General features: G+C 36.1%; 1 protein-coding gene across 3 annotated transcripts; it reads left to right on the top strand.

Moving 5' to 3' along the window:
• The first annotated feature begins 20,050 nt into the window (after positions 1-20,050).
• On the top strand, positions 20,051-55,180 carry LOC129315579 (mitochondrial inner membrane protein OXA1-like). 3 transcript variants are annotated; one of them, XM_054959387.1, is made up of 11 exons: positions 20,051-20,293; positions 28,672-29,159; positions 29,846-29,936; positions 30,296-30,343; positions 32,354-32,412; positions 32,916-32,991; positions 33,097-33,228; positions 33,352-33,399; positions 36,036-36,143; positions 36,655-36,709; positions 54,463-55,180. In XM_054959387.1, exons 2-11 carry the CDS (start codon positions 28,690-28,692, stop codon positions 54,720-54,722), a joined length of 1,347 nt encoding a protein of 448 aa, XP_054815362.1. In that variant the 5' UTR covers positions 20,051-20,293; positions 28,672-28,689; the 3' UTR covers positions 54,723-55,180. The 3 variants fall into 3 exon arrangements, with proteins under 3 accessions (XP_054815362.1, XP_054815363.1, XP_054815364.1); XM_054959388.1 differs by lacking the exon at positions 33,352-33,399; XM_054959389.1 differs by lacking the exons at positions 33,097-33,228; positions 33,352-33,399.
• Positions 55,181-72,089: the final 16,909 nt, after the last annotated feature.

Here is a 72,089-nt window from a genome sequence, read left to right as displayed (position 1 = left end):
TAATATCATCCATATAAGTTTATGTACACCACTCAAACTAAAATCGAGATTATTATTTGTGATGTAGTAAATCTACTAATCCTTGCCCGATTCCTTCCCTTGCTCAATCTCAGTAGTAGAACCTATAAAATTATAACCACGAGGTAAGATAAAAAACTCAGTAACTAAGATAATCTACATTATTGATTAACATGCCAAGTTATAAATAAGCCTTAAATCAAGTAAAATAACACACATATAAAATTACTATAAGTTACATACATGATCCCTAACCATCCGATCCTCCAATACTCCCGATCGAATCGGTAGGCTATTTCATAGAACCAAACCACATGTATGGTCCCCAAACTCACCATCTATGGTAGGACTACTAGGCCAAGGTGTCCTAAATCACTTTTGGACTACTGGTTCCCCCTATTACAAGTAATTGGGTGTCTTTACTACAACACCACATCTTACGGATGCTAAGGAGTATATTCTCCAACTCCGCACACTTTTGGGTACTAAGGAGAGCAAGTTTCCAACACTGCACCCATTTTCAGGCACTAAGGAGAGTAAGTGCTGCACCTGTCGTCCCAAGGTGCCAGCATTGCCATATAGACTTAATCTCCACTAACTCTACTAGGGTGACCTCTCACCCTCTAATATGCCACATTTCACTACATATCTCCACTTGACCATGCATAAACAACTTTCTAAACAAATATAATAAATCTTACCATTTACTTCAAAAATGTGGAATTTCACAAACCAATACTACACTCATTTTCTAAAATAGTTAACCTTTATAAAATTTATACATGTATACACAACAAATCATAGAAAAGCAAATTGAGAATAACTTATACAAGGTAATAAATAATGCAAATTATCTAGTTACCTCAACCTTTTTGTTACTAAAAGGGTTACCCGTGGTACTAAATCTCTTTTTGTTTTAAGGTCTTCACACACCACAATCTACATCAACAAGTACTATATGTTAATTTTCAATTAACACAGGTACTATTAGCTACCAATAACCTCCCAATTCTCCCACTTCTCACTCATATTCTCAATAAAGAGGCTTGTCAAGATTACAATTTGTTCACACAATCTCTTCAAGCCTCTCTCTAACTTTATCATAACATAAAACTTAATATCTCAACTTATTACACTTCAAAACGCTATGATCAAGTTAGGGCTTAATCCAAATTTTACCAAACAATAAAGTAACTTCATATTACCACATATCTAAGATTAATAAACCTAAATCAAACCTTTAGAGTCAATAGAAACTTTCAAAACATAGACTCATGGCTTATTCCATTTAGAGCAAATTCTCCCACTTCCAAATCCCATGGAAAATGAGATGAAAAGGTAGAGAAGAAGGGTAGGAAACTTATTCAAGAGTTTGAAGGTTTAATTTATCTTCAAAATCCTTTCAAATTGATGCCCTAGCAATGCCCAAAACTTGCCCCTTCATGTTCTAGGTTTTCTACCCTAAAAACTGTCATCTTTTAATGATTTTTGAAATTTTAATTTACTTGCTGTGCCGTGCACTGCAAGTCACAGCTCACGACGCAACAAGCAAAATGTTGATTTTGCTCCCCCCGATGCCACCCGACTTGATCCAATTTCCATCCTAACTCAATTTAAAACCAAATATGACTTAAAAAGTCAATTAGCAACCCAAAAACATATTTAAATTAATTAATCATATTTGTTTAACTAATTTATCCCTTAATTAGTCAATTTTTTCAAATTTGAAATTTTCAAATGTTACAGTTGGCGCACATGCTTTAATTAAAAAGGACAAAATTTTAGATCAACCCAAGCAATTAAGTGAAAAATTTAAAGCAAGGGCTTAAAAGGAGACATTATTCTTAATGCCATTTTGCCAAGGGTAACCTACTTCTTCCTTACATTAATGGATTTGTTAAGATTAATTTAGTCAATTAGTTATAATTTTATAACACTTATTAATGCTATTAGGGACCATTAAATGTTAATTGCCACTAAATCATATGGTAACACTCCAAGGATATATTATTTCGATTCTCTTGGTGGGAAACTAGAGAATAGACAAATGTTATTGGAGTTGATTAATACATAAGTGTAGAAAATAAGTATTTTGTATATTTTTTTGTTTATTTCTATATTGACATATTTTTTTATTAGGGCAATTGTGTTGTACCACACAAACTTAAGGTCATTTACAAATTTTGATGCAATCTACACTTGGAATACAATAAATGTAATTAATATCATTTTTTAATTTAAATATTCATAATTTTTAATGCATTAATATATACTTATGAGTTCTTGAATTTGTAGTGCCCAAGATAAATGAAAAATAGCTTGAATTGTGGTTTTTGTGTTATGAGGTTCATGAAAGATGTCATTATCCATAATGAGAGCACAATTCCTGCGATAGGATACCAACAATTAATTTTCACTTTATAATTGCTAATGAATTTAATTTATTAAAATAAATTTATGGTGGATAATTTATGTATTATAGTACTATGAGGATTCCTATATTGAAGAATTTAGGTATATACAAATAAATGAGGTAATTGAAGAGTGGTGCCAATATATATTTCAAGTGTGGTCATTGCTCAAAGATGAAAATCAATAGACTTAGTGCAAGTAGGATTAGTGTTCATTCATTACTTGATATTAGTTAGTAAATTACTTTCCTTTAAAAAATTCTATACATTGATTACTTGATATATTAGAATAAGAGATTAGTTTTTATTTCATTTTGCATTGATTATAATTCAATTTCAATTGATATTCATGTATGAAAATGTTGGAATTGTTATTTGGTTATTATTTATATAGTTGTTATAGGATATTCATGTATAGATGACGGGTATTTTAAACTCTTGTCATTTATTCTTACAGAAGACACAAAAAAATATATTTTAAATGATAGTTATTTAATCGTCATTTATTTGGGAGGATTTTAAATGACAGGATCATAAATGACGGTTCATTTATAAGAAAAAAATCGTCATTTATGTCCTTTTTGTAATAGTGTGATATTCTAACTCATTGGAGTGTTGAATGAACAAATATGGGTGGAAAGACTGCCTCTCAGAACGAAGCATGTGCATGCGGTGAGGATTTCCCTTACCATGCCATAGGATGCAGCACAAGTTGCTTTTCTGCAATGCATGGCACATAAAATGACCTGATAAGTACGTGGATAACTCGAGAAATTAGAGAGGAAAGGAAGTAAAGTCGAGCGGAAAGGATAGGAGAGGACTTGGCTTAACTAGGGTGATGATTTTGAGGTCTTAGAAGACACTTCCAAACGATAGCTTATCAAGTAAGCTTTATACAGCCCTTAACTTTAATTATACTATAATTTCTCTTAGTACAAGTTATAGAGAAACTGAATTGGGAAAATTTAAGGGGTTAATTTCTTACCCTATAGTAATAAAAAGGTTTTCATGAGTTAAATTAAGGTTCTGTGACTAGTTTGAGGTTAAATAATAGAGCTTTGAAGCTACAGGATCAAATTAGCCCTAAATAAGAAGAGAAAAGAGGTGAAAATGGAGTAGAGGTGAAATGGGATTGTGAGAAGTGATAGAAAGTGATAATTGAGCGATAATGGTCCTAATGTGGCTAAGTGGAAAGGAATGGACGGCTAAATGCCATTAGCCCTAGAGACCCTTTAACCACCTCAAATGGACCACACCCAACATAATAATTCATTCATATCATATAAATAATCATTCATACTCATAATGACTACCAAACTTCCATTTGATTATAATATAAAGGGGTGAATAAAATTTAACACACATATCAACCAAGTCATTTTGGCACATAAATCACTTCAATTATATCACTTATGATTGTAACTTAACCAAGCACACACAACATTAACCGTAGATCAAGATACGCACACTTATCATAAATTCATACAAGTGATATCCCAAAATAATGTCATATTCTTAAGTCGGCATTATATAATGGCAATATTCATTACAAACCTAAAAGAGAACAGGGAAGAGCTATACTATAACGCTCTTCACTCTTCAATTATCCCTTCCTTTCCCTTGCCCTTACTAGAGCCCTCACCTATAAAATATAACCATGGGATGAGATAAACATCTCAATAACAGAATAATTTACTACTATTAATTAACAGCACAACCATAAGAAGGTAAAGCTATAACATTCCAAAATATACTTTTAGCATATTACAACATATTCCTTTCCATGAATACAAGTTATTTACCACTAGCATGATCATTCTACCATCCAAGCCTCCAAATCACCCTGATTGAAACTATAAGCTCTTAGACAAAGTGCACATTCATAATGGTTTGAGCTCACTTTCAATGGTAGGATCTGTAACATCTTGAATTTCTTAATCCTAAGTTTAGATGTTAATCAAGGGTGAAGAGGAAATTAAAGTGGGATTAGAGATTCAGATGATTAATTGGTATTTTGACTTGTTTGTGTGTTGTATGAATAGATATGGGTGATAGAAGTGCATTTCAGGTCGAAGCAAGTGCGTGTGATGAGAATAAGTCTCACTTTGCCATGTGTCGTGGCTTGTGCTACATATGCCACAGCACATTGACCAGAATTCACTTTATAAGTAATGAATTTTCAGAAACTTTAAAGGAGAGAATTTGAGAAACACACAAGATAGAGAGAGGAGAAGGGCTGAGAAGCTAGGTTAAGTCATTTTAGAGCGGTGGAAGGTGATTCAGATAGGCAACTTGCCAGGTAAGCTACGTATAACTCTTACCTTCCATTCTACACAAATTTTTTTGAAAATGAGTTATATGAAAATTGAATCGGTGGAATTTGAGGGGTTTGATTCTTGCCTAATAGTAATAAAAAACTTCTTAGAAGTTAAATTAGAGCTTTGTGACTGGTTTAGAGCTGAACGGTAGAGCTTTAAACTCGGAGGCTCAATTTTAACCTTTAGAGAGAGAGAAAGGTTAGGGCAAAAATTTGAGTGAAATAAGACCAGTTAAGGTGATGTAAAGTAGTAATTGGGTATAGTAATTGGGTATTTATGGACTTAGAATGGATAAATGGAAAAGAGTTTATAATTGAATATAGGCCTAAGTAGTAAAAATGAGTTTTCGGTCAAAATGGACTAAATGACTAAAATGCGCCAAATGTGTTTAGATTGGTATATTGGACGCGTGAGTAGAGAAAGGAAGCTTGAGATAAGCTTGTGTGATAGTGAAAATCCATGAGTAACCTTTCTAGTGACAAAAGGGTTGAGGTAACCGAATAAATTCCTTTTTTTGATTGTTATTGTAACTATATGTTAGTATGCTACATAATGCATGAAATGGTTTCAAATTGAGCATGTTTTGTAGTATTGAGTGATTGTGTGTGTAGAACAACCTTTAGTTGAAATGAGCATTGAAATTGTGTTTTATAATATAAAATGTTATGTATATATCTATAATGTGCAAGAAAGTGTTAAATGGCAAAAGGGAACCTTAAATGGTTCGAGAAAGTATGATCTAAGTAGTGGGAGTTCATCTGAGAGTATAGGAGATGATAAAGACTATATGGCAAGGTTTCCTTAGTACCCTATTAGGGTGCAGGGTTGGAAATAATTCTCCTTAGTGCCTTGAAAGGTACTATATTGGAGAAGATCTCCTTAGTGCCTATTAAGGTACTGTATTAGAGATGAGAGATTCCTTAGTATCTTCGCAATGCGGGTTGGAGTCAACGACACCCCATTGTGTGTTTTAGGGGAAAACCATAGTCCATATTGTGCATTAAAACATCTTTAGCTGAGTGATTCTACCACTGCAGGTGAGCTAAAGACTAATGAGAGTGTACATTGGTCTGATATGAGCCTATGGTTTCATGTTAGGGTGATTTGGAGGTTTGGTTGGTAGAGATCATGCTAGTATTTTATGTGATATGATGAAATATCTTAAGATAACACAGAATCCTTTAGAATTGATGAAAAGTTGAAAAGGAAATGAGATATGTGAAGTAAATACTACTTTATGAGATTTTAATGATATACTATGTTTACTTTCATATTGTTGCATGTGATAGTCAATAGGAGTGAGTTATTCTATTACTAAGATTTTTATCTCACTCCCGTGGTTACATGTTTATAGGACTGGGAAGTGATTAAGCTAAGGAAACAAAGTCTAGATCGGCTTAAGTTGTGAAGCCATGTACTCTGAGGTTGTGTAATGACTTGAGCTGAAAGATTGTATATATAAGTGTTTATGAGTTGCTATAGGGTTGCATGCATGTATTGGATTGAGTTTTTATGAAATCAAGCCCGATTATGTGTATATGTGTTGTTTAAGACAAATGGGCTTTGATTTGAGCATCTTTATGTTGAATTGGTTGTTTGTGTTGGTGAATCTTAAGCTAAAGGACAAATTATGATGAAATGAGTAATTTAAGGGGCTAAGATTATATTATGAATATGATTGCATATATATGAGTTAAGAAATAGCCAAGTGGGCTAAGTTGTGCCAAGAAATGGCATAGTATATTAAGTTAGTGAATTGTGGAAATTAGCCGTAGAAGGGTCAAATTACGATATATGAGTATGATTGTGATTAATTATGGTCAATCAGGTGTATTAGATCCTTTTAGACTTGTTTCAAGGCCTAGTGTGGTCTAATGAGAGTAAGGGATCGATTTGAGCACTAGGGTGCGCAAATTTTTTAGAAAAAATGACTTTTTACTCCCTGGGTATCCAAAATTTGATCAAACTGTTAGATCGTGTCCAAACTTATCTCATTAGTTAGTATATGAGCTAAGCTTTATGTGGACGCTTGAATCACTCTGATAGGATGTTGTATGAGAAATTGGCGCACACCGGAAGTTTGTCATTTTTGCTGTCAAAATAACAACAGAAATCCAGACAGGCACACCGCGGCGCATGGTGACACATGCTGCAGCATATGACATAGACAGGGCGAGTGTGTGGCTCTGTGCCACATGCTGGGACACACTGACTGTCTGCCGCAGTGCACAAACTAAAATTCAGTTCTATTTTATGTGCTGAATAACATGCAATTGAGATAGGAATGCTGGTGGGTTATGTCCACTATGTATTTGAGAAGTGCATGATTTATTTTCACTGTGTTTTTCTCTGATTGTGTTGTGAACTAATCAGTTTTGTAAAATAAGTCTTCGGCTGAAGCTTTTGAAATAAAATTTATTATGATGAATGATAGAGATGGTGGTAACACCATAATCTTCTCTTATATTGTGTGAATATATGAGAGTTGGTTACAGGATCACCCTACCAAAGGTATCCTATCCCACTTACAAACTATAATCTCCCCCTATCACACACAAATCGGGGTGTCGTTCCTCCAACACTATATCATTGATGCTAAGGAGCGTTACTCTCTAATGTTGTATCCCACATGGATACTAAGGAGAAAATCTCTAACACCATGCCTCACCAGACATTAAGAAAATACATGCCATATGGACTTCCACTACTCCTTCTTATGAGTGAACTCCTACCCCTTAACACAATCATGCTCAAATTACTACACATTTCACACCCTTATGAGAAATCACTAATTTTCACGTGAGAACTCAAAATTTTTTATTATTTCAAAAGTAGTTTCTAATGCACGAGAAAATCATCTTTCAAAATATGCCAAGCATTTAAATTTAAAACACATGTAAACACATATTTATCTACTCACAAATAGTTAAGCAATATAATCAATCAGTATAAATTATTCTGTTACCTCAACCCTTTGTCACATAAAAGGGTTACTGTGGCTCAACATTAGCTCCACATGTTTTATATACACGAGGTAGCTCGAGCAACACTCATTTTATACAATCAAGTGACAATTATCAATTATCACTCCAGATAAACCCCAAATTCACTAGGTTCTAAGTGCCTAAAATACCCAAATTCCTTTTCTAACAACATCAACCATTCCCAAACACTCTAACCATCCTATTAAACATCCTAATACACCAAAATCACTAACCAATACCCCACATTGTCTTAAAACCTCTGGATTATGCCTAGGGTTCATCTAAACCCTCAATAAAAATTTCCAATCACCACAAAACTCATAAACTTGGGGTTAGAAGCTTGATTTAACTTTCCAAGAGCTCAAATAAACCAATGGGCTCGGTCTAAACCCAAGGGAACCAAAATCAAAGCTCTCATTGTCCCAAATATCCAGATTTTTGCATAATAAGGGAGAGAGAGAAGAAAGGAAAGCTTACCCAATGTATGAGAAGCTTGAAAGGCCTCTAAAATTACATTGGAAGTAAGCCATGGCAGCCACAAGCACTTCTCCATCACTGCTCTCGAGTTCACCCTTTCCTTTCTTCTGACTTTCAGTCTGGTTCACAATCTGATAAGTGCAGATTTTGCACATGCGCCGCAGCGTATTGACTGACTCAGTTTCACATTATCTTTCTTACACAATTTAGTGTCACATTATTTGTCGACAACCAATCCATACCAACTATTACATCAATTCCAATCATGGGTAGACAAATCAAGTCAATGGTAGTTGATCTATTCTCAAATCTCAAATCAACACCTAGATAAGTATGGTCAATTCTTACAGAAATTCCCACCTGCGTAGACACATTAATAACATATGGCAGGATATGTACAGACAATTTCAACCTTAACACACAGTCATAAAAAATGTAAGAATAGGTAGCACCCGAATCAAATAAAGCATCTATATCACATTTGTGCAGAGAGATTTTACCTCTAATCAAATTTGGAGACGCACCTGCCTCCTTCTAGGATAATGCAAATACCCTCCCAAGAACAGTCGATCTCTGCTCTGTGGTACCCATTCTACCCTCTTCACAGTATCTAGCTATGTGCCCCCTTTTGCCACACTTAAAGCAAGCCCAACACTTTCCTACATAGTATCTCCCATACTTGAAGCACTGAGGGGTTCTAGCCATGTTAAGAGTCAGTACTGACACTATAGAAGCTTGTTGAGATGACTATGCACTATTGGCACTATTCTTTGGTCCATTGCTCCTCTGAAAAGAACCTCAAGACTATAATCCCCTCTAAAAATCCTTCTTCTTCCTAAAGCTCCCAAAACTACCGAAGCTAAAACTGGCACTCTTGCTAACTCCACTAGTAAGGCCAAGCGACTGTGAGAATCTGCCCTGACTATCCCTTCTCTTCTCAGTCTCTGCCTCTCTGCCCCTTCTCTCAGCTATTCTCAGCTTATTACACATCTTATTATAAGATGTGATCTCAAACAAGGCCAACTGTTGTCGGTACTCAGGCCTCATCTTCTCGAGTAGTCTCTTAGCCTTCCATTTCAAATCATCGTTTCCTATGAGATAGGTAGAGTACTTTAACAACTGATTGAATTTAGTAATGAATGCTTCTTTATCAAGATTCCCTTGCTTGAACTCATGGAACTCAGCCTCTTTCTCTACTTTATAGGCTACTAGGAAGTAGAAGCTAAAAAATCTCATTTTAAATTCATCCTATGTCTACTTGACTCCACCCGTCGATCTCACCGACTTACACCAATGTTTAGCCTCTTTTACAAGCAATACAGAGGCCAAAGTCACCTTTTGCTCCTCTGAGCATGGCACCACTTCAAATATTATCTCAATTCTCTTAATCCACTCTTTGGCTTCACCTTCTTTCATTGTCCCATTAGAAGTTGGTGGATGAAACTGTGAAAAACTCTTCTATGCTCGATCCATGGAGTTCTATGAACCAGTACCACCCATAGCTCCAGATTGTTTGGGTGCACTCTCCTCATACACTCCTTCATCTTCCTCATACATCTCTTTTTCATTTTCTATTATTCTACTATCTCCTCTTGCCCTATCATTCCTCGGTGTACCTTGTCCCCACACCGAATTACGTATTTCTTGCATCAAATTCCTCATCTCTAATGGCAAGGCCTTATTACCCTACGACTCATTCCTTGGTTGTTCCAAGTTCTGACCAACCGGAATGTGATTATCTAGTGGTAGCTCATTGATCTCTGGTAACACAACCATATTAGATGGGTTATCACCCGTAGTAGTTTTAGCGATTCTTCTTCTTGCCATCCTCTCTCCTCTCTTAAGGATAGAAGTAACCACACAAAGAGTAAGTATTAAATGAGATAACTATGCAAAAGGAAGGTAAGTGTAACGAATATATATACCAACTTCTAAACATGAATGCAACAACAATATAATCCAACACAAGAATCACACATACCAATCTCAGAATGCTTGAAACTGATATGAAATTGTAATGTCCGCCTTGACATTACCAGGACAACACTCATATATGCCGTTGTGATAATAAGAATTAGATAAAATCTCAAAAAGAAGTTACCACAAACCAAGGGTTTAAAAGATAATTAGTTTAAAACAATGGAATTTCAAGAAAACCCTTTTTAAAATATTGTTTGAGCTAAAACCATGATTAAAAATTCAATTAAGAACAAATACAGAAGTATGGAAATAAAATAGCCTTTTAGCATGGAAATAAAATAGCCTTCAAAAAGGCTGAAACAAGCCCTTTTTATCAAAAATCTGGCCCGTCCGCTGTGGCACAAGCCTCGCCCGTCGTGGTGGATGGCACAGAGGGATGAGTCTCTCAAAGGCCACTTGCACCGCACGCGTACTTACTATCATGACAGCAGATTGTTGTCATGACAACTCTCCAAACTTCCGAAGCATGTCATTTCACCATCCGACTTTCGATTTGGGCGATTCAAGTGTCCACACGAAGCTCTTTAAGCCCTTTAATTAATGACACCAGTCTTACACTCAAATAATCATTCATTTAAAAGATGGACACTAGAACCAAAAACGATTCGTTTCCACTTCAAAACACACATAAAGGTGTCCAACTCATAGTGCCAAATGCCATTAGCCCCATAGACACTTTAACCACCTCAAATGGACCACAACAAACATGACAATTCATTCATATCACACAAATAATCATTCACACTCAAAATGACCACCAAACCCCCATTTGATTATAATATAAAGGGGTGAATAAATTTTAACACACATATCAATTAGGTCATTTTGGCACATAAATCACTTCAATTATATCACTTGTGATTGTAACTTGGCCAAGCACACACAACATCAACCTTGGATCAAGATACGCACACTTATCACAAATTCATACAAGTGATATTCTAAAATAATGTCATGTTCCTAAGTCGCCATTATATAATGGCAATATTCATTACAAACCCAAAAGAGAAAGGGGAAGAACTATACTACAATGCTCTTCACTCTTTAATTGCCCCTTCCTTCCCCTTGCCCCTACTAGGGCCCTCACTTATAAAATATAACCACGGGGTGAAATAAATATCTCAGTAACAGAATAATTCACTATTATTAATTAAAATGCACAACTATAAGAGAATAAAGCTATAACACTCCAAAATATACTTTTAGCATATTTCAACATGTTCCTTTTTATGAATACAAGTCATTTACCACTAGCATGATCATTCTACCATCTAAGCCTCCATATCACCCCGCTCAAACCATAGGCTCTTAGACCAAGTATACATTCACAATGGTTCAACTCACCTTCAGTGGTAGGATCACCCAGCCAAAGGTGTCCTATCCTACTTTCAGACTATGATCTCCCCCTATCGCACATGAATCGGGGTGTCATGACTCCAATACCACATCATTAATGTTAAGGAGCATCACTTTCCAATGCCATATCCCATATGGATACTAAGGAAAAAATCTTCAACACCATGCCTCACTAAATATTAAGGAGATACATGCCATATGGACTTCCACTACTCCTCCTTATAGGTGAACTCCCACTCCCTAACACGATCATGCTCAAATTACCACACATTTCACACCCTTATGAGAAATCACTAATTTTCACATGAGAACTCAAAATTCTTTATCATTTCAAAACTAGTTTCCAATGCACGAGAAAATCATCTTTCACAATATGCCAATCTTTTGAAACACATGTAAACACATATATTTATCTACTCATAAACAGTTGAGCAATATAAACAATTAGTGTAAATTATTTTATTACGTCAACCATTTGTCACACCAAAAGGGTTATCGTGGCTCAACGTTAGCTCCACATGTTTTATATGCACGAGGGAGCTCGAGCAACACTCAATCTACACAATCAAGTGACAATTGTCAATTATCACTCTAAATAAACCTCAAATTCACTAGGTTTTAAGTGCCTAAAATAACTAAATTTCTTTTCTAACATCAACTATTTCCAAACACTCTAACCATCCTATTAAACATCCCAATATACCAAAATCACTAACCAATACCCCACTTGTCTCAAAACCTCCAAATTCTGCCTAAGGTTCATCTAAACCCTCAATAAAAATTTCCAATCACCATAAAACTCATAAATTTAGGGTTAGAAGCTTGATTTAACTTTCCAAGACCTCAAATAAACTAATGGGCTCGGTCTAAACCCAAGGGAACCAAAATCAAAACCCCCATTATCCTAAATGTCTAGATTTTTGCATAATGAGGGAAAGGGAGAAGAAAGAAAAGCTTACTCAATGTATATGAAGCTCGAAAGGCCTCTAAAATCATGTTGGAAGCAAGCTATAGCAGCCACAAGCTCTTCTCTATCACTGCTCTCGAGTTCACCCTTTCCTCTCTTCTAATTTTCAATCTGGTTCGCAATCTGATAAGTGTAGATTTTGCATGTGTACCGCGGCGCATTGACACGCCCATCGCGGCACATGGCACATAAAGTCCCACAAAAAATTAAGCTCCCTTCCGTGCTATGGCCCGATCAAATATCAAATTAGCCCTCTTTTAAGGTTGTTTAAGGATCCAAAAACTTCATTAGTCTCCCACAAACCTTATTAACCCATAATTTACCTAAAATGATCAAATTACCTTTGGAAACACTGACAATTACTAATTGGAAAACTTAGGATGTTATAGAGTATGGAAGTGAGATAGATCGTCTTTGGCCAGGATATTTTACCACTAAAGGTGAACTCAAAGCCAGTGAGTGTGTATATTAGTTTAAAGCGAGCCTATGGTTTTGAGTCGGGGTGATTAAGATGTTCAAAGGGGAGTGATCATGCTAAGTTAGTGGTGAAATGTTGTGAAAATGTTTATCGAAATGGTAAAATGTGATATAGATAAGTAAATCTTATGTTATTACCTATGTTTTAATATATATTATGCATAGTTACTTATAGTTACATTTGATAATTAGTAGTAATGAGTTATTCTATTACTGAGATTAATATCAAATGCCCCCATTTCACTTACACACAATTCCACCCCCAATTTCCATTGAATTAGGGCCATATTTGAGTTTATAGATTCAAAGCTCTATCATTCAATTCTAAACTAGTCACAAAGCTCTAATTTAACTCTCGAGAATCTTTTTATTACTATTGGGTAAGAAACAAAACCCTTAATTTTCACTAATTCAATTTTGCTATAACTCATCCTAAGAGAAATTATAGTAGAATCAAAGGTAAGGCTTATACGAAGCTTACCTGATAAGTTTCTCGTCGGAAGTGCCTTCCAATACTTTGAAATCTCTTACCCTAACAAACCTTGACCTCTTCTCTTCTCCTTCTCGTGTTTTCTCCCTCTTTCTTCTATGAATCTCAAGCCAAATCATGACTTAAGGATTCAATTTCTGACCTTGGCGTAGGCAGCATCAACTACAACGCATGGCATAGTAAGGAGAATCCTTACTGCACACACACGCTTTGCTCTAAAACGTGGTCTTTCCACCCGTACCTTTTCATTTAACATTCCAAGGAGTAAAATTATCAAATATCCATCAAAACTTCTAATCCTTTACTAATTACCACTTTACCCTTGATTAATAACTAATCACGGGATTAGAAAATCAGGATGTTATAGAAATCACAACCAAACACACATATAAAACCTCTTTAGCCACACATTATATTAATTCACTAAATTATTCTAATTAAGCTTAGTTAATTAGGGTTAAATTTTCTAGGATGTTACAGCTACCAATGGAACATTTCACTCATTAATAATCTTTATGGCAAAGAAGAGGCTAGCTCAATTTTGAGGACCCTTATTTCTTTTACTAATCAATCTGATTGTTTAATTTGGGGTCTAGCTTTTACTCTATTAGAGATGGTTTTTCTATACTCTTCTATAGCCTTCAAGATAATCCCCTTGCAAAAGAGGAAATTTGGAATTTTCTTTGGAAACTCCATTTGCCATATAAAAATCTCTTCATCTAGAAATTAGTTCATGAGATGATACCTACCAAGGATATCTTACACAAGCATCATCTCAATTCTTCGCTTTCGTATGTTTTTGGCTGTGATTCATTAGATACTTTACATCACTCTTTTTATGATTGTCCCTACTCAAGAGCCATATGGTTTGGCTCATTGTCCATATGTTCTTCAAACATCTTTGGTTGTGGTCTTGTTTCTTGGATTCTACAAATTTATAAATCCTTGATTCAAAGTCGGGATTCAGACTCTGGAAAGCATTTACTTTTTTTTCATTTGACATGGTATAATAGAAATCAAGCTCTTCATACAGTAAGATAACTCCAATTACACAGGTTATTCGGCACTTTCATGAACAATGTTTCTTTCTCAAAGGAGCATGCGAATGGAATAATGAATGTAAATGATAAGATAGTTGTAGATTATAGGGTTATAGAAGAATGATCTCTACTTTCTTTTGACAACCCTCACACTCAATTTCATTTTTCAAATTGGGAAATTCAGTTTACCATCTTTAAAAGAAGGAGGAAAAGTCTCTATGCCGTCTCTTTATCTCTGAATCATGAGAGATGGTTCAAATTGCTATTTGTAGTTTGAAGCTATCTCCCCACAACTCTTCTTACCTTTCTATGTTTGTAGCCCTTTGATCTAGATTAAAAATTTCTTTTTGATGAAGATCATGTGAGTTTAAGGAATTTAAAGATTAGATGTAAAGTCCTGTCTCAATTTGGGCTTTAACGTTCAACATCACACAATCAATAAATCAAAATCAAAGTAATAGCCCTTTATTTGTTTTCAAATCATGAGATCTCAACTTCTTAAAATATATATTCAAATAAAAGGACTAGCGAAAGTGTAAACACAATCAAATGACTCAAAAAGCCATAACTTTTCAACCTTGAAAGCGGGCCATGCACTGCAGCATATAACACAAAACCACATGCTCTATTTCTTACTACATCATGTGCTACAGCGCACCTATCCGAATTTCTACTGTCATTTGACAATAAAAATAATGAACTTTTGGCATGCACCATTTTCAAACCCGACATTCAATTGGAGTGATTCAAGTGCGTACACGAAGCTTACAATGTATACTAGCTAATGGAATGAGTTTGAACTCGATCTGACAGTCCAATCTAAAATTAAACACCTGGGTGTAAAAAGTCTCTTTTTCTTTCAAAAACTTACACCCTAAGTGCTCAATTCTCATTCCTTGTCCCATTAGACTACTTCGGGTCTTGAACCAAGACCAAAAGGACTACATACACTTGATTAAATACCATACATATCAAATATCACATCAATAGTCCATTTTGGCCTCTTAAAGCCTCATGACATAGTTGTGGTCTTACATAAGGAAAACACATATACAATACATATTCACAAATACAACTAGACTTGTTCCACTTTTAACCCTTTAACTCTTACATATAGGGCTCTGCCTCACTATATGGTCGAGAATTATAAATATACTTGACTCTTCCAAATGGGGCTTCATCTCACTATTTGTGTCAAGTTCACACCATTTGTATTAAGTTCTCATATCACAACACAAGTCACAATCAACATATAATCATCACATAATCATACAATGGAACACGTTACAACACACATATACTTACTTGATTTGCATTTAAGCCTACCCACACACTCTACACTAGGGCACCCTCGGCATAATGTGATATCATATATATACACAAGCAAGATTCACATCACAACTCATATACACATTACTTATACATTCTTGTTGGCAACTCAAACTTTAACAACACATTATACATTCATCTAACTCAATAGTAGTCATACCACTACCAATCAATGCTACTCTTTCCTCGCTTCCTTTCCCAGCCTTCTCATGCTCTCTTCACCTGTATTCAAAAGTAATAGAAGGAGACATACATCTCAGTAACTTAGAGGTAACCCCAATTATTAGTTAGTAAGTAAAATTATAAACAAGTGATAAAGTAGCATGTGTGTTAAATAAAGCAATATCATATGCATATACATGAATTCATTCCCACCAATCTCATTACACTCATATAATGCATTCTTGGTTTCTCCTGGCAAAGTAAACTCTACACCCAGACTAGGACTTTCAGTCACAAGGAACAGGCCCACCATACCACTACTCAGACCAGGTCATTTCTTTTTGTATGGGTGGTCTCCTAGGTTAATCATAATAGAGTCAAGCTTTATGCTCTGGATCATCAATACTTCTTAGCCTTATATAGAGTAGGACCATGACACCTTACCTTAGTCTAAGATAACATCGTGGATCATTCAACATCCTAAGTTCATCATGGCGGAGTCAAGTTCTATGCTCTGGATCATCAAGATTTCTTCTCTTAAGTCTGTCCTGCTGGAGTCAAGCTCTACACTCTGGATCATCCAGACTTTTCAGACCTCCTCACAGTATGGCCGCATTTCCCCTACCATAATCTAGGGTATATCTCACGGATGTGATGCATGTCAGTGCATGTGTCATCTCAAATTTATTTCAATTGATACTCACATACCCGCATGCATATACTTTCACAATGCTGCTACTCTATCAGTTCATAATACAATGCACATAGTTATATCAAAATACTTGCAAACAATTTCACAAACAAATAAGTAAAAAGGTTACTCCAATTACCTTTAACCCTTACTACTAAGGGTTACCAATCATATTAAGCTCCTAGGGGCGCAGATTCTCATGAGCAACTTCATAGGTACTCAATCTACATAATATAGTGCCCTTCAGTTAATTCTTAACATTTTTCACAAGTATTGATTCAGCTAAATCAAATTCCTTAACATATAAAACAATTCAATTGAACCCTTTTGAATTCACTTATATATTATTTATAGTCATTAGCCCTATAGGCCACTCAAACAACTACAACAACTTCCTAACACATTCATTCCACAAATTTCATCCTTTTAACCTAACTTTTAGGCTATTTTGAGCCTAAATGCTCAAAGCTCAACCATTCAACTCTATATTAGTCACAAAACCTTAATTCTTCATTCGATATCTCATTTTAACTCTTTCTTTTATATTACAACACCTTAGAATATTATGATTTGATTTTTTTAACTGATGAAATTCAATAAAAATAGGGTAGAATTGAAGCTTGGGATTTTACGATACTTACTTACCAATTTATTATTAGAATCAGACTCCCGAGCTCTAGTTATTACAAGCCCTAGCAGATGAGAGCTTCCCCTCCTCCCAAAACACGTTTTCCAGCAATTCCCCTTTTGTTTTCCCAAGTTGTTCACGTTTGCTTTAAGTGATTCATAGACAATATGTTGCAGCACATGCAACTTCCACTGCGATGCATGGCACAGTGAGAAAATTCTTACCTGTACTCGCACATTTGGCATCGGATTGCATTTTTACCCTTCAATCCTGTCAATATAACACCCAAACAACATAAAGCATCAACTCAATATTCAAACCACAATCAATCCACCAATTACTATTTTATCCCTAACTAGTAACTAGTTCCTGGGATTGAAATTCAAGATATTACATTAGACATAACAAAAGGGTTTGCTTTTGTTGTAATCGACAACATCTTGTGGACTAGGATATCTCAAAGTTATGTAGGACTATAATGCTTATACTCTTTAGAAATGTGGTCCTAATGTTTTGCTTTTTCTTGCTTTCCCTAGTTATTTTAACAGACCCATTTTAACACTTACTTTGTAGACTTCATTTTCTTTTTGTTAATATACTTGCCTTTGTTTTCTTTTGTTTAGGAAAAAAAAAAACTTCACAAGGGAAGAAGACATTTTCTAAAATCAAAATTATGATCGTTGCAATTATTATTCATATAATGACATGAGATTGAGTAGTTGATCCCTATGCATATTATCATGTCTCACACATGGCTCTTATTCATTATGAGTTGTCCATGATTATAACGTGATTTATCTCTCTGAAACTCGTCAAGGTAATATACAATGTTTAAAATAAAACGTAATTTCATTTGTATAGTGCTATTTATTACCATGTTGTCATTATTTAATCTTCCTCTTGCCTTTTTTTTTTTAATTCTGAATTGGTTTGAACGACTTGCCTATCCTCATATATTCCTTTGACTTCATAATGCATTTAACTTACCACATGAATTTTATGATATACATGTAGTATAGTTGGTGAAATCATCTCGGTTAACTTAATATTTCTATATTTTATTATGCTCGCTTTTTTTCTTTTTTGGACTGTGGTTATTCACTAAAAAAGTATGGATGTACTAGCATAAACTTTTGAAAAATAATCTTAATATTCATCATATTTTACAAGTCTAGCTATAGGACTTTATTTTTGGTTGCCAACTATTTTTTTTAACAAAAAAAAAAAGCAATCAAGGACCTCTGAGTACATTTTATTGGAAAAAAGATAAAAAGAATTTGAATTCTCACCATAGGATTAGGAGACTAAAATGTAAAACAAGTTTGAGCATAACATAAAAATAATACCCGCACTTTTTTTTTTTTAAAAGTCAAACCCCATGGTCATCATGGTTGGAGACCTGGACAACAATTTTCATGAATTATTGGTTAAAGGTGGCCAATTTTAATGAATTATTAGTTAAATGTGGCCAAGAAGGGTTTGATTTAATGATCCATTGGCCATCTAAAAAGCTCATGACCACTAAGCCCACTTAAACATATAAGGCAATACATATATATTATACATACATATATATAGATATATATCTATATATATATACATACATATATATATATATATGTATGTATGTATGTATATATAGATATATATCTATATATATGTATGAGATATATATCTAGCAACCCAATCTTTTAAATCACATTCATATTATCACATAACGATGTCTTGTTAATTTATAAATAACGCTTGTTATTTTATTAATGTTATTTGTTAATTTGACATTGTCTGTTATAAATTGAGAGTTTTAAAAATTCATGTGTTTTACAAGTTTTCATTTATAATCTAACAAATGAGAATTTGTAAAATACATACATTTTTAAAGCTCCCAATTTATAATTAACCATGACAGATTAACAAGTAATAATTATAAAATAATGAGTTTCATTCAAGAATCAACAAATTGCCATTATGTTATAAGAAACAAGTGATTTGAAAAATAAATTTATTACCTATATGAACATGTTATTTTAGTGACATTTAATTGTTAATTTACAAATGAGAATTAGTAAACTACATAAATTTTAAAGATCCTAATTTCTAATTAACTAGATTAACAAGTAACAATTTTAAAATATCAAGCATCATTTAGGCATTAATAATTACCATTATGTTACAAGAAACAAATGGTTTGGAAACTAAATTTGTTACCTATATAAGCATGTTATTTTAATAACATTTAAATATTAATTTACAAATGAGAACTTGTAAAATATATAAATTTTAAAACTCCAAATTTATAATTAATTATATCAGATTAATAAATAATATTAATAAAATAATAAGTGCTATTTAAAAATTAACACAACATCGTTATGTGATAACATAAATGCGATTTAAAAGTTTAAATAAATATATATATATATATATATATATGTATGTATGTATGTTTGCTTTATATATTTAAGTGGGTTTGGTGGCTAGTGGCCACAAGCTTTTTATATGATTAAAAAATTATGAAATCAAACCTTTTTTAATTATCTTTAACTAATAATCTATTGAAATTGTTGCTAGCATTTAAGTTTTGGTGACTAGCCTCTAGCAGAGTTGACTTTTTTTTTTTTCGCAAAGAAAAAAGTAAGGGTATCATTGTCATTTCATGCTCAAAATTTTTTACATGTTAGTCCTCAATCCTGCGGTGAGATTAAGGTTATCACTTATCAGAACCAAACAGGATCTTGCGATTGCGGCCGGGCTCTTCAGTCTTCGAAGGTCGTCCTTCTTCCTCGCCGTCTTCTTGCTTCTCAGCGCAACTCGTCTCTGCTTTCGTGCTTTATTCATCTGCTTGTGTCAAATTGTCGTTCGCCGAGCTGTGTGCGTGCGACGCTCTGAATCTGCCAAGTTGTGCGCGCGTCCTTCATCTCGTCTGAGCTCTGTGCGTGCTGCTCTGAATCCTTGAACTCAACAGGTCAGACCTTCATTCATTCATCATTCTTTGTTCTCGGCTTCTTGCTTCTCTTCTCTGTCTTTGGATGCTGATAGTGAAACTAAAATCTGATTAATGATTAGCTTTTTTATTGATTTTGTTAGTTTTGTAGGTAGTTATTATCTTGTATTGTATGGATATGGATGCTCCTATCCCCCAAGCCCTATTGTGCAAGTTAATAATTTTGTTCCTAACACGGTCTCTATATGAAAGACCTATGGCAATTGAATGTTGATTTTTATACTTGAATGTGTACTATATGAAACTGTTGTGCTTGTTTCTTTATCATAGGTGTGGCAAATGGCCTACATCCAAGCATACCTGTTTCTTTCAACAAATCAAAAGTATATTTTCTTTGTGAAACTACAATTCCATCTTTTAATCTGGCCGCTCCCATGCCTAGGAAATATCTCAATGTCCCTAGGTCCTTCACTTCAAATTCTGTTGCCAACATTTTCTTGAGACTTTCTATCTAGCTGGTGTTGTCACCAGTGAGGATAATATCATCCACATAGACAGTTAGGATAGGTTTTTTTTCCCTGTGAAGAGTGTTTGATCAGATTACACTGAGTGTATCCACTCTTTTTAACTGCTCTAGTAAAGCGTTCAAACCATGCCCCATGGAGATTGTTTCAAGACATATAATGACTTTTCAACTGTACACTTTGCCTCTTTCCATCGGTCTTGAAACCAGGAGGAATCTCCATGTAAACTTCCTCTTCTAAGTTGCCATTTAAAAAGGCATTTTTCACATTTAATTGATGTAGAGACCAAGCAAGATTTGCAGCTAGAGAAAAAAGTACCTCGATAGTATTTAACTTTGCTACTGGAGCAAAGGATTCTTGATAATCAATTCCGTAGGTCCAAGTAAAACCCCTCGCCACTAGTCGAGCCTTATGCTTGTTTAGACTCCCATATGGATTGTATTTATTTGTGAGAACCCATATACAACCGATTGTAGTTTTACCTTTGGGCAACTTTGTCAACTCACAAGTCTTATTTTTCTTTAAGGCCTCTATCTCTACATGAATAGCATTTCTCCATGTAGGAATCTGTAATGCCTCTTACACATCTTTTGGTATAGTTTCCAATGACACACTAGCTGTAAAAGCTTTCATAGTAGGAGACAACCTCTCATAAGAAACAAAATTGCAAATTGGATGCTTAGTAGTACAAGATCTTACTCCCTTTTGTAGAGCAATAGGCCAACCAAGATCATCTGACTGTGGATTTGGGGATGGAAGAGATGATTGGTGTGATGTATTACGACTATCTGCACAAGATTGCTGCACTGGAGCCTGCGTTTGCTGCTGTTCAGCACTGTTATTATTTTGGACAGATTCATTCATCCTCAAATCTGGAGTTTTCTGTTCATGAAAATTTGCAGATTGTTCTTGGGGCTGGTCAGAGGTAGTTTGAGGTTCATTCAAGGGCTGAAAGTAGGAGGGTTGAGTGAAGTTTGGTGTCACGGCTGGAAAACTATTTTGAGAATTGAAAAATGGCCAATTTTGACTACTACTCTGCCCTTGAATGGACATTTTGGAGTAATAAGGTTGAGTTTCAAGAAAAGTGACATCATTAGAAACAACATACCTTCAAGTGGGTGATAGCATTTGTAACCCTTTTGTGTGTGAGAATGCCCAGCAAAAGGCATTTAGTGGCTTGGGCTTAATTTGGACCCCTAGAAAGCATGAACAAAAGATGTGCAACCAAAATTCTGAGTGGAAATGAATGCATTAAAGGATATGTTTCAAGAAGAACTTGATGTGGGTTGTGAAAATCAGGGGGTTTGGAAGGTGATAGATTAATAAGGTATGTGGAGGTTAAAACAGCATCCCCCCAAAATTGGTTAGTTACATTAGAAGCTATAAGAAAAGAGCGAGTCATATCAAGGATTTGTCTATTTTGCCTCTCAGAAATGCCATTTTGTTGTGGTGTGTTGGGACAAGAGCTTTGGTGATGTATACCGTGTAAATTTATGTAGTCATGAAGGGCTGAATCAAAATATTCTCGACCATTATCAATTCAGAGAATTTTGATTTTGGTTTGAAATTGATTTTCACATGGAATTTTTTGAAAACGAGTGGAACTTCGGTTTTGTTTTTTTCAAGAGATAGACCCAAGTCAAATATGTGTGATCATCAGTAAATGTGATAAACCATCATGCCCCATTAGTGCTGGTAATCGTGAGAGGCCCCAAAAATCATTGTGAATAAGGTTGGAAGATCGGATAGGCTTGTAAGAGCAGGAAAGATAATTGTTACCTGTGTGTTTAGCCAAAAAACACGTCTCACAATGAAAGAAAGATAAATCTTTATTTGAAAATTGAGGATACACTTTTTTGAAGTATTCAATATTGGGATGCCTAGAATGCTTATGTAATAATTTTATTTCAAGCAAACTAGACTCTAAAACCAAGGCAGTAGACTTATGACAAGATGAAATACTAGCCATACATGTCTTCTTTGAAGCAATTGGCTTTTGAAAGTAGTAAAGATCTCCAAGTCTTTCACACTAACCAATTATCCTGCCTGTCCTCACATCTTGAAAAACACAATTAGTTGATTGAAAGTTAACCTCACACTTGCTGTGTGTAGTGAGCCTTCCAACAGAAATAAAATTATAGGCCAATTTAGGAACAAATAAGACATTTTCTAGCACAACATCATTTGACAATAAAACAGTGCCAATATGTGTAACTTCTACACATGAATCATCAGCAATTTTTACTACCCATATTTTTGTATAGGGTCTAAGTTCTTTAAATAATGATTGATCCCCATTCATATAGTTGGTTGCACTCGAATCCACTATCCACTAATTTGAATGTCGAACAGAAGGTAAGGCGACAGAAATCATACTTGATTTGGTGGCAATTAAACTAGTGGTAGTGCTTACTAGAGGAGGTTGTTCATAGATATGGAGTAGCCTTTGGATTTGATCAATTTGCTCCTTTAGTTGATTATAATTTGGTTTCTCGTCTTCTTCATGGCTTACTGCATAACTGTGACTTTCCCTTTTCCGTTTCTTATCTTGAGGAGGATGACCAGGAAGCTTCAAACAAGAATCATGTGTGACCCTTCTTGTTGCAGTGCCACATAGTAAATGCTTGTTCTTTTGGCCTTTACCATCATTAGTGGGGGGGGGGGGTCCACAAGTTGCATTGGTTGAGGCTTCTCTAGATGGTGACGGGAGTGAACCACTAGTGATATGCTTGTGACTTTCCTCCCGTTTAATAACAGCAAAGACCTCCCCAAGTGTAGGAAGTGTAGGATGAGTCAAGATTTGACTTTTGACTTCCTCAAATTTTGGGTTTAAACCAAATAAAAATTTATAACTACAATCAGTGTCAACCAATTTTTCGTAATAATTGGCATTTGTAGTACATGACCACGCGTGAGTTCCTTAAAGATTGATTTGCTGCCATAGTTGGAGCAAGGAATTGTAATAAAGAGTCATGGTCATGGTTGCTTGCTTCAATTCATGAAGTTGGCCTTTTAATTTGAACAGAACTGCAGTATTGAAAGTTGAAGAATAAAGCTCGCCTGCTGCCTCCCAAATCTCGTGTAGTATGGTAGACTAAGAAATTACATCCAATCATCATGGTCATTGAGTTTACTAACTAGGACATGACTTGGCTGTTTTTAGCCCTCCATGCAACATATTTAGCATTACAAGGGACATGGGCAGGTGCTCAATCATCAAGAAACTCTTCCTTGCCACAGCCATGGATGAACAGGAGGAAGGATTGGGACCATTGCAAATAATGAAGTAATGAGACTCATTAGGTTTCCAGGAGTGTGCGATAGAGGAGAAGGAAGAATGGGAGTTTGCGCATCACGAGAGGAATTGAGTGGACCGACAGATTTTGTATTGTATGCTCTGTATTGACCAAAACTCCGCTTATGTTTATAGCCGGTCCCAAGCTCAGGTAAAGGAGGAGGGTTGTGTTAGGCCATCAACAGCCAATGTAAAACTTTGTTGAATCTATCATGAACATGGACAATAGACGTTATAATGTTAATGCTAGGTCGTTGCCCGTAAGTAACGCGCTGCATGGCTCGAGTACAGTGATAAATGAGTTAGAGCCACTGCATCAGCGCCCGGATGTAGTGTTAAATGAGCAAAAGCTACCGCGTCATTCTAGACGTGCGCAGCTAAAGAGGTTAGTCCATGAGAGCAAAATTAGATTTGGTACTTGGAATGTTGGGTCATTAAATTGTAAATCTGTAGAGGTTGTAGGGGTTATGATTCAAAGGGAAATCAATATCCTTTGCCTGCAAGAAACAAAATGGCATGGAGAAGAAGCCAAGGATATTCAAGGTTTCAAACTTTGGTATACAGGAAAAGTAAGCACACGCAATGGAGTAGGCATCATTATAGATAAGGATTGGAAGAAGAACGTTGTAGAAGTTAGCAGAATTGGAGACAGAGTTATTTCCTTAAAAATGATAATTGGACGTGAGACTGTTAATATTGTTAGCGCTTATGCGCCGCAAGTCGGGACAAAAGCCAATCTTAAGGAATTATTTTGGGAGGATCTGGAGGGATTGATTCGACACATACTACAGAGTGAAAAGATTTTTATTGGAGGAGACTTTAATGGGCATGTTGGGAGGGAGGCTGGTCAGTATGCGAGGGTGCAGGGTGGTTTTGGTTTTGGAGGGCGAAATAATGAAGGACAAACTCTTGATTTCTCATTGGCGTATGATTTTAAGATTGCCAACACTTGTTTTAAGAAGAGAGATGAGCATCTCATCACTTACAAAAGTGGAACCTCAAAGTCACAAATTGATTTTCTTTTGGTTAGGAACACAGATAGAAGACTTTGTAAAAATTGTAAGGTGATCCTCGGAGATGCTGTAACGACACAACATAGGGTCCTAGTCCCTGATGTGTGTATTATGAGTAAAATTCAAAAATATCGACAAGTAGTAGCAACAAGGATTAGGTGGTGGTAATTAAAAGGTGAGAAGCAAGATATTTTCAAGCGAAATCTTTTGGACAAAGGAATTTGGGAATCTCAGGGAAGTGCTAACATCATGTGGGAGGATATGGCTAAAAGATACGGGAGGTTGCAAAAGTAGTTTTGGGAGAATCAAAAGGTTCTGGTCCAAGAGATAAGGAGACTTGGTGGTGGAATAATAGTGTACAGGACAAAATCAAATATAAGAAGAACTGTTTTAAAGCCATACATTTGTATAACAATGAGAAAAATTGGGAGAGGTATCGTATGGCTAAGAAGGAAACTAAGAGAGCTGTGGGTGAAGCTCGTTCTAAAGTTTTGAAGAATTTTATAAGAGCCTTGAGACGAAGGAAGGAGAACGAAACATTTATAAGATTGCCAAGAGTAGGGAAAGAAAATCAAGAGATCTACAACAGGTAAGGTGTATTAAGGATGAAGAGGGAAGAATTTTAGTTATAGATGATGAAATTAAAAATAGATGGGAGACTTACTTTTCCAAACTTTTCAATGATGGAGAGGGTTCATCTAGTAACTTGGAGGATTTAGTAACTGGTGAAGGAGAACAAAATTTGTCATTCTATTGAATAATACGTGATAAGGAAGTAAGGGAAGCTCTTAAGAAAATGGCAAATGGTAGAGCCAACGGACCTGATTGTATATTTATCGAAGCGTGAAAATGTTTAGGTGAAGAAGGGGTGAGATGGTTAACTAAGTTATTTAATGTGATTTTACGGTCCAAGAAAGTGCTTGATGAGTGGAGGAGAAGTACATTAATTCTTATTTATAAAAATAAAGGAGATATTTAGAATTGTACTAATTATAGAGGGATTAAATTCATGAACCACACCATGAAATTGTGGGAGAAAGAAATTGAGCACAGGTTGAGATTGGAGACAAGTATTTCTGAGAATCAGTTTGGTTTTATGCCAGGTAGATCAACTACAGAAGCGATTTATCTATTAAGGGGATTAATAGAAAAGTATCGTTGTAAAAATAAAGATTTACACATAGTTTTTATTGATTTGAAAAAAGCTTATGATCGTATACCAAGAGAAATGCTTTGGAAAGCGTTGAAAAAAAGGGAGTACGGATTGCTTATATTAAAGTCATAAAAGATATGTATGAGGGGGTAAAAACTAGTATAAGAACGCCTAGTGGTCAAACAAAGGATTTTCCTATAAAGATTGGACTTCATCAGGGATCATCTCTGAGTCCTTATCTGTTCAACTTGATCCTAAAAGTTTTGACGGAACATATTCAAGGAGAAATTTCCAAATGTATGCTCTTTGCGGATGATATAGTTCTTATAGCAGAGGCAAGAGAAGATGTTAATTGCAAACTTGAGTTATGGAGGAGGACATTGGAGTCGAAAGGTTTCCGTCTGAGTAGGAGTAAGACGGAATATTTATATTGTAAATTTGGTAAGAGACTATTTGACAATAATTTGGAAGTGAAATTGAGAGATCAAATTATACCTCAAGTGGAAAAGTTTAGATATTTGGGAGCCATTATTCAAAATGATGGCGAAATCAGTGGAGATATTTCACATAGGATTCAAGCTGGGTGGTTTAATTGGAGAAAAGCTAAAGGAGTTATTTGTGACCGTAAGGTGCCTAATAAACTTAAAGGAAAGTTTTATCGCACTGCTATCAGACTAGCAATGTTATATAGTAGTGAATGCTGGGCTCTAACGGGACAACAAGAGCATAAAGTTGGAGTAGCAGAGATGAGAATGTTACGATGGATTTGCGGACGTACACGTAAAGATAAAATTTGAAATGAGTATATACGCGAAAAGTGAGGGTAGCACCTATTGAGGAAAAATGGTAGAAAATCGGTTGAGATAGTTTGTACATGTACAAAGAAGATCAAGGGAGGCACCAGTGAGAAGAGTGGAACATATAACTTTGAGTTCGATTAAGAGGGGTAGAGGAAGGCCTAAGAGAACACTCTTAGAAGTTGTTGAACACGATCTCTTAATTAATAATATTCCTAAAAGCTTGATAAATGATAGAGCACAATGGCGTCTTGCAATCCATGTAGCTGACCCTACCTAGTGGGATAAAGGTTTGTTGTTGTTGTTGTTGTTGTTGTTTGCTCTGTATTGACCAAATTGGAGATTTTGATCAGCCATAGCTCTGATACCATGAAATTAGCTGAGGAAAAATGTCATCTCAGCCCTTAATTTGATTAATCTGATCGTGAGGCACATATAGGGTAGATTAGGGTTACAACCATAAATGAAAACATAATAAAATCTGATCTGATATCTGATTTGAAATTCGAATCAGATTCTGATCCTAAAAATCAGGAAAAGAAATGGTGCAATTAAAAGAGAATAAAACAGATATTAAATAGATAATACTTGGTAAACAAACTTATCTATTTGGCCTAGGCCTGAAGCCTTCTAGCAGAAGTTTATGGACAATTTCTTGTCAGTATTTTCTCTCGTCTGGTTACCATCTCTTACTTATCGTTTTATGTTTCTTGCTTGTCTCTTTTCCAAAAGCTACTATGAGTGATGAGGCTGCTAAGGGTGGACTTATAAGAGATGCAATTGCTAACCAAATGTCTGATAGATTATCAAAAACAACTTAGGAATAGAAGTTGATGTATTTATTTGAGTTTGGACCTTATTGTTTATGTATTTCACTTGGATCCCAAAATGATGTGATCTTGTTTTATGCTCTATGATTGAGCACAACATTTCCCAGATGAATGGATTTTTTTAGTCCCATTTTATTTTATGTTCAATGTCATAGCTTACTGTAAAAAATGAACAGTTTTTTTTGGCATGAAATTGGGAGAGAATTGATCTTCTTGATAATGCACGTATGGCTTCTAATTGGTCTTCACGCTGGAAAAAAATTGGGAGAAGATTAATGCGTCAGTAATTATATAGTTAATTATATATTTTAACTATATAATTATGATTACATGACAGAATTGGATTGGTGTCTCTTGGTTGTTGATATGCATTCGAGGAATGGCTAAACAACTTTGTACCTAGTCTAAATTCAATTGTTGGCACGCAACTCTTTCAGATTTCATTTACACAACTTTACTTAGCTGCACATTTGGCTACCTCTGAGTTTAACAAGAGAAAAATTTGAGTACGGCCACTTGAACTGACATACAGTTGCAAATACACCACATGTGATATTGGATTATGCTAATGTCACATTAGATACACTAAAGTTTGAGTACGGCCACTTGAACTCACATACAGTTGCAAATACACCACATTTGCTATTGGATCATTGGTCCTGCATGATTGTGTAATATTAAATGTTGTGAATGATAGACTAACTATTGGTCAATTTTTGGACAATGTTGTTTGATAAAAAGTGGTTTCATAGATTTATGTCTAATTTGGTTACTTGATTCTTGATAGAGCTTGCAACAAATATCAATGGCTTACAGACGCTGTCTCTTGATAAGAGGAAAACTCATTGATCAGAAATGCCACCCATCTTTAAGTTATCTTTTCCATAGTGATGAACGTATATGTGAATGTCCAGATGAAAAATTACCTGCAGCAGAAGTTGGTCATCTTCTCCAGAGAAGGTCATTTGGCAGCTCTATAAATGTATCACCAGGGTTTGCTGCCTCTTCTCAGCTTGCAATAAATTCAAATAGTTTCCTCGTCCCATGCTCAGGATATTCTTTTTGCCAATATATGTCTACAATCAATCAGGGTTCTAATAATATTGAGTTCACGAGTGATGTAGCAAATGTCCTAACAGACAAAACCTTGGAGGCTATTGCTTCCCAGGCTCCTATACTTAATGAAGTTGCCATAGCTTCTGCTGATTCATTTTTACCTGTTCAAGCTTTGCAGTATTTCATAGATTACGTGCATACCTACACTGGTTTAAACTGGTGAGTTTATGCGTACCTTGCCTTAGTACTTTCCAGAAGATATATCATAAGAAAATAAAATCTTGAGCATTGCAAAATAAGATTGAATCTAAGGAACCACATAATTAAACTAGGAAATGCCATGGGAAGATTTTTTGTTGTATAAGGCCTTGAGAAGTTGTTGCTTATCCTACAAACCAATCTGCATGGATATGAAGGATTTTTTGGCATACATGTGCTTTGCATGTGCTTTTTGATTTCGGGGATTATGGGTCTGAATTAACATATCATTTTGTTTGTTAAATATCTTGTTTTGTTGATATAGATCCAGACTTGTGCTGTTATTTGTCCAAATACCAACTTTTATTGGATACCATAGATCAGCCCAAAGAATACTCTCATTAAAGATATTGCATTTGAAGACTCTTTTTAAATGATTTGGGGATTTCCAACTTGATAGGAAGAGCAGTGTTTAATTGGGAATGAATTCTATGATTAACAAAGGAGAATTTGAATTTCAGCGGTTCTCTTGACTGCTTAATTTCACTTTATGTTAACATGATTGTTCTTTTACTCATTTATATTATAGAACATGATGCATATTCTGGGTTGATATGCCAATGTTTTCTTTATTCATGTTCTATAAGAGATGTGGCACGCTAAAATTTTGGAATAAAATGTTTTATTGTATCACTTCTTTCTTTTAGGTGGGCAGCTATTACTCTAACAACCCTTCTTATTCGAGGTGCAACACTCCCACTCTTAATAAATCAACTCAAGGCCACCAGTAAGCTTACTGTATGTTGCACCGCCTATTACCATATTCTTGTTTTTTTGTAGAATCTAAGTGAAGAAATAACAATTACTTCCCCTGTTCCTTCCCTTTATTTTCCCCAAATTTAGAATTGACAAAAATTTGATGGGAATGGGCCCTTCATGATTCCCTTTATCAGTTTCTCCTTATTAAACTTAGACCACCCAAACAAGGGTTTGGCTGTCACACAGAAAATTCCCTTCCTTCCTTCCTCCCCATCTTTCTGCTTGTTCTAAAAAGGTCCTTAAGGTCTTTTCCATGGTTGTATTCATAATTATTTTCTACTTTTAACATTGTGTAGTTATAAATCTTGGTACCTAATTATATTGTGTCATTTGTTCAGCTAATGAGGCCTCACTTGGAGGACATTAAGCAAGAGATGCAAGATAAGGTAACTTTTTTATATGTCATGAAGTCAATTTTTTTTTGGCAGTAATAGTTGCTATTAATAAAATGGTAATAGTGGAAGCAATGCAAGGTATTGAAAACCAGATTAGTCATTGAATTGGTCAAGCCAATAGGTTATGGGTTAGTAGTTCAATCATGGTTAAACCAGTAGTCAACCTAGAGGGCAAACCAGTTATGATTAAAATAATACAATGTAAATAAAAAGACATTAATCATGAAAACATTCAACCAAATCCAATATTAATATCTAATACAAGATACAAATACAACAATAAGTATAGAATTACAACTACCCAAAAGTCCACAACAACAACAACAATAAGCCTTTATCCTACTAGGTAGGGTTGGTCACATGGATTGCAAGACGTCATTGTGCTCTATCATTTATCAAACTTTTCAGAATATTATTAATTAAGAGATCGCGTTCAACAATTTCCAAGAATGTTCTCTTAGGCCTTCCTCTACCCTTCTTAATTGAGCTTAAAGTTATATGTTCCACTCTTCTCACTGGTGCCTCCCATAGTCTTCTTTGTACATGCCCAAACCATCTCAATAGATTTTTTACCATTTTTTCCTCAATTGGTGCTACCCTCACTTTTTCGCGTACGTGCTCATTTCGAATTTTATCTTTACGTTTATGTCCACACATCCAACGTAACATTCTCATCTCTACTACTCCAACTTTATGCTCTTGCTGTCCTGTTAGAGCCTAGCATTCACTACTATATAACATGGCTGGTCTGATAGCAGTACGATAAAACTTTTCTTTAAGTTTATTAGGTACCTTACTCAACTACCCAAAAGTCCAATAATAATAAAATATAACTTTCTAAATATTCATTCTTACAATTACAATTTACAACCCTTCAATCATTAAAAAGTCTAAAACTAATAATCACTAACACTAAAATCATCAACAATGACAATCATAATTCATAAATGCTAAGAAACAATCAGACAAATGAACAACAGCAAGTAAGTGAAGATTCAAACAATCAAGGCATAATTAACTTAGAAGAATGTTGAATCTTTTAAGTTTGAACTTACAATTAAGGCCCTCTATTTGAAGTTCGAACCATAGATAGTGAAATTTGGTTTAATTGCTTTTCCCTCTTTTGCCTCACTTTTTTAATTTTCAAGCCAATTTTTTTACTTTTTATTTAGTTTTTACAATTTTAAAAAATAAAAACAAAAAAACAGTGACTTGGCTGACCTAGCAACCCAGTCGGGTTAGTTGAGTTATCTCGGGCTGACCATGGGTCAGTGGGGTCACACTGGGTCAGTGGCTGACCTGTGTAAGTGAAAACCCAGACTGGGAAAGAGACCGGGTTACCGGTTCATGGGCTGAACCGGCCGGTCCTGTCCAGTTTGGGTTCCATACAATGAAGCAATGCAATTAACCTTGCCATGCAAGTATTAGTGCTTTTGTACCAAGAAAAGTTGTATTGCCATGATCCTATATTTGAAAGTTGTGTTCTTTGGCATTCTAAATTAGATCCATTTAACCAGTCTCTATTTGCTGTGTAAAAATGTGGTCGTTCAATTTCATGGCAAATACAGTCTAGAAGGTGTTGTAAATACGATGCACAATGGGCACCAACCTGAAATATGATGCCTCTTTGGTAAACTTGTAAAACTTTTGTGTAAATGTTGTTCATTTGTTGCGAGTGTTCTATTATATCCATGTTGTTGGATATACGTATTAGATGCTACCAAATGTTTTGCTTCTGAAAAGCTTGTCTGAGTAAAATAACATTCATTTTTAGGGAAATACGATCCAGAACCTGTTGTATATACAATTTGCAATGGGCACCGGCCTGAAGTATGATGCTTCTTTGTGAATTTTATAATATTTTTGTCTAAATTTTGTTCACCTTTAAGTTGCAAGGTTCTTTTATCCATATCCTTCTTGTTGGATACATGTACTAGATGCTACTAAATGTTTTTCTTCTAAAGAAATGCTTCTCTAAGTACAATAACATTCATTGTTTAGGCTATGGATCCCATGGCTGTTGCTGAAGGTCAAAAGAAGATGAAGAAGCTGTTCAATGAGTAAGTAGTTTCCAGTCTTCATATAAAGAACATCTTTGGCAGTTGGCATTGTTTTTATAGTAACTTTCATCCCATGATTGAACCGTGCAATCAATCATCTTACATAATTTTCTTTTCGTGATATAATGTTTTGTTGAAACAATCTGTGTGGTTATATGAAGCTGAAATCAACAAATAGTCACTTTTCTCTGCCCGTAAATTTGTGGCCTGACAGATGCCAATGGTCTGATCCCTCAAATTCATTTTGTCATGTGCTTCTGTCATGTTTGAAAGGGATAGAGTCTTTGGCTATGCACGAGGATTTGAGATTTAAAAATTTGCTTTCTAATAGGTGTGTGATCATTGAGTTTGTGGAAGAATACTTGTTAGAACTAAACATTAGAGATCTAATGATTATTACTCGTTGGTTTATGGCATTTTGGAACTGAGTATTGTGCAAAAACCAAAACTAATAGATTCTATGTTTCACCATACCTTTTATCATTGTGATTGTGGTGATGCAGATATGGTGTGAGTCCATTTACTCCACTGAAAGGACTCTTTATTCAAGGTCCTATCTTTGTCAGCTTTTTCCTTGCAGTAAGACACTTTTCAAGTTCATGTTCTACCTATTAAATTTAAATTTGAGAGTTTGAACCTAGTAATTATCTATTACCTTTTTTTTATCCTTGTATTATTTGCTAGATAAGAAACATGGCTGAAAAAATGCCATCATTCAAAAATGGTGGAGCCTACTGGTTCCTTGATCTCTCAACACCAGATAGCTTGTACATTCTGCCAATTCTGACTGCATTGTCATTCTTGATAACAGTAGAGGTGGGCATTTTCTCTACGGAAACTTGTTTTTCATCTTTCTCTAAATCCTCTTTCTAGATTTTGTTAAGGGAAGAGAGAAGAAGGGAGAGAAGAGACTGATTTCATTCACAAAAATGTGCCAAGGACGTAGGATACAAGATATACCCTAAACCTAGACACGTGTCCCAAAAGGTAAGGTCCTATACTGTCAATAACTAATCTATAATGCAGAAATATATGAAAAGACAATAATAACCTATCAGCATAAAGACAATAAAGCCATCAAATAACTATAAAATAGCATAACGTGTAACAATACTCCCACTATAAAAAACATCCTTGTCCACAAGGATAGTGGTAGAAGCTGGAGCATCTGTCTTAAAGTGAGGGAACTGCTGTTTTATGGCTGAAAGATCTTCCCAAGTAGCGTCTTCAGGTTGAGAAAATTTCCAGCGAACCAACACTTGAGTCACCGGTAGATTATGGTGCTTAATGATTTTTCTACCCAGTAATTCCTCTGGTTCCAGCATAAATTGACCATGATCATCCATCGGGGGTAAGGTGGGGGACAGCTGTGCTAACATATTTTTTTAACATGGAAACATGAAAAATTGGGTGGACCTTAGTGTGAGGAGGAAGGTCCAGTTTATATGCAACTTCACCAAGACGCTGTAACACCTTGAATGGGCCAAAGTAACGAGCAGCTAGCTTATGCAAGGAAGAGTTGTTCAAGGGATTCTTCCTAAAAGGGTGTAGTTTGAGAAAAACCATGTCTCCTTCAACAAATTTTCACTCAGACCGGTGCTTATTAGCTTGTTGAATCATCCTATGTTGAGCCTTCAATAGGTGTTCTTTCAAAAGTTGAATAGTAAGCTCTCGTGAATTGCAAGTTCTATCAACCATTTCATTAGATGAATCACCAGCAATGTAAGGTAGATGAGTAGGAGGAGGCACCCCATAAACAGCTTCAAAGGGAGACATACCAATGGAAGAGTGGAAGGTAGTATTGTACCATAATTTAGCAAGTGGCAGCCACTTAACCCACTATTTAGGAAAATCTCCCGACATGCAATGGAGGTAACACTCCAAACAGCGGTTGAGTACCTTGGTTTGGCCATCCGTTTGGGGGTGGTATGCTGAAGAAAATTGTAATTTGACCCTATACGGCCTTGCGAGTTCCTTCCAGAATTTCCCACAGAAAATAGGATCCCAGTCTGAAACAATAGACTTAAGAAACCTATGCAACTTAACCACATTATCCATGAAGATATTGGCCACATCTACAGCAGTAAATGGGTGCTTGAGAGCCATGAAATGAGCAGCCTTAGATAAACGATCAACAACAACTAAAATAGTAGTCTTAGAATAAGATTTGGGAAGGCCACTAATAAAGTCCATTGAGAGCTCAGACCAAATATGTTCCGGAATAGGTAAGGGTTGGAGAAGACCAGGGGAGGCAATTAATTCTGGTTTAAAGCGCTGACATGTAGTGCATTGACGTACAAAATTGCGAACATCCTTTTCCATTCCTTTCTAATAAAAAAAAGAGGCAAGCCATTTGTAGGTGGGAGTCATACCTGAATGGCCCCTAATGCCATCAGTATGAAAAAACTGAAGTAAAGACTCCCGAAGACCTCGATCAGCACCCACCACCAGCTTACCCTTTCATTTCAACAATAGGTGTTCCCAAGTGTACTTAGGATAAGAAAAGGGATTAGTTTCCAGACTTCTAATCAGTTGCTGTAAATGGTCATCAAGAAGCCAAGAATCGCGTACTCTCTCATTGTTGCAGAGGACGTGGTTGGTTTGGGAAATGAGGGTGGTGGAATATTGATTGTGGAAGAGAGGCCGAAGCTGCCGGTCTAGGTGGTGTATTTGTCGCGGTAGGAGCCTGGGAAGGTTCATTGGCTTCAAGGTTAGTAGAACGTGAAGGGTGATTAATAATCATGGAAAGCTTGGCATTAATGTCATTAAGCTGGGTAGAAAATTGGTTTATGGTTAGCTGCATGTTGGATATTTCCTGTGTGTGTTTGTCCATAGCAAGTTGAGTGCTAGCCACTAATGCAGATTGCATCTCTAGTCGATGCTCAAGGTCGCCCACGTGTTCAGTAGAGGACTGAGTCTCCAGTGGAGCCATGGCTGGAGAGACGGCTCTAATACCAAAATGCTAAGGGAAGAGAGAAGAAGGGAGAGAAGAGACTGATTTCATTCACAAAAATGTGCCAAGGACGTAGGATACAATATATACCCTAAACCTAGAAACGTGTCCCAAAAGGTAAGGTCCTATACTGTCAATAACTAATCTATAATGCCGAAATATATGAAAAGACAATAATAACCTATCAGCATAAAGATAATAAAGCCATCAAATAACTATAAAAAAGCATAACGTGTAACAGATTTGTCTTCTTTTTTCTTGCTTGAATGTTTTGATTGTACTCATTTTCTCTTCTGCTTTAAAATTTATCTTGTAAATTTACTGCACAAGAGGTTGTTAAAAAGGTAGTGTAACATAGAAACGACAATGTTAAAGCTTATTTGAAACATACACATCCGTATTTATCTTATGGTATGCAAACTTTTGGGACTAATTCATGGTTTGAAGGGATAATACTCCACATCCAAGCAAAAAAAAAAAAAAAAAAAAAAAGCTGAAAAAAATAGACGTTTGTAGGAATGACCTTTTCAGTTTTCCTTTATATGTTTTTATATTCTTCAATATGACGTATTAGGGTCTTGTTACCGTAAAATAACTTGATGAGAGTGGTGTTGTCTATTATTTTTTTAATCCATATTTATAATTGGTATTTTCACTTATTGTTCTATAGTGCAATATGCAAGAGGGTATGGAAGGAAATCCTGTTGCTGGCACCATGAAAAATGTCTCTAGGGGTCTTGCTGTTCTTACCGTTCCTTTTACCATGGCGTTTCCAAAGGTAAGCTCTTCCAGCTAAGCCTTACTTGAAGGAAATAAATTTCGTTTGCTCCAACCTCTGCACTTCAAACAATTGCAGCTCTGTATTTTATAGTTCCACTGAAGTTGGTTTCATTTGATGTATTTAGCTTTCCTGTAATTAAATTATAAAGTGAAACTTTTTATGGGGCATCGAGTCTTTTTATGATTTCAGCTTATAGAATAGGACCAATAGCATAATAATTTTAGATTTTTAGAAAAGGCAAGTGACTAATTGCAAATGACATATAATAGTCACTTTTTCTGAAAAGAAATGAAAAGCATATTCTTGTTTGTAAATGTCTATTCAAAGATTCCTTTCACAGTCTTTCCTGATCTTTCTCCTTTGTCTCCACTAATGACAGATAGTGTGGGGATTTATATAGCTGATAGCGAAAGAGAGTTCTTGCCTGTTTGTCTTCCCCGTCTAAAGTAGCTTTACTTTGCTTGATCATTTGTATGCAGTCTCACATGTCATTTGTGTAATTGTGCAGGCTATATTTTGTTATTGGGTTACATCAAATTTGTTTTCACTCGTGTACGGACTTGGTAAGGCATTTTTGATTCTTGTCTTCTTGATATAAGCAGAATATTTTCCTTGACATTATTTTGGACATGCATGCTTAATCATTGTCTTGTAAGGCATATATACATTCAGCTATCGGTCAGTTGAGATCTCCCCATGGTCTCTATTTTGGGCTGTGTTGAATTTAAGAAATGTTGAGCTCAGTTCAATTAAACTTTTGTCAGTAGTTTCATTATTTTGTAGATTTCATTATTAATGAGTTTTTAACGACCACATTTTTGGGTCACAGTGATCTGTTAGGATAATTCTGGGTAATGAAAGGATTGAAAGAGATAGGAGAGAGCAGAGAAAAGAACAAGAAGGTAGGGGAAAGAGTCCAGGGAAGGTAAAGAAGAAATTAAGGATCACTTGGATTCTGCATAGTACTTTTGTGATCATTTAGATAGGCTTACAAATTAAATGTCTTATTATTTATAGGACTGGTAAATCTCATTAACTGTCATTTAAATCTAAACTAACTAATATTTTTATAAAACTATAACAATAGCCCCCCCCCCCCAAAAAAAAAGAAAAGAAAAAAAAGATCCTTGCCCCTCAAGGATCATTGATAACAAATTGAGGAAACTTTTGCTGTAACTGATGTAGAGCCATTCAAGATGCTTCTTCATCAGGTAATTGCTTCCATTTGATCAGAACTTCAGTAGTAATTCATCCCCTCTTTCTACCAACTCGCTTTTGTAGAATACTTTTGGGTTCTAAAGCCAGTGGTAACTTTGACCAATCAAGAGGTGCATGCATTTGCTTTACTTTAGGATGAGGATATAGCTTCAATAGAGAAACATGAAAAGTTGGATGTATTCTAGAATCAGTGGGCAGTTCTAACTTATAGGCAACAGCACCTATTCGTTCAATGACCTTGTAAGGACCAAAATATCTAGGAGCTAGTTTTTGAGTACTCCTTGCGGCTGCAGAAATTTGTCTATAGGGGTTGCAACTTAAGGAAAACCCATTGGCCAACAGCAAACTCTTGATTTGTTCAGTGAGAATTAGCTTTCTGTTTTATCAAATTGGCTGCCCGGTGAAGATGATGCTTTAAAACAGCTATCACAGCTTCTCTAGCTGAAAAAGTCCCGTCTAAAACATCCAAAACAAAACCATTAGGCAAATAAGGACAATGCATGGGGGCTTTTTGACCACACAAAAAGTTCATGTGGAGTTGCTTTAGTAGCTGTATGGAATGTGGTGTTATACCACCATTTAGCTTGTGACAACCACTTGCTCCAATCCCTTGGTTGTTCCCAACACACACATCTAAGATAGGTTTCTAAACACCTATTTAGAACTTCAGATGGCTCATCTGTTTGATGATGATATGCAGTAGAAAGTTGCTGTTTAACCCCCAAAACCTGCAAAATTCCTTCTAAAATCCACTCACAAATATAGGACCACGATTATTTATAATTTCAGTAGGTGCACCATGTAGTTTATACACATTATCCATAAAAAATTGCGCTAAAGAAGATGTTGAATAAGGATGAGTAAGAAGAATGAAATGAGCATGCTTGCTCATTCTGTCAATTAGTACCCATATTGTGTCCTTACTCTGTGATTGAGGAAGTCTCTTAATAAAATCCATAGTAATACTTTACCAAACTCGACTTGGAATTGGGAGAGGTTGCAACAGCCTGGGAAGAGCAATATGTGACAAAGTTAGAATTTTCACGAGGTTAAAATATTCTAGAAGCTTCAAGAACGATCCAGGATAATCAAGAAGGCATTGGAGTCTTCTGGGATACGTCGGTATGACCCCGAAAGACCTAGATATCTCTAGAATAGTGTAGAACACTTGTAGTATCTAGATCATTTTAGGGATATCCTACTCTTATACATTCTAGAATTCTCCTTGTAAATATCAAGATATTCCTTGTAGATATTTCTATAGAAATATCTAGAGATAGAATGTATACCGTTAGATCGAATCAATCCCAACTGTCCATTAAGGAGGTGGGAATTTTCTAGAGAAAGGGGGAGGTCTATAAATATCCCCTCACCCTTCATTTGTAACCACTCAAGCAAAGTATTAAAGCTCTCAAAGTTCATTCACTTAAGCTCTCTACTTTCTACTTGTGCATCTAGCTCTCTTAGTCTCTTTGCCTACTTGTGGGATTCGGCTGACTTAGCAAAGATCAAGAGGGGGATCAAGCTAAGGCCGGCATGGTTTAAGGAAAGGGAGTTCCAAGGCCGTGACAACGTGGTATCAGAGCCAAGGTTCGAGGGAGCCCTGGTTTCGATAGTGCTACTAGTAGGCAAGAATGTCGGGTGTGACTGAGGAGACTTTTGCTCACGACGAGGAGAGGGGAAGGGAATCCCAACCTCCACACCAGGGTGGCAAGAAGGCATGAGGCACTAGTAAGGTACGTTCAGAAGACCTTACTGTACTCTCTATAAAAATTGATACTTTAGAGAAAGCAATGGAAGAAATGGTGGGTAGAGTAGAGAAGGTTGAGGGTGATATGGGCACGTTGGAGAACCACACTCTTAAAGAACTTGCTGAGTTAAAGAGCAGTGTGGAAACCTTACAAAACTCTGAGGATCGACGGGAGGATGTTGTGAAATCCTTAGAGGCAAAGGTGATGGATGCCATCACCACGATGCAACAACAGCTCAACACTTTCAAGACTTCCTTAGAAGAAAGAGGAAGAAACCTACTATTGGATGGAAATAGTGGAATGAGGGAAGTCAAGTTAGACCTTCCCAAGCCCAAGGAGTTTAAAGGGGTACGAGATGCCAAGGAAGTTGAGAACTTCTTGTGGCAAATGGAACGTTATGCCGATACCTTGGGGATGATTGATGATCAAACCAAGGTGCGTACCGCTGCTTACTTCCTTATAGACAATGCCATGCTATGGTGGTGAAGGAAGCATGCATACATGGACAAAGGGCTTTGCACAATCAATACTTGGGAAGATTTCAAGAAAGAGTTAAAGAGGCAATTCTACCCAGAGAATGTGGTTTATGAGGCACGAAAGAAATTGAGGGATTTCAAACATAAGACCACTATCTCTAACTATGTACGAGACTTCACTTCTTTAACGCTTCAGATTCCCAATCTGAGCAGTGAAGAAGCTCTCTTCTATTTCATCGATGGTCTCTAGAATTGGGCCAAGCATGAGCTACAACGGCGTGACGTGAAGACCGTTGATGAGGCAATCATAGTAGCTGAAAGTCTCATAGAGTATCATAAGGAAAAAAGGGAGTCCTCTAAACCCAAGTCTTCCAAACCTAATCCTGGAAAAGGTGGGGGAGACAAGGGCAAGGGGACATTTAAAGGGGGTGATAGTAGGTCCCCACAGAAGAAACAACCTGAAGGACAGAAGAAGACCTTCAAGGACCAAACCGGATGCTTTGTGTGCAAAGGCCCTCATCGGATGAGAGAATGTCCCAAGTTAGGTACGTTGGCTGCCATAATGGAGAAAGCTAAAGAAGAGGAGCCTAATGCGGAGATGGGGTCTCTACGACTCCTCAATGCTTTAAAAGTCAAATCCCTACCAAAGAATTCTAAAGGTGAGGGTTTGATGTACGTAGATGGGAAGCTGAATGGATCACCCGTCACCATGATGTGTGACACTGGAGCTACCAATAATTTTATCACTCCGGAAGAGGCCAAGAGAATAGGTCTCAAGGTGGTGCAGGAGGGAGGAAGTCTGAAGGCAGTTAACTCACCTCCTAAGCAACTATATGGCATAGCACAAGGAGTTGAGCTATGTTTGGGGAACTGGAGTGGTAAGATGGACTTCTCCGTAGCTCCTATGGATGACTTCAAGGTCATACTGGGACTTAAGTTCTTCAGGCGGGTAAACGCTTACCCAATGCCCTATTATAATTTACTTTGCATACTGGAGAAGGAAAACCCTTGCTTTGTGCCTATAAGAAGGGTGAGTGGTGGACACCAACTCTTGGCCTTGCAAGTCAAAAAGGGAATAAAGAAGGGAGAGGCTACGTACTTGGCAACACTGAAGGAGATTGACCTTGGGGACAAGGTTAAGGAAGAAGTCCCTCCCATAATTGCCCGTGTCCTGGTAGAGAACCAAGACATTATGCCTGCTGAGTTGTCCAAGAAGCTTCCACCACGTAGAGAGGTGGATCATGAGATCGAGCTAGAACTAGGAACTCGTCCATCGGCCATGGTGCCATATCGTATGGCACCACCTGAGTTGGAGGAATTGAGGAAGCAACTAAAGGAGTTGATCAACGCAGGTTTCATCCGACCATCAAAAGCACCTTTTGGAGCACCGGTCTTATTCCAAAAGAAGCAAGATGGGTCCTTGCGCTTATGCATCGACTACCGGGCTGTCAACAAGGTAACTATTAAAAACAAATATCCTATTCCTTTGATAGCTGACTTGTTTGATCGCCTTGGAAAGGCAAAGTACTTTTCCAAATTGGATCTAAGGTCTGGGTATCACCAAGTTCGAATTGCCGAAGGAGATGAACCCAAGACCACCTGTGTGACACGGTATGGGTCTTTTGAGTGGTTAGTCATGCCTTTTGGACTAACTAATGCACCAGCCACATTCTGCACTTTGATGAATAAGATCTTTCATCCTTATCTCGATCGGTTTGTGGTGGTGTACTTAAATGACATTGTCGTCTATAGCAACACGCTGGAGGAACATGTTGAACACCTCTAGATTGTATTCAAAACCCTTCGTGAAAATGAGCTTTATGTGAAGAAGGAAAAGTGCTCCTTTGCTATGGAGGAAGTCTCCTTCTTGGGACATGTCATCTCACATGGCTGCCTCAAGATGGATGAGAAAAAGGTACAAGCTATAAAGGAATGGGAGCCTCCAACATGTGTGGCTGAGTTGCGGTCCTTCCTGGGATTAGTAAACTATTATCGACGATTCATCAAAGGTTACTCGGCAAGAGCTGCCCCTCTCACAGAGTTGTTAAAGAAGAACAAATGTTGGGCTTGGACGGAGGAGTGCCAATAAGCCTTTGAGGACTTGAAGGCGGCTGTCATGGAAGAACCAGTGTTGACACTTCATGACTTCTCCAAACCCTTTGAGGTACATATTGATGCCTCTGACTTTGTTATAGGAGGTGTCCTAATGCAAGAGAGGCATCCTATTGCCTTTGAAAGTCGCAAGCTAAATGATACCGAGAAGCGGTACATGGTCCAAGAAAAGGAGATGATGGCCGTAGTCCATTGCTTGCATACTTGGAGGCATTACTTGCTGGGGGCAAAGTTTATCATCAAGACGGACAACGTGGCCACTAGTTACTTCTAGACTCAAAAGAAGTTGACGTTAAAGCAAGCAAGATGGCAAGACTTCTTGGCTGAGTTTGACTATGTGTTAGAGTATAAGCCAGGAGCAGCTAATGTCGTTGCTGATGCTCTAAGTAGAAAGGCAGAACTGGCAACCTTGACCCAAGTCAGTGGGGACTTGATCGAGAAGATTAAGGAAGGGATGGCCCAGGATCCCATAGCCCTACAGCTAATGGAACTAGCAAAAGAAGGGAAGACTAAGAGATTTTGGGTGGATGATGACATCCTCTACACTCTAGGAAGGCACATGTATGTCCCTAAATGGGCAAACTTAAGGAAGTAGCTGATCAAAGAGTGTCACGACTCCAAATGGGCAGGTCACCCAAGTCAAAGGCGAACTTTGGCTTTGTTAGAAGTAGCCTACTATTGGCCTCACGTGAGGGAGGATGTGGAACTTTATGTGAAGACTTGTCTTGTATGCCAACAAGACAAGGTGGACAACTAATTGCCTAGAGGACTACTCGAACCCTTACCTACGCCAAGCCAACGATGGGAAAGTGTTTCTTTGGACTTCATCTTAGCATTACCTAAGTCAGAAGGATTTGGATCCATCATGGTGGTAGTTGATCGATTCTCCAAATATGCAACTTTTATAGCTACCCCAACAGACTGCATAGTTGAGGAAGCGGCTCGAATGTTTTTCAAAAATGTGGTAAAGTACTGGGGCCTTCCTAGAACTATTGTCAGTGACAGAGATCCATGGTTCATAGGAAAGCTGTGGACAGAACTATTCAAACTATTGGGGACGGAGCTATACTTCTCAACTAGTTTTCATCCTCAAACAAATGGGCAAACTGAGAGGGTGAACGCTTTACTTGAGTGCTATTTGCGGCACTTTGTTAGTGCCAATCAGAAGGATTGGGTTAAGTTACTTGATGTGGCTCAGTTCTCCTACAACCTACAAAGGAGTGAGGCGCTAGGAAAGAGTCCATTTGAAATTGTGATGGGACAACAACCAATCACCTTACATGCCCTCGCAACCTCCTATAAAGGTAAGAGCCCTGGAGCTTTTAATATGGCTAAGTCCTAGCAAGAACGGGCAGATGAAACAAGATCATTCCTTGTAAAAGCTGCTAAGAAGATGAAGAAGTTGGCTGACAAACGAAGGCATGCAATAGAATTTCAAGTTGGGGACATGGTAATGGTGAAACTTTTCCCACAACAATTCAAAGCCTTCAGATCAGTACACAAGGGCCTCATTCGTAAATATGAAGGTCCTTCTAAGGTGATCAAGAAGGTAGCATGTTGAAACCTTATTACGAAGATTAGGATGACCCAACGCGAGGAACATCATCACGTGACCCCCTCACCCTTCATTTGTAACCACTCAAGCAAAGTATTAAAGCTCTCAAAGTTCATTCACTCAAGCTCTCTACTCTCTAATTGTGCATTTAGCTCTCTTTGTCTCTTTGCCTACTTGTGGGATTCGGCTGACTTAGCAAAGATCAAGAGGGGGATCAAGTTAAGGCCGGCACGGTTCAAGGAAAGGGAGTTCTAAGGCCGTGACAAATAGCCTCATACTTACAACAGGCACATGTATCACATTGTTTGATGAAATCCGTCACGTCTTCAATCAGTTTTTTCCACCAAAATAATGCCTTAATTCTGTGGTAAGTGGCCTGAATTCTAGAATGCCCTCCTTGAAGACTAGAGTGCAATCATTCTAAATTTACAGTCTCAAAATAGGATCATTTCCAATTACCAACTTTCCCTTCCTCCTTAACAATTCTCCATCACAAGAAAAATGCCCCCACATACCATTATTTTCTTGAGTCGTCTTATGAATTTTTGTAACCACAGCATCACTTCCCCAACTGCCCTTGATTTTGTCCAATAATTCAGGAGAAGAAGTGTCTAAAACCATTTGCATCAGCTGCTGTTTGGGTATTCTAGAAAGAGCATCAGCTACTAAATTATCATTCCCCTTCTTATATTGTATCTCATAATCAAACCTTGCTAATTTTGCAACCCAAAACATCTGAAATGAAGTTTTTAACTTCTGTCCGAGCAAATATTTTAGACTTTGGTGGTCAAACCTGATTATAAATCGCTTCCTTTCAAGATATTGATGCCAATGAAGGATAGCTAGCGCCACAACCATTAACTCTTTTTCATATATAGAAAGTTGCTGGTGTCTTTTGGCTAATCCTTTGCTAAGGTATGCAATTGGCTGCCCTTGCTGCATTAGAACAGCCCCCATGCCAAAACCACATGCATCTGTCTCAACAACAAATTCTTTAGTCAAATCAGGAAGAGAAAGGACAGGTGCTGATGTTAATACCTTCTTAAGATTGTTAAATGCCTTAGAAGCCAAATCTGACCATTTGACCCCATCCTTCTTGAGAAGAAAAGTTAGTGGCTTTGCTAGAGCTCCATAGCCCTTGATAAACCTTCTATAGTACCGTGCCAATCCTAAAAATGCCCTTAGTTGCTTCATAGTCTTAGGTTCAAGCCATTCAGCAACCACTTGAATTTTTTTTTTTTTTGGATCCATCTCAATTGTTCCATTACCAATTATATGACCCAAATACTCCACTTTAGTTGCTGCAAAAGAACACTTGCTCATCTTAACGTAATACTGATGCTTCCTCAAAATGAAAGGACTTCCTTAACATGCTACACATGGGCACCCAAATTAACACTATAAATCAATATATCATCAATATATACTAGCACAAGCCTGCTCAAATGAGGGCGAAATATGCTTTTCACGGCTCCTTGATATATAGTCGGGACATTAGTTAAGCCAAATGGCATAACCAGCCACTCATAGTGCCCATTGTGTTTTAAAAGCAGTTTTTATAACATCTGAGGCACCATCCTAATTTGGTGATAACTAGCCCTTAAATCCAATTTTGTAAAGCATTTTGCAGCATTCAACTCATCAATGAGGTCTTCTATCAAAGGGATGGGATATTGATTTTTCACTGTTTTCTTATTTAACTCACTATAATTTATACACATCCTTCAAGTTCCATCCTTTTTAACTAAGACTATAGGAGTAGAAAATGGACTTGAACTTTCCTGTATTACCTCCCTTTGCAATTACTCTCCCACTAAACCCTCAATGACATCCTTTTAAGCTGAGTGATATTTATGAGGCTTCAAATTTATAGGATTAGTGCCCTCTTGATGGACAATAGAGTGATCATGCCCTTCACAAAAAGGTGGTAGCCCTTTAGGTGCTTCAAAGAGATTAGAAAACTCTTGTAGAGTGGAAGAGATCACTTCTGGAACTTTTGAGCAGGTCTGTACAGAGAAAATTTCCGCCTTTTCTTGTCCTTTCATTATTAATTGCAACAAAAATACTTGATCAGTGTGAAAATCCTCAATTTCCAGCCTCTTTGCATGCATCATGCGTAAGGTATTGGGAGGAGTAGCTTGAACATTTTCCCTTCAAGCCAAGAAAACATAGAGAATCATAATCCCAAAACACATTTTTTATACTTTTGAGCCACTTAAGCCCAAGCACTAAATCATATGTATGCAATTCAAGAATTTTAAAATCAAAAAGTTATGCCTTGGAATGAAAGAGAATTCCGAATCAGCTTTGTCTACAAACAAGGAAGCTATAAGTAATGCAACAATGAATCTCATGGAGAGTTCAATCCTAGCTTAGGATGAATGGTGGTGGCATCCTTAACACATGCAAGTTGATGGAAAGATTTTCATTGGCTCAAAAATATTAAAGGAAAAGAAAGAGGGTTTGTCAAAGAGAAAATTACAAGCCCTGCATTCTCCATTTGAATCCTTCTCAAATGCCATGCACTTTAAGCCTTCTTCCTTCGACCACTTCTACCCATGTTTCATTAGTTCCATTAGGTTTCCATCCAACCTTTTTAGCCACATTAGAGTCCAAAAAGTCATGGGTGCTACCACTATCAATTAGAATATGAAGCTGCCTCTTGCCAAATTGCCTTGCAAGCCTCATTGAAGAAACATCATCAACTCCCTCCATAGCATGTAGTGAGATAAAGGGTTTAGCATCTTCCCTTTAGCCTCACTGTCTTTCTCAATTTGAGTAACTTCTTCCTGGGTATTTTAAACTTAAATGAAATGAATTTGTAATTTCTATCTTTGTGGACATTTGTGATCTTGGGAGAATTTCTCTTGACAATAGAAGCACAAATTTTTGCTTGTATGTTCAATCTAGTCCTTTAGAGTAAGGATTTTTGGAGAGTTACTATTTAATTTTTGATTAAAAAACGCATTCTTTTGAGGCAAAGATGTTGACTTCCTTTTGGCATGGGTCTTACTACCCATCAATGTGTTTTTGTAAGAATTCCACGTGCCTTGGGGTGAAGGTTGTGTGGTAGATACTGTGGGTGCCACGTATCCTTCTCCTTTATTCTAGGTCTTCTTTTTACTTTGCCTTTGAATCATTATGTCTTGCATTCTAGCAAGCTTTTGAGCCTCTCTTAGTGTACGCGGCTTGAAGATATGAACTAGGCCTTCATATATCAAGATACTCTTTTGATAAATGAAGTTTGCAAGAAATCAGATCAAACCCATCATTGTAGTCGGCCAATGACCCATGATGCTTCAGGCGAACCAATTCGCTCATCGGTGTCTCATGGACAAGACCAAAATGGTCTTTGATTTCTTCTACACACTCTTCCTAAGTTGGTCGTATGCCTTCCTAGGATTTTTCGTATGCTTGATGCCATTGGACAGCTTTAGGATTGAGGTGCATACTAGCAATCTTGATTTTAGAAGGTTCTGGCGTTTTATCCAGTTCAAAATAACGTTCACACTTCAAAACCCAACTGAGAGCGTCTTCTTGTGTGAATTTGGGGAACTCCATCTTTGTAAATTGCGTGGGTGATGTAAAACACAAACACAAACACTCACGCTCACACTGATTTAAATAGAAAAGGAAAAGTGAGATGAAACAAAAACAGAGAGTGGTAGGGAGAGGGACGAGAGCAGGGTAGTGGGGGAAGAGACAAGGAAGGACAGAATAAAGAGGGAGGATGAATTGAGAGGGGTAGGACGTAGACTGGAGGTAGAGAGTTTTCAGAATGTATCAAATAACTTCATTCATTTTTCATCCCCTTCTGAATACACAAGTCATGCTATTTATAAGTACGAGGTTTCCTTCCTAACAAGGAAACGTCTACTTGTGCTGCCTGGTTTCCTTCACAAGAAGGAAACTTACAAAAGTTAAGTGAAAAGCAGCAAAAACTAATAAACTAATGAAAAGCAATAAAGAAATAATAAATTATTTCCTCCTAAAGTAATATTTGTCATATTTTCTATCAATTCCCCCCTGCTGCAAAGAACTCTCCTTCAAAAAGATAGAGAGTTGATAAGCTTCTAGCAAGGCAGGATTAAGTTGTTGGAATTCATCTTCTGAAATCCAAGTGGCATTTTCATCAGATCGACCTCTCTAATGAACCAAATAACAACGGAGGGGTCCCTCAGAGGTAAAGACCATTTGGTCATCCATAATGGTCTTAATTTCGTCAACTGATGGTGACATAGCAGGCAATGATGGAATTGGCACCTGTGAAGGCTGAGTACCTGCAGAATCATCAGAAAGCAAAAAGGGAGGCTCAAAAGTTCCCTGGTAAGGCATAAGATCCTCCACATTAAAAACTAGACCTATGGCCATATCAGAAGGTAATTTTAAAAGATAAGCATTAGGTCCTAATTTCTTTGTTATGTGAAAAGGTCCCGAACCTCGAGTAGGCAACTTTTTAAAAGCATGTTTAGGGTAACATTATGGATGAATGCAAACCATAACATAATCACCTATATTGAAGCTTTGAAATTGGCGATGAGTATTAGCAGATAATTTATAATGATCATTGCTCGTCGCTAATTTGCACCTAATTTCAGCATGTAATTCATGAAGGCGATTGGCAAAGGATTTTGCAGATTCAGAGATGCGAAATGTCAATGGGATTGGTAGGAGCTCAATAGGCTGTTTAGGATTAAAACCTCGAGCAATTTGGAAGGGACTCATGCCTGTAGACCTATTCACTGAATTATTATATGCAAACTCTGCAATGGGTAGAACCAAATCCTAGTTCTTCAACCTATCTCCAACTAAACTCCAAAGCAAATTACCCAAACTGCGATTAGTGACTTCAGTTTGCCCATCGGTTTGGGGGTGGAAAGCAGAAGAGAACTTCAATTGGGTATCAAAAAGTTTCCATAGGGTCTTTCAAAAGTAGCTAACAAACTTAACATCTCTATGAGATATGATAGTGGTAGGTAACCCATGTAGACGCACAATCTCCTTAAAGAACAACTTTGCCAGATATGAAGCATTCGTAGTTTTGCTACAAGAAATAAAGTGAGCCATCTTTGAAAACCTATCCACAACTAATACAGAGTCACGACCTCTAGCTGTGCGAGGCAATCCTAAGACAAAATCCATACTCAAGTCTTTCCAAGGTGCCTCGAGAATCGGCAAAGGAGTATGCCAATCGATATTCTATCGCCTGGCTTTAGAAGTTTGACAATTGACATTAAGACACTATGCGAGCCACATCATGCTTGAGTGAAGGCTAGTAGAACCTATCTTCAACTAATGCCATTGTCTTCTTAACCCCGAAATGACCAGCTAAACCTCCAGCGTGTAACTCCCATATAAGAAAATCTCACATAGAAGTACGTGGGATGCACAGCTTGCTTCCGCGAAAGAGATGATTGTCTTTAAGGATGAAATCAGCATGCTAATGATGGTTACGATTGCGAATTATCCCAAAATCTGGACATGCATAGTCTTCCTTTAAGTTTTCAAAACCAATAACACTAACGCTTAGTGTGCAACAAGTTGATCCGTCTGCTCAGGGCATCAGCCATTGTATTTTCTGTTCCTGAACAATGCTTGACCACAAAAGTGAATCCCTAAATATACTCAACCTATTTAGCATGTTTAGCATTTAAGTGCCGCTAAGAGTTGATAGACCTAAGCGCCTGATGAGTAGAGTAAAGAACAAATTGTTGCGAAAGAAGATAATATTTCCAATGCTCAAGGGATCTCACAATCGCATAAAATTACTTGTCATAAGTGGAGTACTTTTCTTTGGCATCATTGAGCTTTTCACTAAAGAAAGCCACAGGGTGACTTTCTTGGCTTAATATACCTTCGATTCCTGTCCCAGACGCATCACAACCAACTTTGAAACACTTTGTAAAATCTAATAAAGACAAGATTGGAGCTTTAGAAAGCTTCTTCTTAATGTCTTGGAAAGCCACATAAGCTGTAGAAGTCTACTGGAACTTGTCTTGTTTTAAGCAATTAGTGATAGGAGCCATAATGGTACTAAAGTTTCTAATGAAGCGTCTATAAAAAGAAGCAAGGCCATGAAAACTTCATACTTCATGGAGAGATTGTGGCTCAGGCCATTCTCGAATGGCTTGGACTTTCTCAAGGTCAGCTACTAAACCCCTTTTAGAAACTATGAAACTTAGGAAGATGACTTGATTTTGAAGAAATGAACACTTAGGCAAGTTAACATAAAACTATTCTTGACGCAAGGTGAGAAAAATTAATTCGAGATGTTCCAAGTGTTCTTCTTTTGACTTGCTAAAAACTAGTATGTTATCAAAGTATACCACCAAAAATTTTCCCAAGTATGAGCGAAGGAGGTGAGTCATTACTCTCATGAATGTACTTGGGGCATTTGATAACCCAAAAGGCAGGACAAGCCATTCAAACAACCCATCTTGCATTTTAAAAGCAGTTTTCCACTCATCTTCAGGTCTAATTTGATATGATGATAACCACTTTTGAGGTCAATCTTTGAAAACCAACTAGATCCAGACACTAAATCATGTCATCAAGTCTAGGAATGGGAAATCTATACTTGATGGTGATCTTGTTGATGGCTTTGCTGTCTACACACATTCTCCAAGAGCCGTCTTTCTTTAGGGTTAAAAGAGCAGGTAATGCACAAAGACTCATACGATGCTAGATATAACCCCTTTCCAACAAGCCATTGACTTGTCGGTTAAGCTCTACCCTATCTTTAGGGTTCATCTTGTAGTGCAGTAAATTGGGGAGTTGTGAACCTGGGATGAAATTAATTACGTGTTGGATATCTCTCATTGGTGGTAATTTAGATGGAAGCTCATCTAGAGTGATACCCGGAATTGTTGTAAGAGTTGTTGCACCTCTTTTGGCATTTCTGAAGTATTAGCAATTCATTGTGAGATCTCGGATACCAAAATAAACATAATCGTACTTTCTCTGCTTTCTTGTACAAATTGTTTTTCTGTTAGAAGATGCAAGTTTTGGGTTTTGGGTTTTGTGCCTTTTGATTTACTTGAGTATTTGCCTTCGTTGTCAGGCTTAGCAGGACGTAACAGGATTGTCTTGCCTCCATGCTTATATGTATAGGTATTCTCGTGCCCATGATTGATAACATTGTGGTCATAAAGCCACGGTTGACCAAGTAAAATGTGAGCAACATCCATTGGAAGAACATCACAAATAATCTCTTCGTTATAGTCACCTAAGTGAAGAGAAATGCGACACGGTTGGGTGACTGGTAAAGAAGTTTTGTCAACCCATGCAATATGAAAAGGTTTTGGGTGAGGTTCTGTCTTGAGGCTGAGCCGGGCTACTTCTTGACTAGAAATAACATTTCTAGAACTCCCTCCATCAATCACTAATTTGCAAGCTTTATCTCCACACTTCACAAAATTGTGGAAAATACTTGTTCGCTTCCATGAATCACTAGGCAGAGGGACAGATAGAATGCATCGCATAACTCCAACTCGACGTGTCTCACACCCGTGTTCATCAATGATGATGTCCTCATCGACATCTGAAGGACACTCAATCGGATCTATGACAATGTCAACATTTGCATTGTCTTCCTTACCCTCACATTGTGAGTCAATAACTAGAGTACGCTATAGGCATTTTGACGCAATGTGACCCTTTGAGTGACAGCGAAAACACTCGACAAAAGAATTGTTAGGGCGGGAAGCAGGAACTATAGTCTCATTAGGCTTAGAAGTATTACCCTTCAACCCAGTTGCTTGAGTAGGTGTAAAAGACGAGCTAGGCTTAGATGTAAGTGTTCCTATTGGTCGTTTAGATAGACTAGAAGTTCGTGCTTGTCTTAACTGATTGCTCTGCATGTTGATATGCTTTACAGATGAGAACTGTGACAGAGACTTTACTTCCAAAGTCTTATGATAAGTTTCTTCAAGAGACTCTGGAAAGTTTAACTTGAGTTCCTTCTGTATACATGGCTTGAGTCCATTAACAAACTTGGTAATGGTGCGCCATTCCTCTTCATCCACATCACATCTAATCATAAGGTCATCGAAACGGGAAATATACTCGGAAGCTGTGGAGGCTTGCCTCAAATTAAGGTATTTGTCATACAGTTGACTCTTATAATGAGTCAGCACATATTTTTCTTTTAGCTTGGCCTTCATTTCGTCTCACGTCTCAATTGGTGGATAATCTTATCGCTCAATGTTCCTTTGGACATTTTGCCAGTATTTTCTAATAGATCCCACGAGCTTCATCTTCGTAAACCGAACTCGTTGAATATCTCTCATGTCATGCCATTCAAAATAATCTTCCATGTTGGCTAACCAATCCAAGAACGCACTAGGATTCAATCGTCCATCAAACTCAGGAGCTTCAACTTTAACCTTTTTGGTGATGTCATCAGTATGTGTGCTTCTAAGGCCTTCTCTACCATTCCTATGACTAGCTAGTATGGTCTATAATGTTGTTCTTCAGGCCCTTGTCCATCCCAAGTATCATCTATGTCATTAGAATGATGATTAGTAAACTCATAAGGAGACGGTCTATTGTGTCTTTCACCCATAGCTCTAGAGGAATGACCAATCCTAAGGGAATTACCTCTAAGTTGATTGTGGATTGGGAATTGCTCATTTTTAAGACTTGACTCTCCTCTAATGATAAATCTTTTGAGTAATCCCTTAGTTGTTTTCCCTGTATCTTGTCTGTATATTAATTGAATTGCACCCATTATCTCTTCAAATTTATTGTTCATGAATTCTTTAATTTCATCTAGCCGCTGGTCCACATATGCCCTTTGAGTTCTTTCAAATTCCTCAAGATGATTTTGGGTGATTTGGGAGTTATTGGCCATGTCAGATTTTAGGGTAATAATTTCTTGGTCTAATAAAGCTTGCTTATCATATGAATCACGAATGGTCATACAATGACAAAGATGGTATAGTAAAGTGCAAGTTTGGAGTGGATTTAATAACCTAAGAAGAAAGGCCCCCAAGTTGCCCTCACCTAAATAAGTGAAGTCCCTTTTAACAGCACTAATCCTTTGAGAATTCAAAAATTCCACAAGGATCGTATGCTAAATAGGTAACAAATCGAGTGAATTCTTCACAGAAATCTCTGAAGGTTCAAAGACCTTTCAAGAAAACCGTTAGAAACTTCAACTAACCTAGTGTAATTTTTGGACCCGGGTAAATTGTGTGAGGTAGGTGTCCTAAGTTATATGAATACTGCTATCAAAAGTCACAAATTTACAACATAATGATCAATGTAAATTCCTTTTTTATATATATTTCAAAATATTAAATTAAAACACGATTGAAAAAAATAAAAATAAAAATAAAAATTGCAATGCTCAAAAAAATCAAAGTACCACACAACAAAAATTTCAGAACTAGTTATGAATAGAACAGCTCCCTTTAATAACCAAATAAGCCAGTTAAATGAGAGGGTTGTTGGCCTTACTAGCGTTGCTTTAGGAGCCTCAAACAAAAAGTTTTACCCCCAAATATGTTTTAAACGATGACTTGTGCCTCTCAGCTTCTTCAGAGTTGAAGAAATTCTGCAAAAACACAAGAAAATGCTGAAAATCAGGTTCTAGCAAAACTGTACGGACGGCACGTGTGACGTGGGGTGAGGCGTGTGACAATCATGAGCAGAAACTCCTTCGGCGTGTGCCGGCACTTGTGCCTACGGGCGTAGGTGGTTTTTCTGGTTCTGATCGGATTTCTCCTCCTGAGCACGATGGTGGTGTCCGTTTTTGGATCTGACATTGGGAAATGTGGCTTTGGGCGCTGGCAGCATGAACACAGAGTATGCTGAGCTTCCTTGTGAGTTTTCTCCGATCTCCAGCCCCGGAAACAGCCTAGGAACATTTAGAGCCTTGCTTTGATACAAAGTTAATGTAAAACATAAACACTCACGCTCACACTGATTTTAATAGAAAAGGAAAAGTGAGATGAAACAAAAACAAAGAGTGGTAGGGAGAGGGACAAGAACAGGGTAGTGGGGGAAGAGACAAGGAAGGACAGAACAAAGAGGGAGGAAGAATTGAGAGGGGTAGGACGCAGACTGGTGGGAGAGAGTTTTTAAAATATATCAAATAACTTCATTCATTTTTCATCCCCTTCTAAATACACAAGTCATGCTATTTATAAGTATGAGGTTTCCTTTCTAACAAGGAAACATCCACTTGTGCTGCTTGGTTTACTTCACAAGAAGGAAACTTACAAAAGTTAAGTGAAAAGCAACAAAAACTAATAAACTAATGAAAAGCAATAAAGAATTAATAAATTATTTGCTCCTAAAATAATATTTGCCATATTTTCTATCAATGGGTCTCCTATAATCTAGACGTTCATAACCATCTCATCGTGTTTGCTCTTTATGTTTACAGTTTCATTATTTTTCAGATTTCATTATTAATGAGCTTTTAATGACCACATTTTTGGGTCACAGTGATCTGTTAGGATAATTCTGGGTAATGAAAAGATTGAAAGAGATAGGAGAGAGCAGAGAAAAGAACAAGAAGGTAAGGGAAAGAGTCCTGGGAAGGTAAAGTCGAGACAGAGAAGAATTAGGAGTATTAGGGAGAAGGAGAAGTTGAGAGAAATTAAGGAACATTTGGATTCTGCATAGTACTTTTGTGATCATTCAGATAGCCTTACAAATTAAATGTCTCATTATTTATAGGCTTCATGCTCAAACTCCCCAACGGTTAAATCTCAATAACTGTCATTTAAATCTAAACTAATTAATATTTTCATAAAACTATTAACACACAGTTTGTAGTCTTTTAAGAGAAGTGGCCCTTCTGAAGAAAAACCTATCTTCTGGTACTCCTGCCAAGTTCAATACCCCCAGCATTTTTTGAGTACTATATAATCCACTGCTATCATAATTGGGGGTGGTCATTTGGCCTCAAGTCTGATTTTAGAGGAATGTTAATTCCAGTAAAGGTCCCTAAGTAGGAAAAATTTAAGAGTTGAATTACTTAAATGCCCTTGTAATTTACTCCCCCTAATAATATAAAATCGTTTGGCCAGTTATTTTACACTTTATCTTCCTAGATTCGCAATTTATTAGAAAATAATTTGCTGCTGACCTTGTTCTTTTTAAGATGGATCATTAATTTGTAAATTCTTTTCAGTATTGCGATTAGTCAGTGAATGAGATAAAATCCCAATATTCTTCGTGTATGAATTTTGCAGGGCTTAAAGTTCCTGGCGTTAAGAAAGCATTGGGCGTTCCAGAAATACCTGCTGCTGCACCCACCAACACACCACAATCTCCATTTTCCTTCTTTCCTGCGCTAAAGAAAGGTTCATCTGCGACAACAGAATCAAGCTCAGCGCCAGTTGTACAATCGAAACTTCCAGGTCAGAAGATATCTTCTTCATCTGTCATTAGTCAGAGGCTTCGAAGTTTAGAGAAACAAGTCAAAGGAAGAAAGAAGAACAAGAAGCTCTGAGCAAGACTTTCACCTTCCTGGACCATGGACCATGCCATCTGAATGTGGCCATGATTTGATTTTGTAATATTTATGATCCTCTGATGTAGTAATTAGGAATTTATAATATATTAGTTGGATTAAGAGGCTAGGTAATGAATCCTATTAATTTACGATGATATGCGATTTCTTGAGGGAACTTTTTGTTCTGGCTTAACTTCATACTAAAAATAAAAGTCCCAGTTTCTAGATTTTTTTTTTTTTTTGGGGGAGTAGGTTGCTGTTAAAAGGGCAACCTTACATGTGTCCATACTGATTCATCATGGCGTCGAATGTTTGTTCCTGGGAAACGCTCAAGTTTTCAAGTATTACTTAGAACAACTTGTGTAATAGATGTACAAAACAATGTTGTTCAGTGTCCTACCAAATGTGATGATGAGTTACAAGAGCAAGAATTATATTTACTTTTTAACTTTAAATTCCTGTCAATTTTTTCATCCAAGGACCTTGGTGAACAATGGATGTACTCTTGTGGCTTAGGTAAATGTGAATCCTAGATGCAAGAGAAAATGCAGGCAGTTTCTTCACATAAGCTTGTTATGGTTGACAAGTCTCATGCCTTGTATAAAAGATCAGCATAATTGAATTTTTATAAAGGTGCTGTGAAATATTCCTGTAAGGTGTTCCTTACTAATCAACTTCTTGAACAATCCATAGTGGCAATCATGGGATTAACCAAGTCAGATTACCAACTCATTATGGAAAATCATGTAGTTTTCAAAGCATTAGAGCCACAAGAAGTGAGATTCCAAATTTTCAAGTTTTTAAAACATCTAAAAGTATAGCTTTCATAAATCTGAAAATTAAAGTAAACATATACAAAAGTATGAGATACTAATTTATTTCAAAGCATATGTATTTAAGTTGGAAAACAATATTTTAGTTCAAAGATTGGAGGATGTGTCGTGGCTTGTCTTACGTGTTGCAGCATGTTCTCTTTTGTGCCATGGCACAAGTTTAACATCACAGATGTTGTCAAATGTTAATTTTTCAATTCGACCCGATTGAGATGATTTAAGAGTCTACAGAAAACTTTATCTGAGTTTTAGTTAATGGCATTGATTTTTTATTCAACTAATTTCTTAATTAAAAATTGGACACCTATTTCTAAACTTACTCCTTTTACAATCAAAATATAACTCCTACTGACAATATCATACTAAATTATACACATAAATTCTAAAAAAAAAAATGAGACCTACAAATTTAGAATAAGAATCCTAAGCCTTAAGCTATTTCCCTTGATCTTGTCTTGATAAACTAGTGATAGAATACATTTGTTATCCACTTTTATTTGTCAATTAGAACCTTTTTATTAATGATTTATCACCTCAAAGTGCACACTATATTAGATTTGAAATTTTGCCTAAGTTTTTAGGTTTAGTACACTAAGGGCATTTTGGTCTAAAAAATAAACTTTTGAGAAAATGTATAAGAAAAATTGACAAAGTGCATTTTATGTCTAGTTGATGAGTGGTAAAATTAGATTTTTAAAATTCATTTTAGTTTGGGAGTAATTAAATTAAAAAGTCAATACTTTTTAAAGTGTCTCAGTTTGACTTAGTTTTCAGTTTGCTTTTGTGAGAAACTTCTTATATAATTTTGTGCAACCTAGAACTTAGTTAATTTAATAAATTCTCCCTTCTAATTATAAATTTAATTCTGTACATTAATTAGATTTTATTATATCACATGCTATTTAATTGAATTATGTAATTTTTATGACATAGGTAGCATGTGACTTGTTCATCAATTAGGCAATTGAGGTCAACAGTCCTTGAGGTCAATGGTTGATCATTTGCATTTGAATTATGATTATTTTGAGGGATTAAATCAGCTTAAATGATGTGGATGACACATGAAAAATTAGGCACACATTGGAATCATCTACAAACTAATAGAAGGGTGCCACCTTGCAAGTATGACAAGACTCTCATTTTCTTTTTATTTTCTTTTTTTATTTTTTAATTGAGTATTCAGCTGAAGGAAAACATTAGGAGTATTCCATTTTGAGTCCCAAAATGTTTTCTAGCTAGATTCTCTATGGAATCCTAGGGGAAAGTTGATGGAAGAGGAGTTTTAAAGTATTCAGTTGGCTAAGCTCAACTATTTCTTCATCTTGTTTCAATTTCATTAGAATACTATGACTATTGTTGATTGTACATAGTTCAATTTGACTTTAGTTTCATAGTTGATTGTAATTTGTAATGTTGAGATAAGATTGTTTAGTTGAATTTCATGCTCTTGTTGCTGTTGGAATTTTTAGTCTCCTCATGAATTTTCATTGTAATATGTGATTTCAATTAGAGAATGTCTTGTATTAGCTTAGCATGTAATTATGTGGTGAATACTTGATGAGTTGCTTGAGTTTTCATAGTTTTGAGTTTAGGTACAGCTTTAAGCAATGGCAATTACAAATGAATTTTAACTAAACACTTGGTTAATTTTAGAACTAACCTAGTAAGGTTACCTAGGGGACTTGCAATAACACTTAGGGAATTAAATTAGTGAAGCTAGGATGCTTGAGATAGTTGTCTTAAGTAAATATATTTTTCAGCCAAGGAAGGAGAGTTAAGTGAACTTCCATAATTAATTAAAGGGCTAGGAATCTTCCATTAGCAACACCCTAGGGTTCCTACTTAAATTGGGAAGCCACATCATTCATAGTTAGGTTTAATTTGCTAGTTTAATTTACTAGATAATTAGGTTAGCAATTAGTTAATAAACTTCAAACTTTGGGTAATTTATTTCACTAGATAACTTTAAATTAGACTAAAATCATTCTTTAGGAGATGACCTAGGGTTGGCCCTATATTGCATTAGGGTTAGCTTTAGTTTAATTTTGAAGACAAGGGACAATCCTTATCAGCTAGTACTTGTAATATTAAAAAGAGAAGGGTGAATACAATCACTTAGTAATTAAGGTATATCTAACCTATATTAATACATGTCAATTAATTAAAATGCTAGTGGCTTAACATTTTCAAACACATATCAACCTATCATTTACAAGGATTCATTTCATATTTCACATTACTAATCACATAGATTCACATAATTTTATCATAAGGATCACAATACAGACAACCATATGCTCTTTTTAACAAGATATATGATCACTATCTTCCTTATATCCTCTTTATACTTCCGATATGAAACTTTAAGCTATTACACCATAGGCTTGTCCATGTGATGAGACTAACCTAACCTTTCATGTGTGAGAACTACTCAACAAAGGTTACTTAACTCACTTGTGATTCATTGTTTCCCCAAATCTTACATTATGGGGTGTTGTTTTCCCTAAACTAGCCTTCTTATCAAACAAGTGAAAACTAATTTAGGTTCAAGTCTCTCAATAAACTATGAGACAATCCCTCTTCGAACAAGTGGGACAAATAATATAAATATATCAAAAGCAAGCCATCGGGCTATGAATGATGGCCATACCATATGGATTTTATTTCACTAGTCCTTTCTCTAGGCAAACTCCTGCTTCACATGATCATGCAATGCACAAGTGCAACAATTCATAGCATGCATATAACTCAACATATTTAACAAGTCAGATAGCATCATTGTACTTAGCACATGATTACTTCACAATACATCACATAACTCCGCATTACAACTTATCATGGCACTCCACATTACAATATAGCACATAACTTTACTAATCATTTTGCTTCTCAAATTACTTACAAGTTTGGTCATCTGTCTATATGACTTATCAATCAATTGTTATACCACACATTTCACACATGCGTTTAACTTATCAAGAAACTCATAAGTCATGATAAATATGTGTTTTATGTAATGCCTCAATAATATTACCATACGACCATCCACATAATGTACTAAACAAAATAAACAACTTTAAAAGCTTTAGGATCTTAATATTACTTTTGAAAATCTCTATAGAAACCATTTACGTTATTCAAACTAGCACACAGTGGAAGTACTAAACATAAACACATCAAAAAGCAACTCAAAATCTCATCATTCACATAAGTGGGCCATACGCCATGGCATGTGCCACATGTGTCGTGGCATGTGGCACATAGACCCTAACTGCATGCTCTGTGCTTTGCATTATGGCATGTTGTTCTTTGTTGACACATGCACCGTAGCACACCTACTAGGTTTTGCTGTCATAAAACAGTTTCTAGTATGAACTTTAGATGTGCACAATTTCACATTTAATGTCTGACTAGGGTGATTCAAGCTCCTACTTGAAGCTTGTTTCATAATCTAACCAATGAAACTGTTTTATTTTTATCCAATACTCTATTTAAAAGTTAGATATCCAAGTGCATTTTGACCGTTGTAAATTGAAACATGCCACTTGTGCATCACCGTTTAACACCACAAGTCATTGACCACTTCTAGGGCCTTGACCATGTCCAAATGGATAATGTACACTTAATTGACCAATTATGTAAATAATATGACATGCATACACACATTTGGCCTGTAAATTGCCTATTCCACACTTTTTGGTCATAATTTATTTCTTTCATTTTCATTATCACACCAAGCTAAATTCCACAATACACACATAAACACATCCATAAACATATCCACTAACTAACCAGACAAGCATATGCACAATATAACCATCCCCATGGCAACTTATATACATAATCACTACCATTTATACACAACTTCATTATACCAGCTTACAATGGGGTTTTCAAAAGAATCTTTACTTAGCTCGTTTCCATTCCCTTTGTACCACTAACACCAGAACTTGAAAAATATAAATAACCACGGATGAGATTAAAATCTTAGTAACTAATATAGTGTATTTAATATCTATTATCACAGATAACTATGCTAAAGTAATAAAACCAAAGCAATAACACACACCCACACCCACATATTTATTAAATACATATAAAGTTTCCACTTTTCAAAAACATTTCTAACAATAGCATGATCATCTATTCGCCCAACCTCTGAAGCTCCCTGACACAAAATTATAAGCTCTACTAGATCAATCACTTATTGACTCGAGTTCACTTTCGGTGGTAGAAACACCTGATTAAAGGTAATTTATCCTACCTATAGACTATGGTTTCCCTCTTCTCACACACTTGTAATAGAGGCGTAGTTGACTCTTAATCGCACCGTAAGGGGCATTAGGGAGTTGTTAGACAACTAGATATCCTATGGTAATAGTCCCAATATAATGTATTGGATTACCCATGATACCAGCCAATATTATGCTACACTAGGTGTTCCATAGTGTCAACTTGACCATATTGATTTGCTCACTCACATATCCACACACACATTTACACATTCCCTAAGTGAACTCCTACCCCTTATAATCATGCTTTTTCACATACATTCCACTACTTTTATACATTTACACACCATATACTTTTATACATAATACACACATATATACATATATTCATTCAAGGTTATAAATCCTTAAAATTTCTTTTCATAAATCAATTTTATGCTAAAGCCCTTTACAATCCCAAATCATGTGTAAAAACTGACAAAATCAATATTTCACAATTATGCAACTGCTTCTACACAGTTACAATAGTTGATAAACATAATAAACTATATGATTACCTCAACCTTTTTATCTAATAGAAAGGGCTACCCATGTCCCATAATCTTATTTGAGTTTCTTTTTCTATTCAATTCGTCTTACGCAAGAATCTACACCAAATTGGCAAGCCAAGGTCAATTTTACCATTGACAAAAAGTGCCAATTATAGCAATCAAGCACCTAATCACTACCATTTTCCTTGTTCATACCCATTCATGTGCATTATAACTAATTACCACTCAATACCAATATTAATCCTTACCTAGTCAGATTTCTCTCATTGCTCTTCTCTCTAAAATAGGCCAAATTGAGTTTATAGCTTCAAAGCTTTATCATTTTGGCTCAAACTAGTCACAAAGTACTAGTTTACTTTAGAGGACCTTTGTATTACTATAGGGTAAGAAATCATCTCCTTAAACCTTTCAAATTCAATTCCTCAATAGTTAAAACTAAGAGAAAACAGGGTAGAATTAGAGGTTAAGGTAGTATGAGACTTACTCGATAAGTAACAAGTTAAAAATGTCATCCTTTAATTTCTCTTGAAATTGCTTGCCTGAGCAGAGGTTCACCTCTTCTCTATGCCTGACCCCTCTTTCTTTGTTTCTCCTTCTGTTTTCATGAGCTACACACATCTTTATTTATCAAAAACTTGTACTATAGCCGTAGCGCATCTGTCTTCAGTCGTGACATATGGCAGAGTGAGGGAAATCCTCACTATACTCACATGCTGTACTTTAGGATGTCATTCTTCTAGTCTGTTCACACATGATCCCAATGAGTTAAAATATCATTCCACTATCTAGAATTCTAATCTCACATTAATTCACTAATTCATTCCGTAATCAGTCAGTAATACAGGATTAAAAATTTGGGATGTTACATTTTACAACTATATCATGCCATACTTGCATTACAAAACATTTCACAAGTTTTAATAATAGTTTATAAACCAAAATAACTAGTTACACATAAAAGCATAAGAAAGATTTCCCCTAATTTCTTCAAACCTCTAAGAGTCAAATGTTTACCCATCAATAACATACTTCCAAAGCATCAGAAAGCTTGAATGGTGTTAGTATATGATTACTCTACACTTGTCACACCAATATGCATCAATGTCATGACTGCATAATTTTACGCTTCTTAACTCAACACTTAAAACCCTTAAAATCAAAATCTCTCACTTTTAAACTTACCATTAGGTTTATTAACTCCCATTAGCTCATATTAACTTCATTGAACTCCCAAACTATCATTAATGACATTAATAACTTCCAACCACCTTATTTATGATGGATTTTCATATTAATGGCTCCCAACCATCCAAATCGAGTAGAGCCATACATATTAGATTTAATTAAAACAAACAACTCCTATTAACTCTATTAATTCAATGGATTTAGACTCATAGCCTCTATAGATTGAAAATCATCCTCAAAAGGCAACCCTAAGTTTAGAACTTAAGAAAAAATGGAAGAGAAAGAAGGATTATGGCTTAAAAGACTTACTATTGGGGTTTACAAGCTTCAAAATGACCCAACTATTTCAAGAATAAAAACATTAACAAAGCTCCTTGAGCTTTCTTTAGTTTCCCCTTTGTTTCTTTGTTTTTTTTTCAAATTGGTTCTTGCTCTTCTTTTTGCTAGAAATTGACCATGCCTCATATTGCACACCACATATACCATAGTGTGTGGTATAGAGGCACCCCTTCATGATTTGGTCCATGCATTGTGGCTCATGCTACACATAGTACGTCATGCGGTATGAAAAGGGCTCCTCTATGTCTTCTTGCCTTTTTTAGGTCCATGTGTCTTGACTCCTCCCCAAACCCAATCCTTAAGTTGCAAACACAACCTAATTGGCTCGTTAGCCATCTCTAACTATCCTTTGACTACATACCACATTAATTTATTTGATTATCCACATTTTGCTTAATTAATCAAGGGCTAAATTTTTTTATGATATTACAACTTTCCCCTTCTTTTATGAATTTTTTCTCCAAAATTCAATCAATTAAAGTAAAAACATGCTTATTGGAATAGGTGAGGGTAATGTAACTTCCTCTTCTCCTCAGTTTTCCTAGTCACATCTCCAAGATTCATTCACGTCTATATAACCTTAACTAGGAAAATGATCTTATTCCTTCACATCAGATATTCTCTTCAATTTAGTTTAGTATGTCAAGTTCTCCTATAGCTTAACATCTGTAGGCTCAATGATGTGAAATGGGTAGGGTTAGTACTTTTTAAGTTGTGAGACATGAACTTTATTGTCTACACCTATAAGATAAGGTGGCAAAGCAATCTGATAGGCAAGCATCCCAATCCTCTCTAAAATTTGAAAAGGACAAATGTAACAAGGAGTTAATTTCTTAGTTTGAATCAACCTCTCAATGCTTGTCATGGGTGTAACCTTCAAGAAAACATGGTTGCTAACCTCAAATTCTAATAGTCTCCTCCTTTTATCGACATAGCTTTTTTGTTAACTCTAAGCAATTAGTAATTTTTGTCAGATCATCTCTATTTTTAAGGTAGTCTGATTCACCAAATTTGGATCTGAAATACTCCTCTTGTAATGCCCTCAATGACATTACCATATGACCCTCCACTGATTCTACTAATCCTTATAAAATTATTTATTTTGAAAGCTTGGAATCCTAGGGTAAACATTTCAAAAATCTTTTCATAAAATGCTCGAGGTACAAAATACTACATAGAGGAAGCACTATGCCTTAGCACATCAAAGCCAACAATAAAACAAATTCAAATCAACCATCTCAAGCTAAATCTAGGCCAATGTACCATATCTCGTGCCATATATGCTGCGGCAAGTGGTATAGAGACCCCAATTGCATGCTCTATGCCATGTGCCATGGCATGTGGTCCTTTAATGACACATGCACTACATCACACATTAAAATCTGCTATCAAATTGTAGATTCTAATACGAACTTCAGATGTGCATCATTTTTGCATTCAATATTTGATTGGGGTGATTTAAGTGCTTGCACGAAGCTTATGTGAAAATCTAACTAATGACACTTTTGTTCCAATCCAATATTCCATTGAAAAGTTGGACACCCAAGTGCATTTTGACCATTTTATGTTAAAATTTATCACTTAAGCATCTCTAATTGAAACCATATATTATTAACCACTTTTTAGGCCTTAACCATATCCAAATGGACAATATACACCTGATTGACCAATTATATACACAATATAACACGAATGCACATAATTGGCTGGTAAATTGCCTATAACACACTTTTGGGCATAACTTTCATTTCTCATTCTCTTTCTCATACAAGGCCACACTCCAGATTCACATCACATCTTCATCACCCAAATTCTCATACACCCTTTTGTCTAGCCCACAATGACATTACATCAAATACACACATGTATAAATATACTATGGGCTAAAATGTCAGAAATCACATAATTTTATACGTTCACAAGTTCATACACTACAATTTACTTTCTGTGGAAACTTATATACATGTTTCATACTATTATCAACTACATTAATTATGCCATCTTACAATGGGCTTTTAGAAGAAATCTCTAATCTTGGCCTAATTCCTTTCCCTTTGCCCTAATAGTACCAGAACCTAAAAAATGTAAATAACCATGGGTGAGATCAAAATCTCAGTAGCCAATATAGTTCATACATGTCCATTAACACAAATAACCATGTTAAAGTAAAGAAAATCAAATTATAATAAATATATTGATCATAATATAACTTTTCTCTTTAAAAGCCCTTGTTCACATATTTAATACACTAGCAAGATCATCTATCCAACGATCTTCTGAAGCTCCTGGACGCAAAACCATTAGCTCTACTAGATCAATCACATATTGACCCAAGCTCACTTTCGGTGGTAGAAACACCCAACCAAAGGTAATCTATCCTACCCATGGATAATGGTTTCCTTCTTCTCACACACTTGTGATAGAGGAATCGTTGACTCCTAATCATATCTTAATGGGCACTAGTGAGTTACCATACTTCTCAAATCTCCCATAGTAATAGTCTTAATATAATATTGTACTAAATTACCCATAGAAGTAGCCCGTATAATGCTACACCAGACATCTTATAGTGCTAGCCTAGCTATATGAATTTGTTCACTCACATCTCTATACATACACATCATCACATGTCCTGGGTGAACTCCCACCTCTATGATCATGCTTTTCATATTTCATAGCATTTCAGTCATTACTTTCATAATTTCTACTATATACTCATATATATATATATATATATATAAATTCATTATAATATGAAATCCAATAGAACTTTTGTAAAGATTCCCAATTCACATTATATGCCAAAATCATTTTTATGCAAAATCATATATCAAAAGCACAATCATAAAAATCATAGCTTGGCATATGCATTTTTACTTCTATATCATTATAATAGCTAATAAAAATAAGAAACTATATGGTTACCTCAACCTTTTTGTCTAATATAAAGGGTTACTCGTGTTCCACAACCTTATTCGAGTTTCTTTTGCTATTCAACTTGTCACACACAAGAATCTACACCAAATTGGCAACCAAAGTCAATTGTTTTAGTGACTAAAAGTGCCCATTATGATAATTAAACATCTAATCACTGCCATTTCCCTTACTAGTGTCCATTTCCATGTTCTACTCTTAATCACTAATTCAATTCAGGTACTAACACACCTACTATCACATTTCTCCCATTACTCTCTCTCTAAATTAGGTTAACTTGAGCTTATCACTTTAAAGCTTTATTGTTTCGACTCAAACCAGTGATAAAGTATTAGTTTAGTCCCAGAGGACCTTTCTATTACTATAGGGTAAGAAATTATCTCCTTAAAACTTTTGAATTCAATTGCTCAATAGTTAAAACTAAGAGAAAACATGATAGAATTAGAGGTTAAGGCAATACAAGATTTACCCGATAAGTAACAGGTTAGAAACGTCATTTTTTCTCTGGAAACTCATTGCCTTAGCAAAGAACCCTCTCTTCTCCATGCTAGAACCCCCTTCTCTATGTTTCCTTTTTGTTTTTCACATCCCATTCGATCTAATTTATGTGCCATGCACCACGGTGCATGCATCCTTAGTCGTGATAGGTGGCACAGTAAGGGAAATCCTCACTCTACCCACACACTCTGCTTTGGGATGTTGTTCTTCTACTCTTATCTGTTCATTTAACATCCCAATGAGTCAATACAACACTCCACCATCCAGGATCCTAACCTCATATTAAATCATTAATTCATTCCTTAATTAGTTATTAATGTAGGATTATAAATTTAGGATGTTACAATTCTCCCCTCCTTGTAAGAATTTTGTCCCTAAAATTAAAACAACCATTAACACACATTTACCTAAGGGAACAAATGATGACACTGCTATCTTATCTTGGCTTCTATTTCCTAGGTTGCATCACCAGGAGTCATACCCTTCCAAAACACTTTTACCAGTTGAATAGTCTTATTCCTCAATTGCTTATCATTCACGTCCACTATTCATTTTGGTTTTGCTCTGTGGGTCATATTCTCTTGTAATTCAACTTCTTCAGGCTCAATTACTTGGGAAGGACCCAATTGGTACTTCTTTAGTTGAGACACGTGAAACATGTCATGAATCTCAAACAATTGTGGAGGTAATGTAATTCGATAAGCAATTAGACTAATTCTCTCTAAGACTTTGAATAGACCCTTGAATCTAGGAGTCAATTTTTTAGTTCTAATCGACCTCCAGATTCTCATTACTAGTGTAACTTTTAGAAATACATAGTCACCTACCAGAAACTCCAACAGTCTCCTTCATTGATTGGCATAACTCTTTTGCCTATTTTGAGTTGTGTAACATCCTAAAACTTCAAATCTAGAAAAATGAATTAATTAAGGGATAAATTATTTAAAAATATGATTAATTTATTTAATTATATTTTTGGTGGCTAATTAGATTTTTGGGTCATATTTGGCTCTAAATTGAGATAGGATGAAAGTTGGATCAAGTCAGGAAGCATCAGAGGGACCAAAATCAAGTTGTTGCTCACTGCGCCATGAGTCACGGCTTGTGTGGCGTGTGTTGCGGTGCACGGCACAACAGGCAACTTAAAATTTTGGGAATCAGCAGAAAAAATTAGATTTTGTGGTGGGAAACCTAGAACACGAAGGGGGCAACTTTGGGCACTGCTAGGGCATCAATTTAGAAGGATTTTGAAGATCATTTGAGTCTTCAAACTCTTGGATAAGATTCCTACCCTTCTCCTCTACCTTTTCATCTCATTTTTCATGGGATTTGAAAGAGTGAGAATTTAGTCTGATGGGATTAAGCCATAAGTTAATGTTTTAAAGGTTTCTATTGACTCTAAAGGTTTAATTTAGGTTTATTCATCTTGGATATGTGATAATATGAAGCTACTTTGTTGTTTAGTGGAAGTTGGATCAAGCCCTTACTTGATCATAGGGTGTTGAAGTGTAATAAGTTGAGATATTAAGTTTTATGTTGTGATAGAGTTAGAAAGAGGCTTAAAGGGATGGTGTGAACAAATGTTAATCTTAACAAGCCTCTTTGTTGATAATTTGAGTGAGAAGTGGGAGAATTGGGAGGTTATTGGTAACTAATAGTGCTTGTGTTAATTGAAAATTAACATATAGTACTTGTTGTTGTAGATTGTGGTATGGGAAGACTTACCTTGATACAAGAAGAGAATTAGTACCACGGGTAACCATTTTAGTAACAAAAGGGTTGAGGTAACTAGATAATTTGCATTGTTTATTACCTTGTATAAGTTATTCTCAAGTTGCTTTTCTATGAGTTGTTGAGTATATATGCATAAATTCTTTAAAGGTTTACCATTTTAGAAAAAGTAGAGTATTGGTTTGTAAAATTCTATATTTTTGAAGTAAATGGTAAGATTTTGTTATACTTGTTTGGAAAGTTGTTTATGCATGGTCAAGTGGAGATATGTAGTGAAATATGGCATATTAGAGGGTGGGAGGTCACCCTAGTGGAGATAGTGAAGATTTAAGTCCATATGGCATTGCTAGCACCTCGGGATGCCAGGTGCAGCATTTACTCTCCTTAGTGCCCAAAAATGGGTGAAATGTTGGAGACTTACTCTCCTTAGTACCCTAAAGGGTGCGGAATTGGAGACTATGCTCCTTAGCATCTGTAGGATGCGGTGTTAGAGTAATGACACCCCAATTACTTGTAATAAGGGGAAACAATAGTCCGGAAGTAGTTTAGGACACCTTGGCCGGGTAGTCCTAACATGGATGGTGAGCTTGGGGACCATACATGTGGTTTGGTTCTGTGAAATAGCCTACTAGTTCGGTCGAGAGTATTGGAGGACCGGATGGTTAGGAATCATGCATGCAAATTTGTGGTGATCTTATATGATGTGATCATGTTACTTATTTTAATGCTTATTTATAACTTGGCTTGTTAATCAATAATGTAGATTATCTTTAATTGCTGAGATTTTTATCTCACCCCGTGGATTATCATTTTACAGGTGCTACTAGTGAGATTGAACCAGGGAGGGAATCGGGCAGGGGCTAGCATATCTGCTACAGTCTTTGTAAAGCCCAATTTTGGTTTGAGTGGTGTACATAAACTTGTTATATGATATTATATGTTGCCAACTAGGAATGCATATCGTTTTGATTGGTTGCACTTGTTTCATACTATGTTGTTGTTTATTTTAGCCCAATATTGTATATGAGGTGAATATGTGATAATTTTTAATAGTGATGGGCTAAAATACTAATACAAGTGTAAGGAATGTTTTATCTAAGTGGTGATAATGTATTGGTAGTGTATTATGTGGCAATAGAGGCCAAATAGTGCTAATTGTGCATTTTAGCCATATTGGACAAAATGGCCATTGAGTGGCTAAATTTTGTATTTGGTATGTTTTTGTGTGTTTGATTGGTCACTCAAGTGTATTTTAGTCTATTGGACTTGGTTCAAGCCTCACAATGGGTTAATGGTATTAGTTATGAGTTTTGGGTACTTGGATGGTTGAAAATTTCTTTAAAAAACCTGACTTTTTCATCCGAGTATCTAAAATTTTCATATGGTGTTGGATTGTAACGAAACTTGTACCATTAGTTAGCTTATTGAATAAGCTTCGTGTGGGTGCTTGAATCACTCTAATTGGACATCGGATGTGAAAATGGTGCGCGTTTAAATTTCATCCAGAAAAGCCGTCATGACAGCATTGTTGTCATGGACAGGTGCGCCGCGGTGCATTTCGCGCAAGCTGCGGCGCACGGTACAGTGAGTAAACTTGTCATTTTGTGCCACAAGCCACGGCACATGGACTATGAGCCACGGTGTATGGACTAAAATACTCAAAAATGACATTTTTTGCCCTATTTTAAAGTGGTTTGCTTCCCAAAACTTTTCCATGCTTCCAATGCCTATATAAATCATTAAGTTTGAGCTCAAAATATCAATTTAAAGGGTTTTTATGGGATCCCAAATATTCCTCAATTATTTTTAAAAGATTATTAGTTTTAACCTTTTTATATATAATGTGAGATTATGAGCAAATCCTTGCTCCTAATTATGATTGGTTGTTGTGATTGTGTGGTTAATTTTGATAATGTCAAGGTGGACATTACAAGTTGTCAACAGTTTTTGTCATATCAACTCATCTTTTGAGTAGTCTAGTCCACAATATAAGAATCCATAATGCTTCTTTCACTCAACTCTATCCAACACAATGGTGATCTCCACTTCTATCCATATAGAGCTTCATATGGTGCTATTTGAATGCTAGAATGGTAGCTATTGTTGTAAGCAAACTCAACTAACAGCAAGTGATCATCCTAGCTACCACATAACTCTAGTACATATGGTCACAACATATCCTCTAGAGTTTGAATAGTTCACTCAGTCTGCCTATCGGTCTGAGGATGATAAGTGATACTAAACTTCAAAGTAGTACCCATGGCTCTAACTAATACTCCCTAAAATCTAGACGTAAACCTCGAATCATGGTTAGAAACAATATCCTTAAGTTACTTGAGCTATACATGGGCTATACATGGGCTTGTTTGAAAAAAAAGCTTGTTGGACCCAGAGAAGATGTAAATCTCCCTATATTGTCTCTCTTCTTCTTAGCCTCAGTTTCTCTACCTCTTTTTGTAGCCATCTTCAACTTGTGGCACATCTCTTCATAGGTAGTAATATCAAATAGAGCAATCTGCTATCGGTACTCTGGCTGCATCTTCTCTAACAATTGCTTTGCCTTCCACTTCATGTCATTATGATTTTATAGATATGGCAAGTAGACTGACAGATCATTAAATCTTTTGATGAACTCTTCCTTGTCCAGATCCCCTTGTCTGAATGAATGGAACTTGTAATACCTCTATTAATTAAACATATAACTGGCATAGAAATTAACCTTAAGGTAAAGCTTCCATGATAATTCTAACTAATTAAATCAATAATAAGACATATCATGGAAAGAAAAAGATTAACCTTGGAAATATAAAAACTTAAAAGGTTAAGTAAAGAAAATCATGTAGAGATAGGATCCCATTAATATTTAATCTCAAAACTAAGTTTAAAAGGTTATTTAAACATTATAAATTAGAGTGGAAAGTATTTGGTAAGCATGGATATTAATTAGTGTTCAAAACAATTCAAAATAAAGTAAAAAGGGTCATTTTTACTTAATAAGGGTACTTGCTGCAACCAGAGCATAATAAGCCTCAACCAACACCCAGTGGAGACTTGGCTATAGAAAATTCCCTTTTGGTTGTGTGCAAATGCTCTCAAACGCCCTTTGGTTGTGGCTAACAACCTTTAAGCTGCGGCTAAGACTTCATGACAACATTTGTCATGACAGCTCCTAACCTTGAACTTCCGATGAGCATAACTTTTGACTCAGACCTCTGATTTAGGTGATTCAAGCACCTACAAGTCAAAAATTTAATAATATAACTAATGGTTTTAGTTTGACCTCAATCTACCATCAGATGAAGAATTTAGACACCTAGAACTGAAACTTCACATTTTTGCCTCTAAACAATCAACCAAGTGTCCAAATCTCAAACCATAAACTATTAGCCTACATAAGGGCTTGAATTATACTCAATAAGTCTTAATACACTTGTCTAAATAGTCAAAAGTATCAAAAAACTCTTAATACAAGAATTGACCACCCAACCTCTATATGACACATAATAAGGGGTAAAAATATAATTTTTTGCATTCAAGCTAAATAATCACCCAAAGCATGTAAAATTCATTTAACTTATTAAAATATATTTCTTCAAACTATTATGGCCCAATACCATAGTCATTTTAGGGGTTGGGACTCTACTGTAACATCCTTCAATTTTGAATCAAGATTTATTAAGTTAAAATAGACTAATTAAGTGTATTTGTGAGGTATGTGGCTAGGGAGGCCTAATAGGCATATTTGGTCTCAATTTTAGTTTTAAACGTGAGTCCAAAGGAGAATTGGGTTACCCAAGAATGGAAGAGGAAGAATTTTTAAAGCAAGTAGTTTTGTGCCATGCACCACGGCTTATGGTTGGTCTGCCATAGTGTATGTGTGACAACACGCCTGGAAGAGGCTCTCTGTGCCATGCTCCGCGATGCATTATGTATCTGCCATGATGCATGGTTAGAATTTTGTAGTATTAAGTCGCAAACCAGAAGTAAAAGAGAAGAGAAAATAAAAGGAATCGAGAGAGTGACAAAAGAGTTGAGCTAGGGCTTGAAGAAACTGATTATTGGGAGTAAATTAGAGCTCATAAACACCAAAGGTAAGCTTCCTTGCTTAATGGTAGAGGTTAGGGTTTGATTGTTAATGGTGATTTTCAGTCTATAAAAGTTATGGCTCCGAACTTATTGACCTAAATAGAGTTAATGAGAGTAGATTGAGCTAAGTAAACTTAGTATTTATGGTTTATAATGATTGGTGGTTGGAGGACATTAAATGTTTGAAATTCTCATAAATTTAGTGGTTGGGAATAATATGGTTTCATTAATGCCTATTTAAGAGCTCAATGTTGTTAATGAGAGTTAAAAGAAGCTAAGAAGCCTTATGGGTACTTTTACATGAGTCAAGAATAAATCTTAAGTATTAAGAAATGATGAAATGTTAGTGAAAAATTGCTCAAAATGGATATTGATGTTTTACTTAGTAAATGCTTGTAGTGTAACTACCATTGGCACCATTCAAGATTCTTGGAAGTTTCGGGAGTGAGTAGTTGAGGGGTGAAACCTTTGACCTCTTAAAGGTTTGAGGTAATCAGGGAAATTCTATTTTATACTTGTGTGTGTTTATTAGTTATTGATTTATGATTTATCATTGACATGTGTAAAATAAAAAGAAATACAAGTGTGGCTTAATTTGTTAGGAAATCCATTAGATCAAATTTATTAGTTTTTATGCCTTGTGATGCAAAATTTCCCTGAGAATAATAGTGGTGGATTTTTGTATTAATATTTATTGGGAGTTCAATAATTTTGTAAATTGAGAAGTAACATGAATCTTATTTAAGAGAAGTTCAATGATGTTTTAAAATAATAGAGTTTAATGAGTTTTGAAAGTGTGAAGTACAATGATTGTGAAGTTGGAGTTCAACAACTTGTTTAGTTTGAAGTTCCATGAAATGTGATTGAGAAGTCCAATGATTGTGTAATGATGAAGTTTAATGAAAATTGATAAGGTGAAGTTCTATAAATTGTATATGTGTGAGTTATGGCATGAATTTACATCGCATGACCTTG

This window comes from Prosopis cineraria, unplaced genomic scaffold (assembly GCF_029017545.1).
Source record: "Prosopis cineraria cultivar Desert tree isolate PC_DT_omini unplaced genomic scaffold, ASM2901754v1 PC7, whole genome shotgun sequence".
In the NCBI taxonomy this organism is placed as follows: Eukaryota; Viridiplantae; Streptophyta; class Magnoliopsida; order Fabales; family Fabaceae; genus Prosopis; species Prosopis cineraria.
This window is presented reverse-complemented; position numbering and strand designations above follow the sequence as displayed.

What these genes read in the sequence shown, in the direction of transcription:
- LOC129315579 (XM_054959387.1), top strand. Translation starts at nt 28,690, where the DNA reads ATGGCTTACAGACGCTGTCTCTTGATAAGAGGAAAACTCATTGATCAG. An exon ending in ACCTACACTGGTTTAAACTG is followed by an intron (nt 29,160 to 29,845) that starts GTGAGTTTATGC and finishes TCTTTCTTTTAG; the next exon opens with GTGGGCAGCTATTACTCTAA. An exon ending in TTCACTCGTGTACGGACTTG is followed by an intron (nt 36,710 to 54,462) that starts GTAAGGCATTTT and finishes TGAATTTTGCAG; the next exon opens with GGCTTAAAGTTCCTGGCGTT.